This window comes from Leucoraja erinacea, chromosome 2 (assembly GCF_028641065.1).
Source record: "Leucoraja erinacea ecotype New England chromosome 2, Leri_hhj_1, whole genome shotgun sequence".
Lineage (NCBI taxonomy): Eukaryota > Metazoa > Chordata > Chondrichthyes > Rajiformes > Rajidae > Leucoraja > Leucoraja erinaceus.
In genome coordinates this window covers 136,605,288-136,677,376 of record NC_073378.1, presented here as the reverse complement: position 1 = coordinate 136,677,376, position 72,089 = coordinate 136,605,288, and the positions used below count along the sequence as shown (strand labels likewise).

At 47.1% G+C, this 72,089-nt stretch overlaps 1 protein-coding gene across 1 annotated transcript; it reads right to left on the bottom strand.

Moving 5' to 3' along the window:
• Positions 1 to 15,749: 15,749 nt before the first annotated feature.
• On the bottom strand, positions 15,750 to 67,788 carry LOC129706137 (growth hormone-releasing hormone receptor-like). The gene is made up of 12 exons (XM_055650151.1): positions 67,667 to 67,788; positions 66,494 to 66,599; positions 64,546 to 64,653; positions 62,363 to 62,814; positions 54,826 to 54,923; positions 47,533 to 47,665; positions 42,963 to 43,116; positions 40,403 to 40,463; positions 39,351 to 39,420; positions 31,033 to 31,124; positions 29,453 to 29,582; positions 15,750 to 16,003 (listed from the first exon to the last, which is right to left on the bottom strand). The coding sequence occupies exons 1-12, from the start codon at positions 67,718 to 67,720 to the stop codon at positions 15,917 to 15,919; spliced, it is 1,545 nt and encodes a 514-aa protein (XP_055506126.1). The 5' UTR covers positions 67,721 to 67,788; the 3' UTR covers positions 15,750 to 15,916.
• Positions 67,789 to 72,089: the final 4,301 nt, after the last annotated feature.

The following is a 72,089-nucleotide window of genomic DNA, read 5'->3' as shown; positions in this document are numbered from 1 at the left end:
GGTTGATTCTTTTGAGTTAGTTGATGCGTGGCGGGACCTCCACCCGGATTTCACTGCTTTTTCACGGGGGTCTGAGGGCGGTGGTTCCCGCATTGATCGAATATATATTTCCCGAGCGTTTGTTTCCCATGTCTCAGCGGCCTCAATGCAGCTGGTGCCATGCTCGGACCTCTGTCTGGTGCGTGTGGATTTTAATCCAGTGCACTCTCGGGCTGTGTCTGCGTACTGCCACTTTAATAACTGGAGGATCGGTGTTTCCGGGAGTCATTCAGTCGGTTTTGGGTGAGGTGGAGAGAGAGGCAGAGGTGCTTCTCATCCCTAAGGCAGTGGTGGGATGTGGGGAAAGCTCACATCCGTCTTTTTTGTAAGGATTATACATGGGGTCGACCGGGCGACTCGACTCAGCCGTTGAGAAGCTTGAGAGGGAGCTGCTGGACGCAGAGTCTCGCCTGGGTCGGGTTGGTGATGACTCTTGCGAATGGGGTGTGTTTCAGGAGAAGAAGGAAGCCTTGAGGAACCTGCAACTTGAGCGGTCCCGAGGAGCTTACGTGAGGTCACGGGTCTCTTTTTCTCTCTAAAGAAGGGTCGGGGAGCCCGCAAACAGCTCGTGGAGCTGCTCGCAGATGATGGCTCCTCTGTCACTGATCCGGGGAGGATCAGTGCCTTAGTCAAGTCCTTTTATGGGACCCTGTTCTTCGCAGGTGGATTCAGCGGGGAAGCACAGCAGGACCTGTGGGAGGGTCTACCGACTGTAGATAGGGTAGTGGCCGATCTTCTTGACGGCCCTTTATCTTTGTAGGAGTTGACTCGTGCATTGCATCAGCTCGGGGGGGGGGGGATAAGTCCCCTGGGCTGGATGGGCTGACGGTAGAATTTGTAAGAGCCTTCTGGGGTATCCTGGGGGTGATTACATGTTGGTTCTAGGGGAGAGCCTGGCGACCGGGAAGATGCCCCTCTCATGGCTCAGAGCAGTTGTTGTCTTGCTGTCCAAGAAGGGGGAACTCCGCTTGTTGAAAAACTGGTGCCCGGTCTCTCTCCTATGCACAGAGTATAAAGTATTTGCACGTGCGATGGCAAATCGCCTGGGCTCCGTTCTGTCTCAATTGATTCACCATGACCAGTCCTATACAGTCCCTGGCCGGTCCATCCAGGATAACATCCACGTGGTTAGGGACCTGATTCATCTAGCACAGGGTACTGGTCAGTCAGCTGCTTTTCTGTCTCTTGATCAGTAGAAGGCTTTTGATAGGGTAGAGCATGATTACCTCTTCAGGACGTTGCAAGCGTTTGGATTTGGACCGCCTTTTGTGGCCCGGGTCCGCCTTTTGTTTGCTGCAGTAGAGTGCCTTGTGAAGGATAATGGTGCGTTGTTGGCTCCCTTTCATTTTGGGAGGGGGGTCCGTCATGGGTGCCCCATGTCGGTTCAGTTGTACTCGGTCTGTGTGGAGCCGTTCCTGTGTCTTCTTCGGAGGAGGTTGACAGGCCTGGCCCTACCTGGCCCGGGGTGGAGGTGGTTCTTTCGGCATATGCCGATGATGTACTCCTTATAATAATAATAATAATAATAATAATAATAATAATAATAATAATAATAATAATAATAATAATAATAATAATAATAATAATAATAATATATTTTATTGTCATTGCACATCAGTGCAACGAGATTTAGTATGCAGCTCCAACCGATGAAAAAGAAAAGTAAAATAAATAAATAAGTTGTGTGTCGTGACCATCCGAGGGAGACAGTCCAGGGGGGATGGGGGCACTCAGCAGGGCCGGTTCAGAGCCGCTATAGCTCTTGGAATAAAGCTGTTTCTGAATCTGGAGGTTCGGGCGTAGAAGGCCTTGTAACGTCTGCCGGAGGGAAGTAGTTCGAACAGTCCGTTACAGGGGTGTGATGAGTCTTTATGGATGCTGACGGCCTTCCTGAGGCACCGTGTGCGGTAGATGCCCTCCAAGGCTGGTAGCTGTGTCCCAATGATCCTCTGCACTCTGTGGACGACGCGCTGAAGAGCTCTCCTCTCTGCCTCCGTGCAGCTGAGATACCACACAGAGATGCCATACGTTAATATGCTCTCTGTGGTGCAGTGGTAGAACGTTGTCAGCAGCTGTTGGGGCAGACCAGTCTTTTTTAATGTCCTCAGGAAGAACAGTCATTGCTGTGCCTTCTTGACCAGCGCAGCGGTGTTGGTGGACCATGTGAGGTCCACTGAAATGTGAGTACCCAGAAACTTAAAGCTGGACACTCTCTCCACACTTTCCCCGTAGATGGAGATTGGGGCGTATTCTCCATTATGGGACCTCCTGAAGTCAATAATCAGCTCCTTGGCCTTGGAGGTGTTTAGTGACAAGTTGTTACGTGTGCACCAGTACGCCAGGTTCTGCACCTCCGCCCTGTATTTTATTTCATCACCGTTGGTGATCAGCCCAATCACTGTTGTGTCGTCTGCAAACTTCACGATGGTGTTGGTTTTGAATGCAGGAACACAGTCGTGAGTGAAGAGGGAGTAGAGCATGGGGCTTACCGCCCTGTGGTGTGCCGGTGCTCAGGGTAATAGTGGAGGACAGGTGCGGGCCCAGTCTCACTGCCTGCGGTCGCTCCGTCAGAAAGTTCAGGATCCAATAGCATATCGGCGAGCTGAGGCCTAGCTGGTGGAGTTTTGTGGTGAGCTTGGTGGGGATGACCGTATTGAATGCAGAGCTATAGTCAATGAAGAGCATCCTCAAGTACGTGCCCTGTCCAGGTGAATCAGGACAGTGTGAAGAGCCAGAGAGATGGCATCCTCTGTTGATCTATTTGCCCTGTATGCAAATTGATGAGAGTCCAGTGAGGCAGGGATGCTGGATTTGATATGAAAGAGGCCCAGCCTTTCGAATGTTCACGGATCCTGGTGACCTGCAGAGGATGGGTGATTGCCAGAAGATTTTCTCGGCTGCATCTTCTGCCAGGATTAACTGGAGTAAGTGCTCTAGACTTTTAGTGGGTCAGTGGCAGGTAGACTCCCTGCCAGAGGAGATGGTAATGTTCGCGTGAAGCACCACACACCTCCTCTATCTGGGGGTGTACCCGAGTCCCACTGACGATGCTTGTCCGGCAAACTGGCAGGAGTTGGAGATGAAAGTGGTTGCCCGGCTGGGGCGCTGGTCAGGCTTGCTTTGAGTTCTTTCCTTTCAGGGTAGGGTGTTGGTCATAAATCAGCTGGTGGCCTCCATGTTATGGTACCGGCTGGCTACTCTTGTCCCGCCTTCCATTTTTGTAAATGCTTTACAGAAGAAGCTGGTAGATTTCTTTTGGGGAAATAGGAAGCACTGGGTTTCGGCAGCGGTCCTGAGTCTCCCGTTACAGGAGGGCGGCCAGTCCTTGGTATGCGTGCATACCCAGGTGGCGGCTCTACGTCTCAAGACTCTGCGGAGGTATATGTATATAGAGAAACCCCCCAGATGGCACGTTTTGGCCACGTATTTTTTCCGGCGGGGTCGTTGGCTCGCGGCTCCCGGTGGCGGGCATCAGTCGACCCGCACTAAGGGGTTAACCTGTTTTCTACCGGGATGTGCTAAGAGTGAGGAATCTGTTGGTTTCAGCCAGCGTGTTGCTCCACGAGGGGAGGGGGATGTTGCGGCTGCGGGAGTGGCCAGTCCTCACCCAGTCATGGCGGGTATCGAGGAGAGGCACTTGCCTAGAGTGGTTTTGAATGAGCTTTTACTCGCTCTGCCAGATCTGCTCATCGGGCCTCAGCTCCGGGTTATTTCCCGGGCACCAGCTCCACATAACCTGAGCCGCATTTCGGAAATGACTAGCATGCCATTTCGTGACGCGACGAGACGATCACAGTATAGAATGTTCCTGCACATTCTGCACCTCAATGCCTTTGTTTCCCGACCCGACACACCATGGCGGACGGTGTTACCACCTGAAGGCGGGGAAGGTCCCCAGTGGGGGTCCCTCTACAAGGGAGTTGTCCCCCTTTACATTAGGGACCTGGGGTGGAGAGTGTTGCACAGAGCGGTGGCATGTAATAAACTTTTGAGTCGGTTGACGAAACAGAAAGTCAAAAGCGGTCAAGATCTTAGTTTTAGTAATATAGATTAAGGTTGCCCAGCTGCTGATCTCATAATGCCTTTCCTCGTGGTCCCGCCCATGCAGCTTGTGAAGTTATGCCCCTCCCAACACACACCCTCCCCCAAACCCGCTCACCAGCTCACTCGCTCGCCCGCTCACTCAGAACATCAGAACATGGTGTACATACAGTGTGTAAACCGAATGATTCAAACATTTAAAGCCTCCTGTCGAGGCTGCTGCTGAAGCAAAAACGGGCTTTAAATAACGTCCAACAAACACACTCACCATAAGCAGAGCATTAAGCTCTCTTGAATTATTCAACGACGTCTTCACTCTGTGCCTCCTGCAGTCAGCGTCATCTTGCCACGAACCGGAAATGACGCAGTCAGCACCATCTTGCCGTTAATCGGAAATGCCGTCATCGGCGCCATCTGCCATTCTCACGGAATGAGCGACAATTCTGCAATTAAACAAAGTCACGCTTTATCCATCCAAAACTGTTGAAAGCCCTTTAAAAGCCAAGCCAAGCCAATTGGGCAGGCACTTTGCAAACCAACAAAACACGTTTTCTCAAAGCCCTTAAAAAGCCAAGCCAATTGGCAGACACTTTGCAAGGCAACACAACACATTTCCTCAAAGCCCTTTAAAAGCCAAGCCAATTGGGCAGACACTTAGCAAGCCAACAAACGCATTTTCTGAAAACCACATCGAGGGGAAAAACCCTCCGGACCAATCCGGTGGAGTGGGACTGAGTGAGGTGGCCAAAAATGATGGCCATAAGTGGCAGCGTTCTCTCGGAAATCACGAAACAGAAAGCCGAAAGCGGTCAAGATCTTAGTTTTAGTTGCCCAGCTTAAGGTTGCCCAGCTGCTGACCTCATAATGCCTTTCCTCGTGGTATCGCCCATGCAGCTTGTGAAGTCAAGCCCCTCCCAACACCCCCCCCCCCCCCCAACCCGCCCGCCTGCTCGCTCGCTCGCCGGCCCGCTCACTCAGCTGCCGGTTTCCAGAGAGTCAAGCCGATGCTGTTGCTCTCCGCTGTTTGCAGCCCACTCACTCGCCCGCCACCTCCTCATCTTCTCACCGACTCATCTTCTCACCTTCCCCCATCTCCTCCCTCCCTCGTTCTCCGCTCCGCTCTACCCGCCCTCATCGCCGTGTGCGTGTCCGCGGCCCCATCCTCTGTAACGCTGGTGGAAGCTTTTGGCAGTCCTCAGCAAATAGCCTATTGCTCGCTATAGCATCTTTGGTCTTCTGATCGCTCCGGGCTCGATCTGCCCCCCGCGATCTGCCGCCCCGCCCCACTCCTCTCTTTCTCTCCTCTCTCTCTCTCTCTCCCCTCTCCCTCTCTCCCCATCTCTCATCCGCTCTCTCGCACCTCTCTCTCTCCACCCCACCCCTCTCTCTCCCGTTCCCTTACCCCACCCCCCTGCCCTCACTCCCCTAAACCCCCTTCTCCCCTCCACCCCCCTATCCCTTTCCTCCCCTCTCAGCCATCCTCCCTCTCTCTCCCCCTCTCTCTCCTCCCCTCTGTCTCTCCTCCCATCTCTCTCTCCCATCCTCCCCCACCCTCCCTCCTCCTCCTCCCCTCAAGCCCTCTCTCCCTCTGTCTCTTGTCCTTCTGTCTCTGTTCTTCTATCTTTGTCTCTCCCCATCCTCTCACTGCCCTCACTCTCTAACCCCCCCACTCTAGACGCACCTGCGAGTTGGGGGCTATGCATCTGTGGATAGGGTGGTTATGGGGCAAAAGGAGCAAATTAATAATATTAATAGAACTAGACTGTGGGCCCAACGCAATATTCCACCCCTCCACCAATTCCAATATTGATGGCCAGTGGGGGGGGTCCGTTGCGCTAGTATGGGTGTTGTGGGCCGAAGGGACTGGTTTTTAGAGGGTTAGCATGGAGGTTGTGGGCCGAATCGATTATTGGGCTGGCAGCCCAGTCACTGATGCCAGGGAGCTCAGTCACTGATGCCAGGCAGGCAGTTCAGTCACTGAGGCCTGGCAATACAATCACTCGGACCTGGCAGGCTGGCAGCTGAGAAACTGCCAGGAATTCTGCCCAAAACAGGTGACAGATTCTGTGTAAGAGGCTGGTGGGCTGGCAGTTCACATACTCACGGCTGGTGGGCTGGCAATGTAATCACTCACAGCTGGTGGGCTGGCAGTTCACTTACTCACGGCTTGTGGGCTGGCAGTTCAGTCACTGACAGCTGGTGTGCTAGCAGTTCAGTCACTCACAGCTGGTGGGCTGGCAGTATCCTTTAAACAATTGCTAATTGTACGTGGGTTTTGAATTACATTTTACTCAGATGCAAGCCAAGGAATGGCATAATTGTTAGCTGTTAATTGGACATAATCAACCTCAGCAAATTGACAATATCCAATTGAAAGGTAGTGTGTGTTTAAGCTGCAAAGACATTTTATTATTTGCCAAACTATACATCTCAATACCATAATGATAATCAATACCACAAACCACTCGTAAGTCTGGAGATTTTTTAATGATAAATTTAGCTTCAGAAGTGTTTTCTTTTTGCATGTAAAACCCACTTCAGTACCATGGGAGTTTAAAAAAAGTTACAGCCAGATTTATCACTTCTGAAACTTTTTAGTTACCAAAGGAATCAAGAAAAAACACAAATAATGTCTTACTGTTGATGAAATGCAATGAGCTAACGCGATAATTCACAATATTTTCAATCTCGATATCTGCACGGCCAATGTTCGCCAAGCACTTTAGCTGTTGTTTTCCCTTCAGCTCTCGCTTCTCTTCACCTTCATTTCTCTTCACGTTTGGAATTCTGAAGCATAGATATCTCTCACGGTTACCCTGACTTCCACAATTATTTACAGCACAAAAACTCTCCATATATCCGAGGACATTGTGGGAAACTAGAGAGGAAATTGTGGGAGCCCTGGTTGAAATTTACAAGTTTTTTTAAATACAGGAGAGGTGCCACAAGACTGGAGGGTGGTAAATGTTGTGCCTCGCATCAAGAAGGGCTGCAGGGGAAATGTTGAGAACTATAGACCAGTGAGCTTAACATCTGTAGATGGAAAGTTATTAGAGAGTATTCTGAGGGATAGGTTATACAGGCAGTTGGATGGGCAAAGGCTGATTAGGGATAGTCAGCATGGTTTTGTACGTGGGAAGTCGTGTCTCACAAATCTGATTGAGTTTTTTGAAGACGTGACCAAAAAGGTCGATGAGGGCAGAGCTGTAGGTGTTGTGTACATGGACTTCAGCAAAGCGTTAGGCAACGTTCTACATGATAGGCTGCTCTGGAAGGTTAGATTGCATGGGACCAAAGGAAAGATAGCTGAATGGATACAAATTGGCTCAAAACAAGGAAGCAGAGGGTAATGTTGGAAGGTTGCTTCTCAGACTGGATGCCTGTGCCTATTTATTTCGCTCCATAGATGCTGCCGCACCTGCTGTGTTTCTCCAGCAGTTTTGTCTGCCTGTGGCTAGTGGTGTGCCTCAGGGTTCAGTGCTGGGCCCTTTACTGTTTGTCATCTACATCAATGATTTGGATGAGAACATACTGGGCAAGAATAGCAAGTTTGATGATGATACAAAAGTGGGTGGTTTTGCAGATAGTGAAGATGGTTGTGAACGATTGAAACAGAATCTGGATCGATTGGCCAGGTGGGCTGAGGAATGGTTGATGGAATTTAATACAGAGAAGTGCGAGGTGTTGCATTTTTGGAAGCCTAACAAAGGCACGACCTACACAGTGAATGGTCGGCCTCTGGGGAGTGTTGTAGAGCAGAGGGATCTAGGAGTACAGGTTCATGGTTCCTTGAAGGTCGAGTCGTAGGTAGATAAGGTGGTCAAAAAGGCTTTTGGCACTCTCTCCATCAGTCAGTCTGGCACGGGCCGTCAGGGTAGCCAAGGTAGGCACTGTATACCCTGACTAAAATTATAAAATGGTAATTATTAAATATAAATAGTAAAGGCATGGGAGAATTGTGACTACCTAAGGTAGGCATAATCCCGTGCCTTTCATCCGCAATGCTTGCAACATGCGAAAGTCTGTGCAGCCCACGTGCCGTCGACGCTGCTTCAAGCCTTCAATTTCAAGGCGAGCTGAAGGCAGCTGAAATTCTGCCTTTGCAGCATGGACTGTGTACTACTCATGTGCAAACATGGATTGTCCTTATCTCAACAGTATTTTAGGAAACACAGAGAGAAGAATGGGGTTCGGGTACAAATAATATAGTAAAGACATTTCTTTGAGCGAAATGTTTTTAAATACCTTATTTCCCAGCAATGAAGACGCTATTTCAAGAACGATGTTGCTGTACTGAGGGATAGCCTCATTGCTGGCAGCTGTTGGGGAGCGGCTGTAAAAGGACAGTGCCGCTGGGGGGGGAGTTCCTTTCACAGCCTGTGGGGAGTCTGGCCCGGGGTAAAGTTGCAGGGAGGGCAGGAGCGTCGAGAAGGCGGGAGTCTGGGATCATGACAGCAACTCACTTGCCGCGATGCTCCGGGCACGGAGCCACCGCATTGTGGCCGGGGATGGAAGCAGCTCGGGTGGCTACGAGCGGCCGCCGGGAGCGGGCAGCACAACCGGCTGCCACCTCAGCGCATTCTGCCGGCCCACGCTCACCTCTGGCAGTGCTCTCTGGCTGAAAACGTCTCTCCTGCCGCTCGCCGGCCTCGGTCATGTCAGATGCTTCCCGCAAATCCTTAAATTCCGACAGCGCGATCAAAGGGCCAATTGAGGTTACTCGGAGAGAGGTTTTCAGCCGGAGAGCACTGCCAGAGGTGAGTGGGCCGGCAGGCACTGAGGTACTGGCGGCCGGTTCCGCTCTCCGGTCCTGGCGACTGCTCGCAGCCACCTGAGCTGCTCCCATCCCCGGCCACAAGGTGGTGGCTTCACGCCTGGAACGCCACGGCAGCGGTGAGTGAGTGAGTTACTAGCATGATCCCCGACCCCCTGCTTCTCAACGCTGCTGCCCTCCCCGTAACTTTACCCATGGCCAGACTCGCCAAACGCTGTGAATGGAACTCTCCCCACAATTGATCCCTTGAACTAGTATTGTCATTCAATAAGATCACAACTGATTCAACGTCCCGGTGTGCTCCCGTTCTTCCCACCATCTCTCCACCACTGTCACCATCCACCCCCCACCCATTCAGTAATTCAGAATGAAGGAGATTTGGGCAAATTGAATTGTTACTTTCTTTATTTTAATTTTTTTTGAGCGTGAGAAATTCTATGTCCCACCAGCCTTCTTTCAAAATTTAGCAACTCAAAATGGGGGTGCCTCTTCATTGCCAGGAAATACGGTACTTTATTAAGAGATATGGCTTTTGAAGACATTATAAAAGTCGACTGACACTGTTACAAAACCTACCTGAATCGCCATTGGGAATCTGCCCACAGCCAGGCCCGCGATTTTGGCGCTGTTTGGAGGGGGCGGGTTTAAAATGCGATTTTTACTAGGCTGTAATAATCGCAGATGTTCAGCCTAGTAAATCATTAACGATAAATCGCTGCAAGACCCGGTCGCAAAAGGTATTATTAGTTTTATAGGCCTCGATAATATAGTTATAATAGTTTAAAATTACTCTCTGATTCCGCAACATCTCGCAGCCCCAGGGTTTTATAAAGCAAACAATTAAAGGTATGTACCTTATTTTTACATTAAATGGGGCATATATATAACCCTATATATCAAGTTATCTATAGCGAGTAGTTCATTTTGGGCTTTTTATATCCCGCAGTATTTTTCTCGGCATTTGAGGGCACTAATCCAGCGCGCTGTCAACGTTCTAAACCAGCGCGTTCCACATGAACCTACTAGAAAGCCGATTTAAATGGGCATTTATTTACAGCAATTGAACACTAAATTCCTTCCATTTGGCCTATAAATTAATGTAAATTAGATATAAAAATCATGTTATATTGTGAATTATTTGTGAATAATCTTTGGACACTTAGGCTATTTAAAAATGTTAATCTTTCCTTAAGAAATGGGCCTTTGATTATCCAAGATCACAGCTTTTTTGTAATGTCCATTGAAAATCAATAGGGAACAAGATGCTAATTTCCGAGTATGAAAATGGCCATAACTTTTTTAATACTTGAGATATGAAAGTGAATTTGGTGTCAAATTAAACTTATTGTTATGCTTTATCTGATGGGATAAATTGCAGACTTGATTTTTAAAATCTCAAAATTTTGTAACATTGCTACGCAGCTTACCCTGAGTAATTACTCACGGCATGTGCCTGGTCAGAGTATTGAGTTTAGAAGTTGGGAGGTCATGTTACATTTGTATAAGAGATTAGTGAGACCGCATTTAGAATATCGTGTTCAGTTCTGGGCACCATGTTCTAGGAAATATATTGTCAAGCTGGAAAGAGTTCAGAAAAGATCTACGAGAATCTTGCCAGGACTGGAGGATGTGAGCTATAGGGAGAGGTTGAGTCAGCTGGGTCTCTATTCCTTACAGTACAGAAGGCTAAGGGGTGATCTTATGTAAGAGGTGTATAAGATCATGAGAGGAATAGTCGGATAGATGCATGGAGTCTCTGGAACAGAGTTGAGGAATATGGACCAAGCGCAGGCAAGTGGGACTAGTGTAGCTGGGACAATATTGACCGTTGAAGGCGAGTTGGGCCGAAGGGCCTGTTTCCACACTGTATCAGTCTATGACTCCATGACCATCACTCTGCATCCATGTGAGTCAGGAGAAGGATTTGAAGCTTTATTTATTGACATCAATCATCAACTTAGCACGTGGCTGTGCCTGAATATGTTTTATTAGCTCACATTTATTTTTCATTGTTGGAATGGCAGACAAGGTACAGGAGCCTGTAGTCCCTCACCACCAGGTTCAGGAATAGTTTGGAGGTACAGAGGCGCAAAGGTAAAGTTGCTGCCGTACAGCGCTATGAACGCATGTTTGATCCTTACTATGGATGTTGTCTGTACAGAGTTTGTACGTTCTCCCGGAGACCGCATGGGTTTTCTCCAGGCGCTTCGGTTTCCTCCAACACTCCAAAGATGTATGGGTTTGGAGGTAAATGTAAATTGCCTTCGTGTGTAGGTTATTGCTAGTGTTGGGGTGATTACTAGTCCGTGCAGACTCGGTGGGCTGAACGACCTGTTTCCACACTGTGTCTCTAAATTAAACTGAACTATTTTTCTACAACCAACAGTTTCCTGGACCGACCTGCACAGCCCCAATACACCGCAGTCTGGGCCGTGCCCTCTTCTCACAGGAGGTACAGAAGCCTGAGGTCCCACATGTCCTGGTTCAGAAACAGCTACTTGCCTACAACCATCAGGTTGTTGAACTGACCCGCTCAACACTAATCCTATCTCAGCAACGGAACGCTACGCAACACCTCTTGTACTACCATGGATTTGGATTGTAATTGCCTTATGCACAATCTTTCGTGTTTCATTGTCTTGTAGAAATTATGTATGATTTAAGTTCTACAAGTTGTCTGCGTCCATGCAGAGATTTTTATTGTACCTGTACCTCACTGCACACATGTTTGACCCTGACCTTGTGTGCTGTCTGTGTGCAGTTTGTATATTCTCCCTGTGACTGCATGGCTTTCAGCTGGATGCACTAGTTTCCTATCACGTCCCAAAGACGTGTGGATTTACTGATTGATTGGCCCTCTGTGAATTGCCTCTAGAGTGTAGGGAGTGCATGAGAAAGTGGGATAACACAGAACTAGTGTGAACGGATGAACGGTGTGGACTTGGTGGGCCGAAGGGCCTGTTTCCACAGTTGCTGAACTGTGAAGAGGATGTTAGGAGATTGCAGGGTGACCTGGACCGGTTGAGTGAGTGGGCAGATGCGTGGCAGATGCAGTATAATATAGATAAATGTGAGGTTATCCACTTTGGTGGCAAAAACAAAGAGACAGATTATTATCTCAATGGGGTTAGGTTAGGTAAGGGGGAGGTACAGCAAGATCTGGGTGTCCTTGTACACCAGTCACTGAAAGTTGGTGTGCAGGTACAGCAGGCAGTGAAGAAAGCTAATGGAATGTTGGCCATCATAACAAGAGGATTTCAGTATAGGAGTAGAGAGGTTCTTCCGCAGTTGTTTAGGGCTCTGGTAAGACCACAACTGGAGTATTGTGTGCAGTTTTGGTCTCCTAATTTGCGGAAGGACATCCTTGTGATTGAGGCAGTGCAGCGTAGGTTCACGAGATTGATTCCTGGGATGGCGGGACCTTCATATGAGGAAAGATTGAAAAGACTAGGCGTGTATTCACTGGAATTTAGAAGGATGAGGGGGAATCTTATAGAAACATATAAAATTATAAACTAGATGCAGGAAAAATGGTCCCAATGCTGGGCGAGTCCAGAACCAGGGGCCACAGTCTTAGAATAAAGAGGAGGCCATTTAAGACTGAGGTGAGAAAAAACATTTTCACCCAGAGAGTTGTGAATTTGTGGAACTCTCTGCCACAGAGGGCAGCAGAGTTAGATAGAGCTCTAGGGACTGGTAGAATCAAGGGATATGGGGAGAAAGCAGGCATGGGTTATCGATTGGGGACGATCAGCTATGATCACAATGAAAGGTGGTGCTGGCTCGAAGGGCCGAATGGCCTCCTCCTGCACCTATTTTCTATGTATCTTTAAAATAAACAAGAAATTTCATTGCAACCTGGTGTATATCACAACAAACTAATCTAACTATCTACAAATTATAAGGTAGACAAAAGTGCTGGAGAAACTCAGCGGGTGAGGCAGCATCTATGGAACAAAGGAAATAGGCAACGTTTCAGGTCGAGACCATCGTTGCCTATTTCCTTCGCTCCATTGATGCTGCCTGACCCGCTTGATGCTGCCTCACCCTGCTGAGTTTCTCCAGCATTTTTGTCTACCGTCGATTTTTCAGCATCTGCAGTTCCTTCTTAAACATCTAAAAAGTATATCTTTTTGACACAAATACAAAGCAATTGTAATTTTATTTCTCGCTCTGCATTAATATAATAGTTACTCAATAAATATCTTCAAGAAATATGTTTGATCATGAGGATCCTATTTTGATTTTTTCTACCACCCCCAATTCCTTCGTTATCTGAGAGTCATGGGAATGTTTGTAAAGGCCAGATTGATCCCCTGGGGAATAGATCCCACACACTGTATATCGAGGAGGTGAGCATATAGAAGTGTGCGGTGGTTGATCCATTGTTCGCTGTGGCTATAGAGGTCCGTTCGATCTGTATTGGAATTCCACTTTCCGCAGGAGGAGGAAGTCTTCCATTGGTGGCGAAGTAGGGTTGGAGATTACCAAAGGTTGCTGAAGTTTTGTGGAAGTATCTCCACCCCCTCCCCCCCCCCCCCCCCCCCCGACCCCCAATCCCACCTCCAAAGTCATGTCAGAATGGCGGCCATCTTCCTCATTGACCCAGCCTGTCCCATCAGAGAAGATCCTGTTAACCTTCGAGGCCCTCTCAGATCCCACTGGTGAGTCCCCTCATGGAGATGACGAGGCAGGATATGTTCAGAAGATAAGAGCTAGCCACCTTTTAATTTCTCCTGTATTACGCAAAAAGACACAAGAGATTATATGGTAGAGGTGCAGCGATTGCATTCTCAAGACAGATGAACCAAGCCTGGTTTAGACAGAAGAGGAATAGCATCATACAACGTACAATAGGCCACTCAGCAAAACCCATCCATGCCAACCAAGATGACCCATCTAAACTAGTCATGGCACAGTGGGACAGCGGTAGAGTTGCTGCCTCACAGCGCCAAAGACCCATGTTCCATCCTGACTACAGGTGCTGTCTATACGGAGTTTGTAGGTTCTCCCTGTGACCATGTGGTTTTCTCCGGGTGCTCCACTTTCCTCCCACACTCCAAAGATGTAGATTTGTAGGTAAATTAGTTTTGGTAAAAATTATAAATTGTCCGTTCTGTGTAGGATAGTGCTAGTGTGCAGGGTGCCCGCTGGTCGGCACGGAATCGAGGACTACCACCTCTACCGCTGCGCCACCGTGTAATGTGCCAATGCTAAGAGCATTGCGGAACTAAAAAAAAGACACAAAGTGCTGGAGTAACTCAATGGGTAAAGGCTGCACCGCTGGAGAACATGGATAGGTGAGGTTTCGGGTCGGGACCTTTCTTCAGACACACATATTGTGTCATTGAAGGGTGTGTTGTGTAACTGTGCTCAATTTAGTTAAGAGATAACTGCTCAATTTAGTTAAGAGATACAGCGCGGAAACAGGCCCTTCGGCCCACCGAGTCCGTGCCGACCATGATCCCCACACACTAACACTATCCGACACACACTGGAGACAATTTACAATTTTACCAAAGCTAATTAACCTATATATAAAACGGAGTGGGATGTGGAGTATGAGAGAAAACTGGAGCACCCAGAGTAAACCCACACAGTCACTGGGAGAAAGTACAAACTTGGTACAGACAACACCGGCAGTCAGAATCGAACCTGTGTCTCTGGCCCTGCAAGGCAGCAACTCTACCGCCCTGAAGGTGTAGGAAGTAAAGATGGACAAGTAATGCATCACTCACCCTGTGGGATTAGGTGCATCCAAGTAGTTTGTCCAGCGTGGAAGACGTTCTTCTGTGAGGCACCAGAGTGGTTTCTTACCACAGTGGCCTGCGTGGGGGTCGGGAGGAGGGGGGAAGAGGGGTGTCGTCGCTGGGAGGAGGGAGGGCGGCGGCGAAGGCTGGTGTAGTCATCCGTCAACTGTGAGAGTGGTGAGGTAGCAGGAAAAGCACAGCGGGATCGATGGGAGGGGGTTGGTTAGACCTTTGGCCCAGAGCTCAGCAGGAGGTGTCCATGTGGCTCTTCCCGATGACGGGCACAGCACCATAACTATCCAACTGCCTCCGCAACCATCGTCGATGAATCTCAGTCTGTACCTGCCAAGGAAGAACCAACCCTTTAATGCGCAAAATGACCTGATTCAGCTCCTACAACTTATGAAATGTCAAATACTAGAGGGCATAGCTCCAAGATTAGAGGAGCAAAGTTTAAAGGAGATGTGCGCAGCAGTTTTATTCACATGGAGGGTGCTGGGGGCCTGCAACACATTGCCGGGTGGTGGTGGAAGCAGATACGATAGTGGTCTTTAAGAATGGTTTTGATAGGCACATGGATATACGTGGAATGGAGGGATATGGTGAAATTAATTTAACTTGGCATCATGTTGGGCACGGACATTGTGGGCCGAAGAGCCTGTTCCTGTGCTGTACTGTGCTATGCTCGATGTACTATGCAAATCCTCTGTGTTCCATGCAACGCACCAAAGTCCAGTTTATTTCTGGTCACCCCCTTACAGGAATGGTGTGGAGGCTTTGGGAGGATGCAGAAGAGGTTTACCAGGATGCTGCCTCGTTTAGAGGGAAGTAGCTGTAAGGAGAGGTTGGTCAAGATTGGATTGTCAGAAGGTTGAGGGGAATCCTGATGGAAGTATATAAATAATGACTATTATAATAATTATTATTGTTCTATGTTCCAATTGGATGTGGCAGCAAGTTCAAGGAGCCAAATGGCCTACTCCTCCTCCTACTTTGAGTCATAGTCACAGAATCACACAGCATGGAAACAGGCCCTTCGGCCCAACTTGCCTGCCTATACCATACAATGTGCCCGATCCACAAATCCCACCTGCCCACATTTGGCCCATATCCCTCTAAACCCTTCCTGTGCACTACCTGTCTAAATGTCTTCTGTCTAGATGTTGTTATAGTTCCTGTCTCAACTACCTCCTTTAGTGTAGTGATGGTGAGCATGGGCAAGCTGGGCCGGAGGGCCTGTTTCCGTGCTGTATGACTCTATGATGGCCACTTTTCATCACCTGCTTACCATCGCTAAGAATTACTTTGCATGTCATCTGGAAGAGAGGAGGTTAGTTAACACATTACTTCCACTTACTTCCTGATTCATAAAACAGTACAGGATTCCTACTGTCAAACCCTGTGAAAAAATAAACAGAATGCGATCAGTCCCACATGAAGCATTATTACGTTGAGTATAGATATTGGGGGGTCATGTTGCAATTATATAAGACGCTGGTGAGGCTGCATTTAGAATATTGTGTTCAGGTCTGGGCACCATGTTATAGGAAAGATGGTGTCAAGCTGGAAAAAGTGCAGGAAAGATGAACGAGGATGTTGCCTTGACTCATGGGCCTGAGCTGTAGGAAGAGGTTGAGGACGTTATTTCTTGGAGCGCAGGCGGATGAGAAGTGATCTTATAGAAGTGTATAAAATCGTGAGAGGAATCGTGAAAGGTAAATGCACAGAGTCTCCAGCCCAGTGTCTCCAGCCCAGTGTAGGGCAATCGAGAACCAGAGGACATAGAATGAAGGTGAGGGGGGAAACACTTAGTTGGAAACTGAGGGGTAAAGTTTTTATGCAAAGGTGGTGGGTGAATGGAACAAGCTGCCACAGAGGGCATTTGGGCCAGGGCCTAAAGAAACATTTAGACAGGTACATGGATAGAACAGGTTTAGCGGGATATGGGCAGGTATGGGCAGCAGGAGGGACTAGTATAGATGAGCATGTTGGTCGGTATTGGCAAGTTGGGCCAATGGGCCTGTTTCCATGCTATATCACTATGAGTACGAAATGCAGCAGAGGTTGGACAAACTTGGATTGTTGTCTCTGGAAAGTCAAAGGCCGAAGGGACACCTGATAAAATTTAATAAACCTACAATTTATTGATAGGGTAAAACTACCCTTCAAGTTTGAAATGTCAAAAACCATAAGGCACCGAATTAAGGTCAGACGAGAAAAGTTTAAAGTAAATGTGCGAGGCAGGTTTTTTTTCTCAGCGGTGAGTGCCTGGAACGCACTGCTAGGAGTGGTGGTGAAGGCAGATATCATAGTGGCATTTAAGAGATGTATGGATATGCAACAAAAGGAGCAATATGGACCACGTGCAGGCAAATTAGATTAGTTAGACTGTACTTTAGACCGGAGATACAGCGTGGAAACAGGCCCTTCGGCTCACCCCGACCAGCGATCACCCCACGCAATAACACCCTCCTACACACGCGTGACAATTTACAATCTTTACCAAAGCCAATTAACCTACAAACACACACGTCTTTGGAGTGTGGGAGGAAACCGGCGCACCCAGAGAAAACCCACGCAGTCACAGGGAAAACGTACAAACCCTGTGCAGACAGCACCTGTAGTCACCAAAGTATTCGATCAGCCAAGATCAAGTGATCAGACCCAATGGTCCGAATTGCCAAATTCTACTCTTTGGTCTTATGATATTTCGGTTCCAGCTGTTTGTATTTGCCCCGTATTGCTCTAAACCGTTCCTATCCATGCACCTGTCCAAATGCCTTTTAAATGCAATAGTTTCTGCCTCAACTTCCAGCTATGGCAGCTGGTTCCATATACGGTACCCACCACCCTCCATGTAAAAAAGTTGTCCCTCAGATTCCTATTAAGTCTTTCCCTTCTCATCTTAAATCTTTGTCCCCTGGTTATTGATTCTCCGAATCTGGTTAAAATACTATTATCTCTATTCCTCCTGCGCTCCAGGGAATAAAGTCCTAACCTGCTCAACCTCTCCCTATAGCTCAGGCTCTTGAGTCCTGGCAACAACCTCGGAAATTTTCTCTTGCACCCTTTCGAGCTTAACGTCATCCTTCCTATACAAATCGGACTTCTTCTGTTGCTTGTGATTACACAACTCTCTCATTTCAAGAATAAGTCAAATGAATCTCTTCAAAACAAGTCCAGTTAAGTAATGTTTACTGTCAGATGCACAAATACTCTTCTGTTTTTTTCTTTCAATCATAGCATATTCTTTCTTAACTAAAAGGGTCCAAAACAGTAACACCGTGTGCAGGTGGATTATCAGAGGAATGGGGTTAGATCAAAGAGTGTACAGCACAGAAAAAAAATAATTAGGTTCATAAGTAATAAAGCAAAATTAAGGCATTCGGTCTAACAGGTCTACTCTGCCATTCAATCCTGACTGATCTATCTCTCCCTCCTAACCCCATTCTCCTGCCTTCTCCCCATAGCACTCCCAAGTCCCTTTGCACCTCCAATTTCTGGATTATCTCTCCATTTAAAAAATAGTCTACGCATTTATTCCTACTACCAAAATGCATGACTCCACACTTTGCTACACTATATTCCATCTACCACTTTTCTACCCACTCTTCCAAAATGTCCAAGTCTTTCTGCAGAGTCCCTGCTTTCTCTGCACTACCTGCCCTTCCACCTATTTTCATATCATCCGCAAACCTGGCCACAAAGCCTTCAATCCCCTTGTCCAAATCATTAATATACATTGTGAAGAGTAACAGCCCCAGCACCGACCCATGTGGAACTCCACTAGTCACTGGCAGTCGACCAGAAAAAGACCCCTTTATTGCCACTCTTTGTCTTCTGCCATCCAGCCAACCTGTTAGCCATGCTAGTATCTACCCCTTGATACTGTGGCCTCTCATCTTCCTTAGCAGCCGCATGTATAACACCTTATCAAAGGCTTTGTGAAAATCTTGGTAAATAATGTCCACTGACTCTCCTTTGTCTGTCCTGCTATTTACTAATTCAAAGAATTCCAGCAAATTTGTCAAGCAAGACCACCCCTTCACAAAACCATGCTCACTTCAGCCTCTTTTTATCGTGAACTTCTAAGTACTCCATAACATCCTTTATAATGGACTGTAAAACCTTCCCAACAACTGCAGTCAGACTAATTATAGTTCACACTATTCTGCTTTACTTCAACTCCCACAATACCTCAACTCTGGTCAAGAAGGCTCACCAGCGTCTCTTCTTCCTGAGGAGACTGAAGAAGGTCCACTGTCTCCTCAGATTCTGGTGAACTTCTACCGCTGCACCATTGAGAGCATCCTTACCAACTATCACAGTATGGTATGGCAACTGCTCTGTCTCCGACCGGAAAGCACTGCAGAGGGTGGTGAAACCTGCCCAACGCATCACCGGTTCCTCACTACCCTCCATTGAGGCTGTCCAGAGCAAGCAATGTCTGCAAAGGGCGCTCAGCATCGTCAAGGACTGCTCTCACCCCAACCACAGATTGTTTACCCTCCTCCCATCTGGGAGGCGCTACAGGTCTCTCCATTCCCGGACCCCCCCCCGGATACTCCTTCTCCCAGTGACTGATCTCTCTCCCTCCCCGGATATTGCACTACTGCTACTGTATATACATATATATATTTTACTGTTGCATTATTCTGTGTTCGCGCTTCTCGGTGAGATGCAAACTGCATTTCGTTGTCTCTGTACTTGTACACTGCACAATGACAATAAAGTTTTGAATCTGAATCTGAATCTTTACTTCCTTTTTGTCCAGCAGGGTAATATTGGCAAGTCTCCAATCATCTGGAACCACTCCTGACTCGCGTGATTCTTGAAATATCACTATCAATGCCGCCACAATCTCTAACACCACCTCTTTCAGAACCCTAGGGTGCAGTCCATCCGGTCCAGGTGACATCCACCTTCAGCCCTTTCAGCTTCCCAAGCACCTTCTCCCTAGTAATGGTCACTCCACTAACTTGCACCCCCCTGACTCTCTTGAATTTCAGGCACATTGCTGGTGTCTTCCTCTGCCATTTCTTTATTCCTCATTATCAATTCTCCTGCATCATTCTCCAGCGGCCCAACATCCACTCTTGCCTCTTCCTAACTCTTTATATAACTGAAGAAATTCGTGCTATCCTCTTTTATATTATTTTCTAGCTTATCTTTGTATTTCATATTTTCTCCCCGTATTGCCTTGTTAGTTGCCTTCTGTGGTTGTTTAAATGCTTCACAATCCTCTGGCTTCCCATTAATCTTTGCGATTGCTATATGCCTTCTCTTTTATTTTTATACTGTCCTTCACTTCCCTTGTCAGCAACGGTCACCTCATTCTCCCCCTAGAATCTTTCTTCCCCTTTGCAATAAAAAGATCCCTCATCTTCCGAATTATTCCCAGAAATTCCTGCCATTGCTGTCCCACCATCATCCCCGCTAGGGTCCCTTTCCAGTCATCTTTGGCCAGCTCCTCCTCATGCCTCTGTCAGTTGTTCAGTTGTAATAGCGATATATCTGAGTACACCTTGTCCCACTCAAATAGCAGGTTAAATCTTATCATATTGTGTTCGCTACTGTGATATCTTATGCTCAGTCACAGAATACGAGTTGACTCACTGTTGACTGGAAATCGACTGCACAGTGTACTCATTTACAACTCCTCCCACTTTAATGAAAAAGCTATCGCCTTGTTGACATTTTTGAATATAACATTGTTGACATTTTTGAATATAATAAAGCGGTATGAATTTATTAGAATCTGTCTGATAGTTGTATATAATCTGAATAAAATGAGGGCATCATGCATGTATGTTGCATATACAATGATATGTGCATTTCACAAACTAAACTTCACAAATTAAACTTAACCACTGGATATTTCCTTCTTTCTGGATATCTTCCCTGACCAAAAGTTTCTGACTGTTCAGAACCACATGGACTCATTTTTGATCGAGTCAAGCCTTCCTTTTGATCTACATTCATAGATTCCAGTCCGTCAGTCAATTTTGTTTGACTGTCAACCACACTTGAACCTCCATTTTCAGGCTGGTTCAATCTCTCGCTATCTTGTGTACCTTCTTGTACCATTTCTGGTTCATCCGTTGGTACCTGTACTTTAGTGGTAACCAAATTATCTGACTCGTCTAATTGATTTGGTTGCAAACCTGTCTGAGCTTGCATAGGCAAGACATGGTCAATGTGTACTTTTCTCACCTTCCCACTTCCAAACATCTTGACCAAGTATATCCGTGATCCGCACTTTCTCACTACTCTTCCAGGTAACCACTTTACCCACTTGCAATGATAGTTTTTCACCTTTACCTTCTGATTCAACTCAACACTCCTTTCCTTTACTCTACTTCTGTCATTATATGCTTTTTGTTTCTCCTGTTTCTCTTCTACTGTTTGAGCCAAGTTTGGTTTCAACAGTGAAAACCTTGTTCTTGGTTTTTTCTTCAAGAACAGTTCAGCTGGCGTTTGACCAGTAGTGGTGTGAGGTGCTGCTCCATTTGAAGCGGGATGGTATGGAGCGACTTTAGTGTGTTTTACACCATTCCCTTTTATGAATTATGCAAACTCTTGTGAACAGAATTGAGGTCCGATATCAGACACAATTTTTTCTGGAAATCCATAGGATACAAATAATCCTCGCAGAATGTCTATCGTTTTACTGGATGTCGTTTTGTTCATCGGAAACACCTCAACCCACTTGAGTGACTATCAATCACAATTGAAACATTACATCTGGAAGAGATGAGATTCCTCTTAGCAGGTAAAGCAGACCAATTCCAAAAGACGTGGTCTCTGTTTCTGGACCTATTACAAGTATGAGGTGCAATAGTAATTTAAATAAACAAATAAATAAATAAGTGGTATCAGGACCTGGTAACGGGAGGTAAAACAACAAAAACAGACTTGGTTGGTAGTCCCCTTTCTGCGGAGTTTAATGTTATAAAAGAGCGATTGTTCCTATTTTCTCTTTCTTTCTTTTCTAGGATCTATTTTCTCACTTTACTTCCTTCTCTAACTTCTTTTCTAAGGGGCTTTCTTTTCCCAACACTCTTGCACTTCACGACTCTCGCGCACTTTCTTTACTTTCCTTACTTCTACCTTTTTCTTAAAGCTCAAAAAAAAATGAAGCGGTACAAAAAATGTATTAAGATATATGTGTTGTGTAGGATTGTAATTTACCGTACTTCTAATAAAAATAAAATTTAAAAAAAAAACAAAAAAAACAATTTTTTCTGGAAATCCATAGGATACAAATAATCCTCGCAGAATGTCTATCGTTTTACTGGATGTTGTTTTGTTCATCGGAAACACCTCAACCCACTTGAGTGACTATCAATCACAATGAACAATTGTTGTCCATCTGACTCTGCAGAGTCAACGTGTAATCTTTGCCAAACTCTAGCCGGCCATTTCCATGGCTATTGGTGGATACTTTCCAACTGCTTGACATGTGCTACACTGTTTCACCATTTGTTCTATGTCCTTATCTAGACCAGGCCACCATAGATAGCTTCTAGCTAGACTCTTTGTAGACACATTCCCAAATGCTGATCATGAAGACCTCCTAGCAATTTTACTCCGTATCTTTCAGGGATTACCACTCTCGCCCTCCACATGACACACCCTTGGTCTACTCAGAGTTCATTCCTACGTACAAAGAATGGTTTCAGTTCTGCCTCTGAATCCAGCAATTTATTTGGCCATCCATTTGTAACGTATTCCTGCACTCTTGACAAAAGTCTGTCAAAAGCCTTCCGAATGTCCCCTGATGTGATAGGTAACTCATCTACATGAGAGAAATAAAACACATCCTCTCTGTTTAGGGTAACCTCCGATTCCAAAGGTAATCTAGACATGGCTTGAGCATTGCTGTGCTCTGCTGCCTTACAAAACTGAATATCATACTGGTTATGCAAACAATATGAATGCCCATCTTTGCATTCTGGCTGTTGCCAGAGTTGGTACGTGTGCATTTTAATTTAGAATCACTGTCAACGGCTGGTGATCTGTTGCGATTACAAACCTTCTACCATACAAGTATGGTAGAAGGTTTCTACTACACACCCACAATATGGACTGTTTCCACTGCTGAACTCTGGGAGGAGGTACCGCAGCATGAAGAGCGGGACAACCAGGTTCTGCAACAGCTTTATCCCCCAGGCCATAAGACTATTGAACTCACAATCAAACCGATGCTAGAACTTTCTTATACATTGACACTTTTAAAAACTTTCCTATATATCTATTTTACAGAACTATGCACATGATGCACTTTTTATGGGCACACTAAGCACTTTTACTGATCGCCTGACATAAATATAAATGTTATATTTTGCTGCTACTTTGAAGAGTCAATGCAACAAAATTCCGTTCAATGTGCACTGTGTCTATGTGTATACCTGAATGACAATTAAAGTTATTACATTATTAAAGTTATTACATGTATTTGTGAAATCTCCCAACGCCAAAAATCAATGCAAGAGCCTCTCGCTCTATTTGGGCATAATTTCTCTCACTGGCACTGAGTGTTTGAGACGCAAATGCTATTGGCCTCTCCTCGCCATTTTCTAGCACATGAGAGATCACAGCACCAACACCGTATGGTGAAGCATCAAATGATAACTTCACTGGTTTATTGACATCGTAATGAATAAGCATTGTAATATCTGCCACTGCCTTGAAAGCTTGGTCACATTCACGTGCCCACTTCCATGATACATCTTTTTTCAAGAGCTCGTTCAAGGGGTGTAAACAGGTGGACAGATTTGGCACGAACTTCCCATAATGATGCATTAATCCTAAAACGGATTGTATCTCAGATATGTTTCTGGGAGTGGGCACATTCTTGATCGCATCAACTTTACCCTTGGTGGGGTGTGGACAATCCTTTTGTCTATTTTATGACCCAAGTACTCTACCGAGTTCTGAAAGAACTCAAACTTCTGTGCCTTCATTCTTAAAGCCCTGTCCCACGGTACGAGTTCTTTCCAAGATCTCCCCTGAGTATTAAAAAAATCAAACTCGTGGTAAGCTGGTACGTCGGAGCTCGGGGACATCCCTTAGCGCTAACGGCAGGTACTCGGGAAGACTCGCTAACGGCAGGTACTCGGGAAGACTCGCTAACGGCAGGTAAGCACGGGAAGACTCATGAAGATTTTTCAACATGATGAAAAATGTCCACGAGAGCCCCTAGTACCGACGAGTGGCCATTACCATAAATCTCCAAGTTGGAATCAGGGGAGAACTCTTGGAATGAACTCGTACCATGGGATAGGGCTTTTACAATGTGTGTTTCAAGGCGTTTGAGTACCACCTCCAACCTTTCATCATGTGTCTGTCTGTCAGGGGCTGAGCTGAGGATGTCATCCAAGTAACACACCACATCTTCAATTCCCTCTAGAATTTGTGTCATCACCCCCTTGCAACATCCCTGGGGCTGATGATATGCCAAATGGGTGTCTAAATCCCAAATGCATGTTGATAGTCAGCTTGGATATAGATTTGTCATATACACCTTACTGCAATTAGGCAATTGTCATCCATTTTTGTGAAGACTTGTCCACCTGTGAGGATGCTAAACAAATCCTCTGCCCGTTGGTAGGGTATCTGGTTTGCTACCTTCAAGTACCTGGTTTACGGTTACCTTATAATCCCCCAAAGTCTAACATTACCATCAGGTTTATGTTCAACTACAATGGATGTTGCCCATTCACTACTTTCTACCTTACTGATAATGTTCTCAGTCTCAAGTATTTTCAGTTCTTTCGCAACCTTGTCCTTAAGTGCATAAAGCACGGCCCAGAATTTGACTCAGCTTCCCCCTATACACAGATTCTGGAATCATGCTCACAGATGTTCCTGTGTCGACTTGAGCTCCATTCAACTGGACTTGCACGAACACCCGCATACGAGTTGACTCACTGGTGACCGAAAATCGATTGCACAGTGTAATGTGGTTTATTCAATCATTTACAATCCTCTGACCAAAGGTGGCGCTATTACAGCTACATCCTAGTATTTCCTATCAAATATCCTATAGCGGAGCAAGATAGACAACTTCTGCTAACTGCAATGGGCTGACGTGTAGTACGCAATGGAGCGGAACCTGGGACTTTTTTTCATCCATTTAAGTAACCCGACCCGATCCGACTCGCAGTGTAATCAACGTTGCGGGGGAACAGTTTGTGTTAATAAATTATAATTCTGAAAATGAGGAGAAGATTTTTACCAAAGAACTTTGATTTTTACGAGGATGTTTCCGTAACCGGTTTCCGTCTCCGCACTAGTATCTTTGCTCCGCTACGGGATCTTTGGTGCGGAGACGGAAGCCGGTTACGGAAATGGGGCCGAAAATGACCCATGAATCTGCCCGTGATCGTACTACGTCTTTTTCGTCGAGTGGGCTTGATCGCTATAAGATCTTTGGTTCCTATACCTTGAGTTCCCTTATCAAATCCAGTTCATTACACAATACTAATTCCATAATTGCCATTTCCTGGGTAGGCTCCACTACAAGCTGCTCTGAGAAACAATCTCAGAGGCATTCTACAAATTCCCTTTCTTGGGATCCAGTACCAACCTGACTTTCCCAGTCTACCTGCATATTGAAATCTCCCATTGAAATTTCACCTTTCCTACATGCCGATTGTCTGTAACTTGTAAGCTATGTCCTGACCACTGTTTGGGGGGCTGTAATTACTCCCATTAGGGTCTTTATTCCCTTATAATTTCTCAGCTCTACCCACAATGGCTCTACATCTTCTGATCCTGTCACCCCTCGCTATGGAATGAATTTCATTCCCTGCCAAAAGAGCTACCCCCATCCCCTCTGCCCACCTGTCCTTCTAATAGGACTTGGAACCTTGAATATTCCGCTCCCAGCTCCGATCCTCTTGCAGCCATTTCTCTGTAATTCACACAACATCATACCTACGAATTTATAACTGCGCTACAAGCTCATGCACTTTGTTCCTTATATTACGCACATATGAAACACAACACCTTTAATCCGGTATTCACCTCACCTCCTCTCACGGGAGGAGATTTCACAGTCCTGATTTTACCCAGACTTACTCTCTTATCGCTTCTTAAACTTGCCATCCTATTACTTCTGGAAACTTCTGTAACTTTTCTTGCACACTCTTTCCCTTTAACTCCACCCTTACACCCCCCCCCCCCCCCCCCCCCCCCCCCCCACTCCCCCTCACTATTTAGTTTCAAGCCCCATACAGCCCTGGTTTTACCGTGTGCCAAGAGTCTGGTCCCAGCCGGGTTCAAGTGGAGTCTGTCCCGTCGGAACAGTTCCCTGCTTCCCCAATGCTAGTGTCAATGTCCCACAAATTCAAACACACTTCTTCCACACCAGTCTTTGAGCCACATGCTCAAAGCTCTACTCAACAGAACTACAATCTACCTCATCGGAGTCCCTTGGACTATCTTTGATTGGACTTGATGGCACTAAACGTCATTCACATGTTTATCATGTATCTGCACACTGTGGATGGTTCTATTGTAATTACGTATTGTCTTTCTGTTAACTTTCTGCACACTACAAAAGCTTTTCACCGTACCTCGATACACGTGGCAATAACCTATACTTCTCAAACACAAAACTGGTAATTGTGTCCACTTCTATAACTTCATCTGTTAGCCCATTCCAGATACAGTGTAAAAGATGCCCTTGAGGTCCCTCTTAAATCTCTCCCTTCTCATTTTAAATCTGTGCCCTCTAGTTTTAGAATCCTCTACCCTGGGGAAGAAAGACTGTGAAGCGTTCACTTTATCCGTACCCCTCGTGATCTTGTACACCTCAATACCAATATTGTACACCTCAATATTGTACACCTCAGTAAGGTCACCTCTCGGCTTTCTCCACTACCATGAAAGAAACCACAGAAGGCAGTGGATGCCAAGTCAATGGTTATTTTTAAGACAGAGATAGATAGATCTCTGATAGATAGACAGGAACTTGGATAGGTTGGGTGAATGGGCAAATGCATGGCAGATGCAGTATAATGTAGATAAATGTGAGGTTATCCACTTTGGTGGCAAGAACAGGAAAGTAGACTATTATCTGAATGGTGGCCGATTAGGACAAAGGGAGATGCAACGAGACCTGGGTGTCATGGTACACCAGTCATTGAAAGTAGGCATGCAGGTGCAGCAGGCAGTGAAGAAAGCAAATGGTATGATAGCATTCATAGCAAAAGGGTTTGAGTATAGGGGCAGGGAGGTTCTACTGCAGTTGTACAGGACCTTGGTGAGACCACACCTGGAGTATTGCAGTGGAGTAGTTTTTTATCAAGGGGGATAGTATGCAGTCAAGGTATGTGGAGATGAGTTCGGTGTGGCACGAACAAGCAGAGACAATGGGTTTGCCGGGAGAGCCGGGTTTGAGGTTTTTCAAATCCCTTCCCACCTATGTTCTAGACACCTCAGACACTCTCCGCCGCCTCCACGCATTCCACTATCTAGGCCCTCACCCCCTCATCTTCACCATGGATGTCCTGTCACTCTACACCTCCATCCCCCACCAGGATGGCCACAAAGCCCTCCGGTTCTTCCTCGACCAGAGGAGCAATCTATACCCAGCCACTGACACCCTCCTCCGCCTAGCGGAGTTGGTCCTCACCCTCAACAACTTTACGTTTGACTGCTCCCATTTCCTCCAAACACAAGACGTAGCTATGGGCACATGCATGGGCCCCAGCTACGCCTGCCTCTTTGTCGAGTACGTTGAACAATCCTTGTTCAATACGTACCAGGGCCCCATCCCTGACCTCTACCTCCGTTACATTGACGACTGCTTTGGGGCCACCTCCTGCACCCACACACAACTGACTGACTTCATCCACTTCACCATCAACTTCCATCCGGCACTCAAATACACCTGGACCATTTCCGACACTTCCCTACCATTCCTTGACCTCACCATCTACATCGCAGGGGACAGACTTCTGACCGACATACACTACAAACCCACTGACTCACATGGCTATCTGGATTACACGTCTTCCCACCCTGCCCCCTGTAAGGACTCCATCCCCTACTCCCAATTCCTCCGCCTACGCCGCATCTGCTCCCAGGGTGAGACGTTCCACACCAGGGCATCGGAAATGTCCTCGTTCTTCAGGGAACGGGGATTCCCCTCCACCACCATAGATGAGGCTCACACCAGGGTCTCATCCATACCCCGCAACACTGCTCTCTCTCCCCATCCCCGCACTCGCAACAAGGGCAGAGTCCCCCTAGTCCTCTCCTTTCACCCCACCAGCCGTCACATACAAAAAGTAATCCTCCGCCAGTTTCGCCACCTCCAACGTGACCCCACCACTCGCCACATCTTCCCATCTCCCCCCATGTCTGCCTTCCGCAAAGACCGCTCCCTCCGCAACTCCCTTGTCAATTCTTCCCTTCCCTCCCGTACCACCCCCTCCCCGGGCACTTTCCGTTGCAACCGCAAGAAATGCAACACCTGTCCCTTCACCTCCCCCCTCGACTCCATTCAAGGACCCAAGCAGTCGTTCCAGGTGCGACAAAGGTTCACCTGTATCTCCTCCAACCTCATCTACTGCATCCGCTGCTCTAGATGTCAGCTGATTTACATCGGGGAGCCTAAGCGGAGGTTGGGCGATTGTTTCGCCGAACACCTCCGCTCAGTCCGCAATAACCTACCTGAACTCCCGGTGGCTCAGCACTTCAACTCCCCCTCCCATTCCCAATCCGACCTCTCTGTCCTGGGTCTCCTCCATTGTCAGAGTGAGCAACACTGGAAATTGGAGGAACAGCACCTCATATTCCGCCTGGGTTGCTTGCGTCCGGATGAGATGAACGTTGAATTCTCCCAATTTTGCTAGACCTTGCTGTCTCCTCCCCTTCCTTAACCCTCGAGCTGTCTCCTCCCATCGCCCCGCCCTCGGGCTCCTCCACCTCCCTTTTTCCTTCCTTCTCCCCCCACCCTCCATCAGTCTGAAGAAGGGTTTCGGCCCGAAACGTCGCCTATTTCCTTCGCTCCATAGATGCTGCCGCACCCGCTGAGTTTCTCCAGCATTTTTGTGTACCCTGGAGTATTGCATACAGTTTTGGTCTCCTAATCTGAGGAAAGACATTCTTTCCATAGAGGGTGTATAGAGAAGGTTCACCAGACTGATTCCTGGGATGACAGGACTTTCATATGAAGAAAGACTGAATAGACTTGGCTTGTACTCGCTAGAATTTAGAAGATTAAGGGGGGATCTTATAGAAACTTACAAAATTCTTAAGTGTTTGGACAGGCTAGATGCAGGAAGATTGTTCCCGATGTTGAGGAAGTCCAGAACAAGGGGCCACACACACAGTTTAAGGATAAGGGGGAAGTCTTTTAGGACCGAGATGAGAAAAACATTTTTCACACAGAGAGTGGTGAATCTGTGGAATTCTCTGCCACAGAGGATGGTTGAGGCCAGTTCATTGGCTATATTTAAGAGTTAGATGTAGCCCTTGTGGCTAAAGTGACCAGGGGGTATGGAGAGAAGGCAGTTACAGGATACCGAGTTGGATGATCAGCCATGATCATATTGAATGGTGGTGCAGGCTCGAAGGACCAAATGGTCTACTCCTGCACCTATTTTCGATGTTTCTATGTTTCTATTCTTGATTAGAGTGGGTGTCGGGGGTTATGGGGAGGCAGCAGAATGGGGTTAAGAGGGAAAGATAGTTCTGCCATGGTGGAGTAGACTAAATGGTGGAGTAGACTAAATGGGTCGAATTGTCTAATTCTGCTCCCATCACTTATGAACGTGAATGTAAGAAGCCCTAGGTGAGTTTACCGCCCACGCACGGTTCGTGGTTTCCCTACCTGAAATGACCCGATGCAGAGTTCGAGGTAAAGCTTTATTGCCAGGACCGCTCCGTTTGGTGGAAAGGCACAAACAATGTAGTGGATCCCAAACAGAGGAACCAGCAGCATGGTGGACTTCATCAGACGCCTGGAGGAGAGAACAGGAGAGCAGTCAGATATTGGCCACAGGGGCTCCGAATCCAGTCAAGGTCCTCTACCTTTAAAGTTCATAACTTCATGTTCCAAGAGCAGAATGAGTCCATTCGGTCCATCAAGATACATTCCTTCCTTACTACCGATACGACTTGCAGATTTTGGGAATCCTGCACCAGCACTCCCAAGTCTCTTCTCACCTCTATTTTATGAATTCTCTCCCCATTTATAAAAAGGTCTATGCCTTTATTCCTACTACCAAAATGCATGACTCCACACTTTGCTATGCTGTATTCCATCTGCCTCTTCTCAGTCCACTCTCCCAACCTGTCCACTCAACAAGAGGATATCAGTATAGGAGTAAAGAGGTTCTTCTGCAGTTGTATATGGCTCTGGTGAGACCACATCTGGAGTATTGTCTACAGTTTTGATCTCGTAATTTGAGGAAGGACATCCTTGTGATTGAGGCAGTGCAGCGTAGGTTCACGAGATTGATCCCTGAGATGGCGGGACTGTCATATGGGGAAAGATTGAAAAGACTAGACTTGTATTCACTGGAGTTTAGAAGGATGAGGGGGGGATCTTATATAAACATATAAAATTATAAAAGGACTGGACAAGCTAGATGCAGGAAAAATGTTCCCAATGTTGGGCGAGTTCAGAACCAGGGGCCACAGTCTTAGAATAAAGGGGGGCCCATTTAATACTGAGGTGAGAAAAAAAACGTTTTCACCCAGAGAGTTGTGAATTTGTGGAATTCCCTGCCACAGAGGGCAGTGGAGGCCAAGTCACTGGATGGATTTAAGAGAAAGTTAGATAGAGCTCTAGGGGCTAGTGGAATCAAGGGATATGGGGAGAAGGCAGGCACGGGTTATTGATTGGGGACGATCAGCCATGATCGCAATGAATGGCGCTGCTGGCTCAAAGGGGCGAATGGCCTCCTCCTCCTGCACCTATTTCCTATGTTTCTATTCCTGGGATCAGTCTCGTAAACCTCCTCTGGACCCTCACCAACGCCAGCCCTTCATTCCTCAGATATGGGGCCCAAAACTACTCACAATACTCCAAATGCGGTTTGACCAGTCAAGAATCAAGTGTTTTATTGTCATATGCCTCAAATAGAACAATGAAATAATTACTTGCAGCAGCACAACACAATATGTAAACACTGTAAACAATATAATCAATGAGGAAAAAAAAACTCAGTGTGTATATATACATTTGCACACATTTACATACACACATATATATATATGTACAGTATATAAATATATATACATAAAAACAAACAAAACAATAATAGTGCAAAAAGGCAAAACCCCTAAAGTCTATGTAGTCAATGCCCCAGAGTCTATGTAGTTCAGAACTTATTTGGAGGTTGTAGTGGTGAAGAGCCTGATGGCCCGATAAATCTCATGGATCTCAGGGATGTTGAGTTTTCTCACCTGTACTGCACGGAATTGGCCAGATGCAGGTCTCTGGGAATCAGTTTTTGAACCAAGATCCTGACGATGTTAACAAAAAGCACCAAATTGATCTGGAAAAGCAAAAAAAAGAAGAAGAATCGATATGTGAACAGGCTGATTTAAGCAGTGCCGGATTTAGATGAAGAGAGGCCCTAAGCTGTTCCACTTGTGAGGCCCCCAACGACCGGACAGGCATGGCGGCCAAATCTCCCACAATTCAAAGCGAGGGAGAAAGTGCCCAGCGCCGACCAGTTGCCGTTGCAGAGCGCATGCGCAGGGCGGCCGATGATGTGCTGGCCGTGGTTGTGCGCATGTGCAAGGCAGCCTGCCGTGCCGGCGGATGAGGAGCGAGCAGAGCCCGGCGGCCCGGACACGGATAGCGGGGGGAGATGGAGAGAGAGAGATAGAGAGGGGGGCCGCACATAGTTGAACGGTAGGTGTTCTGCCTTGGCCGGAGGCTCCCCTAGACCTAGAGGCCCATCAATTTTTTCGGGGGGCCCCATAGAAAGTGGGTGCCCTAAGCTATAGCTTGTTTAGCTTATACGTAAATCCGGCACTGGATTTAAGGTAAAATTGCCTTGGCCTTGTGAGAGGAGCAGAGCAATGAGGCTGGATTGGTGTGTAGGAAGGAACTGCAGGTGCTGGTTTATACTGAAGATAGGCACAAATTGCTGGAGTAACTCAATGGGCCAGGCACCATCTCTGGAGGAATGGATGGGTGACATTTTGGGTCGGAACCCTTCTTCAGACTGAAAATGTAATGGAAAACTGAGGGGCAACATTTTACCACAGAGGGTGGCAGGTATATGACATGAGCTGCTGGAGGAGGCAGTTGAAGCAGCTACTATCGCAACGTTTAAGAAACATTTACAGCCTTGCTACAGACTGTACAGAGCAGCTATAGAGCTGTAGTCACACAGTGACTGAGCAGTAGATGATGTATATAAGGATCAGTAACGCATTTGACAAGGTTCCTAATGGTAGGCAGGAAGGATGATGTGGATGGTTGCCTCTCGGACTGGAGGCCTGTGTGCCTTAGGGTTCAGTGCTGGGCCCATTACTCTTTGTCATCTACATCAATGATTTGGATGAGAACATACAGGACAAGACTAGCAAGTTTGCAGATGATACAAAAGTGGGTGGTTTTGCAAAAAGTGAAGATGGTTGTGAAAGATTGCAGCAGGATCTGGATCGATTGGCCAGGTGGGCTGAGGAATGGTTGATGGAATTTAATACAGAAAAATGTGAGGTGTTGAATTTTGGGAAGTCTAACGTACACAGTGAATGGTAGGGCTCTAGGGAGTGTTGTAGAGCAGAGGGATCTAGGAGTGCAGGTGCATAGCTCCCTGAACTGAGAGTCGTAGGTAGATTGTATGGTCAAAAAGGCTTGTAGCACATGTGCCTTTACCAGCCAGAGTTTTGACTATAGAAGTTGGGAGGTCATGTTGCAGTTGTATAAGACATTGGTGAGGCCACATTTAAAGTATTGTGTTCAGTTCTGTACACTGTGTAATAGGAAAGATGTTGTCAAGCTGGAAATGGTATAGAGATGATTTATGAGGATGTTGCCAGGACGAGAGGTTCTGAGCTCTCGGAAGACATTGAGTAGGCTGGGTCTCTATTTCTTGGAGCGCAGGAGGATGAGGGGAATTCCTATAGAGGTGTATAAAATCATGAGAGGAATAGATCGGGTAGATGCACAGAGTCTCTTGCCCATAGTAGGGGAATCGAGGACCAGAGGACATAGGTTTAAGATGGGGAAAAGATTTAATAGGAATCTGAGGGGTGACTTTGTCACACAAAGGGTGTTGGGTATATGGAGCAAGTTTTCCAGAATAGGTAGTTGAGGCAGGGACTATCCCAACATTTAAGAAGTAGTTAGTCAGGTGCATGGATAGGACAGGTTTGGAGGGATATGGACCAAATGCTGGCGGGTGGGACTATTGTAGCTGGGACAAGTTGGCCGGTGTGGGCAAGTTGGGCTGAAGGTCCTGTTTCCACACTCTATGACGCTATTTGGACTGGTACATGGATAGGATTGGTTAAGAGGGATATGGGGCAAACACAAGCTGGTGGGACTAGCGCAGATGGGGCATGTTGGTCAGCGTGGGCATTTTTGGTCAGCATGGCCAAGTTGAGCTGAAGGGCCTGTTTCCACGCTGTACGACTAAATGACGTCCCAAAATATATGTGATGTCCTGACCACTATCTATCCCTCACCAGCACCATAATCACACACAATACAGAGATATGGCTAGGGTAGACAGATTGAACTATTTTTCAACTGGATGGAAATGTCAAGGACCAGAGGGCTCAGCTTTAAGGTGAGAGCGGCAAATGGTAAAGGAGATGTGCGGCAAGTGTGTTTACACAGAGGATGGTGAATGCCTGGAACGTGTTGCCAGGGTTGGTGTTGCCAGGGAGGCAGATACGATGGTGGTGTTTAAGAGTCTTTGAGGAAGGTACATGGATAGGGAGAGAATGGAGGAAATTACGGATGGTTGGTCCAGTGAGGCTATATGAGTGGAGCTGAGGAGCAAGAAAGGGATGGTCACCTTGTTATGCGGGGGGGTACTACAGACCCCCCAAATAGTCAATGGGAATTAGAAGAACAAATATGCCAGGAGATTGCAGACAGCAGCAGGTTAAATAAGGTCCAAGCACCCCGACTGTCTTTTCATATGATGCAGAGGTTCACCTGCACCTCCTCCAACCTCATCTACTGTATCCGCTGTTCCAGGTGTGGACTCCTGAAACCAAGCGCAGGCTCGGCGATCATTTCGCTGAACAACTCAGCTCAGTCTGCCTAAACCTACCTGATCTCCCAGTTGCTAAACCCTTTAACTCCCCCTCCCATTCCCATACTGACTTTTCTGTCCTGGGCCTCCTCCATTGCCGGAGAGAGGCCCAGCACAAATTGGAGGAACAGCACCTCATATTTTGCTTGGACAGCTTACACCCCAGCGGTATGAACATTGACTTCTCTAACTTCAAGTAGCCCTTGCTTTCCCTCTCTCTCCATCCCTTCCCCCCTTCCCAGTTCTCCCACCAGTCTTACTGTCTCTAACTACATTTTATCTCTGTCCCACCCACTCCCCTGACATCTGTGTCAGGGCAACTTTGATGGGTATAAGAGAAGGTCTCACTCAAGTTGATTGGAGCAGGTTGTTTCAGGAGAAAGGAACATCAGCCAAGTGGGATGTTTTTTAATTGGGCTGACGAAAGCTCAGGATATGCACGTCCCTGTTAGAATGAAGGGAAAAGAAATGGAGGCATTGGTCAAGAATAAGAAGGACACATGGGACAGGCAAAAGGAGGCCAGGGACAACTCTGGCAGATAGCATTAAGGGCAAACCCAAGATGTTATATACTGTAAATACATAAGGGGGAAAAGGGTAACTCGAAAGAGATTGGGAGCCCCCACAGGAATCAAAGTGGTCACCTCTGTGTGGACCCACAGGACAAGGGCAAGATCCTCAATGAATATTTCTCCTCTGTATTTACCAAAGAGAGAGACAGGTGGATAGAGGAACTTGGGGCAGTCAATGGAAGTGTCATGAGAGCAGTCAGTGTTACGATCGATGAGGTGCTATCATGTCTGAAGGTAGACAAATCTCCAGGGACTGATCAGACATATCCGAGGACATTGTGGGAAACTAGAGAGGACAATGCTGGAGCCCTGGTTGAAATTTACGAGCTGTCCTTAAATACAGGAGAGGTCCCAGAAGACAGGAGGGTGGCAAATGTTGTGCTTCTATTCAAGAAGGGCTGCAGGGGAAATGCTGGGAACTATTGACCAGGGAGAAAAACATTTGTAGTTGGAAAGTTAGCAGAGAGTATTCTGAGGGATAGGATAAACAGGCATTTAGATGGGCAAGGACTGATTACGGATCATAGTGTCATAGAGTGATCCAGTGATGAAACAGGCCTTTCGGCCCAATGTCCCCACACTAGCCCACAATGTCCCAGCTACACTAGTCTACTAGCCTGCTCTTAGTCCATATTACTCCAAACCTGTCCTATCCATGTACCTGTCCAAATGCTTCTTAAACGATGGGATAGCCCCAGCCTCAACTACCTCCTCTGGCAGCTTGTTCCATACACCTACCACCATTTGTGTGAAAAAGTTACCCCTCTAATTCCTATTAAATATTTCCCCTTCACCTTGAACCTATGTCCTTTGCCCCTTGATTGCACAGAGTCTCCTACTCTGGGCAGGAGACTCTGTGCATCTACCCGATCTATTCCTTTATTAATTTTATACACCTCTAAGATTAGCCCTCATTGCCAGCCTACTCAATTTCTCCTTATAGCTCACACCCTCTAGTCCTGGCAACATCCTCATTAATCTTTTCTGAACCCTTTCAAGCTTGACAATATCTTTCCTATAACATGGTGCCCGGAACTGAATAAAATATTCTAAATGTGGTCTCACCAACGTCTTATACAACTGCAACATGACCTCCCAACTTCTATACTCAATACTCTGACTGATGAAGGTCAAAGTGCCAAAAGCCTTTTTGACCACCTGATCTACCTGCGACTCGACCTTCAAGGAACCATGCACCTGTACTCCTAGATCCCTCTGCCCTACAACACTCCCCAGAGGCCTACCACTCACTGTGTGGGTCCTGCCCTTGTTCGACGTCACAAAATGCAACAGCTCACATTTCTCTGTATTAAATTCCATCAACCATTCCTCAGCCCACCTGGACAATCGATCCAGATCCTGCTGCAATCTTTCACAACTATCTTCAAAATCTGCAAACCCACCCACTTTAGTATAATCAGCAAACTTGCTCATCTTGCCCTGTATATTCTCATCCAAATCATTGATGTAAATGACAAACAGTAACGGGCCCAGCACCGAACCTTGAGGCACCATTAATCACAGGCTCCAGTTCGAGAGACAACCTTCCACCATCACCCTCTGCTTCCTGCCTTGGAGCCAATTTGCTATCCATTCAGCTATCTGTCCTTGTACCACATACGATCTAACCTACCAGAGCAGCCTACCATGTGGAACCTTGTCAAATACTTTACTGAAATCCATGTACACAACATCTACAGCTCTGCCCTCATCGACCTTTTTGGTCACGTCTTCAAAACAATCCATCAGATTTGTAAGACTAACGTCTCAATTTCCCTCATCAGCCAAGCTTCCTTACATTTGCCTGCTTTGCCCTTCACTCTAACGGGGATGTACATATCCTGAGCTATTATCAGTCCACTTTTAAAATCATCCCATTTGGCTGATGTTCCTTTCCCCTCAAATAACCTGCTCCAGTCAACTTGAGTGAGACCTTCTCTCATACCCTCAAAGTTGGCCTTACCCCAGTTGAGCATTTTAACATGTGGACCCTCTCTGTCCCTATCCATAACTTTCTTAAACCTAATCGAACTGTGGTCACTTGTCCCAAAATGCTCCTCCACACACACCTCATTAACTTGCCCTTCCCAATTTTCCAATATTAGATCCAGCGTTGCCCTCTCACGTGTGGGAGCCTCCACATACTGCTTAAGAAAACTCTCCTGAACACTTTGGAGGAATTGCACCCCATTTAAACCCTTCACGCTATGATTTTCCCAGTCAATATTGGGAAAGTTAAAATTCCCTACTACAACAACCTTATTTGACCTGCAGCTGTCCGCAATCTCCTGGCATGTTTGTTCTTCTAATTCCCGTTGATTATTCGGGGGTCTGTAGTGCACCCCGAACAAGTTAATCAACAAGGAAACCAACAATACAACCCCCCCACCCCCCTCCTCCTCCTCTTTTTCTTTGACTGCTGTCTCACCTGAAGCTCCCTGTACCCTGGAACATTGAGCTGCCAGATCTGTCCCACTCTTAATCAGGTTTCAGTCATGGCTACAACATCTCAGTCACTCGTACCTATCCATGCCCTAAGCTCATCTGCCTTACCCGTCAGGCCCCTTGCATTAAAATACGTGCAGTTTAAACCAACCCGCCCTCCTCGCTCTCCACCATTCACCTGCCTATTCTGTCCACTAACCTTTCCTGCACTACCTTCCTTATCTGACACGTGCCTCTGTCCTGTACGAAATCCCAACCCCCTGCCATTCTAGTTTAAACCCTCCTTAGTCATCCGACTGAATGGACTGCACCCCAGGGTTCTGAAGGAGGCGGCCTCAGAGCTTGTGGTGGCATTAGTTGTGATATTTCAAGAATCACTAGAGTTGGTAGTGGTTCCTGAATATTGGAATATTGCAAATATCACCTCGCTGTACAAGAAGGGAGCACAACAGAAGAGAGGAAACTACAGGCCGGTTAGCCTGACACTAGTGGTTGGTAAGATTTTAGAGTCAATTATAAAGGATGAAGTTACGCAGTACTTGGAAGTTCACGATAAAATAGGTTGGTCAGCATGGCTTTGTGAAGGGATGATCTTGCCAGACAAATCTGCTGGAGTTCTTTGAGGAAGTTAATGGCAGGACAGTGAGAGGGGAGGCTGTAGATATTGTTCATCTAGATTTTCAGAAGGCCTTCGATAAGGTGCAGCACGTCAGGCTGCTAGGGAAGATGAGAGCCCATGGTATTAAAGGGAAGATACCAGCATGGATAGCGGGTTCCCCGGCTGGATGGCAGAAGGCAAATATTTGCCATAAACGGCACTTTTTCTGGTTGGCTGCCAGTGACTAGTGGAGTTCCGCAAAGGTCGGCGCTGGGGCCACTACTCTTCACGTTGTATATTAATGATTTGGATAAGGGGATTGAAGGCTTTGTGGCCAACTTTGCAGATGGTGCTAAGATAGGTGGAGGGGCAGGTCAGTGTAGAGGAAGCAAGGACTCTGCAGAAGGACTTGGACAGGTTAGGAGAGTGGGCAGAGAAGTGGCAGATGAAATTCAGTAGATCAAAGTGCAGAGTCATGCATTTTGGTAATAAGAATAAAGGCGCAGATTATTTTATAAATGGTGAGAGAATCCAGAAATCGGAGGTGCAAAAGGATTTGGGAGTGCTGGTGCAGGACTCCCAAAATTCGGTATTAAGGAAGGCAAATTCAATGCTAGCATTTACTGTATATCAAGAGGACTGGAACACAAAAAGAGAGATGTAATGCTGAGGCTTTATTAGGACGCATTTGGAGTACTGTGAGCAAATTTGGTCCCCATATTTGAGGAAGGATGTGCCGACTCTGGAGAGGGTCCAAAGGAGGTTTACAAGAATGATTCCAGGAATGAGTTTGTTAGCATATAATGAGCGTTTGATGGCACTGGGCCTGTACTCGCTGGAGATTAGAAGGTTGAGGGGGTCCTCATTGAAACATACAGAAATATGAAAGGCATAGATAGAGTGGATGTCAAAGGCTTCCACTGGTGGGAGAGTCTCGGACCAGAGGTCATAACCTCAGAATTAAAGGGGGCTATTTTAGAAAGGAACTAAGGAGGAACTTCTTTTGTCAGAGGATAATTAAGAGCCTGTCCCACTTGGGTGACCTAATCCGCGAGTTCTTATACTCGCAGCATGGTCGACACGAGGTCGTAGGAGGTCTTTGTAACTCTCCTTCATGCTCGAGAGTGATCTCCGCATCCACGAGGCCTCAGCTAGGTCGCGGCGTTTTTTTCAAAATGTTAAAAAAATGCCCGCGAGTAAAAAAAGGTTGCCATGGAAAAAAATCGATACTTTTTCTACTCGTAGGTTTAGTCGTAGTAGCTTGTAGCAGGTCGGCATGTTAGTCGTAGGTAATCGAGGGTAGTTGAAGGTAGTCGAACGGAGTCGTAGATGGTCTTCATCATAGTTGACGGGAAGTCGAAGGAGTTCGAAGGAGGTCGTCTTCACTCTCCACTATTCTGTTGCCAATTTTCCCGAAGTTAGTCGTAGCTAGTCGAAGTTAGTCTTCAACATAGTCGAAGGAGATCGAAGGGGGTCTTCAACATGACATTTTTGCTCGGAAGATCATCTTCACTCTCCTAAACTCTTCTAAACGCGCCAATTAGGTCGCCCAAGTGGGACAGCCCCTTTAATCTGTGGAACTCATTGCCACAGAACCCTGTGGGGGCCAAGTCAGTGGATATTTTTAAGGCAGGGATAGAACGGGTGTCAAAGGTTATGGAGAGAAGGCAGGAAAGTGGAATTAGGAGGCAGAGATCAGCCATGATTGAATGGCGGAGTGGACTCGATGATCCGAATGGCCTAATTCTACTCTTATAACCTGTGAACGTGTATGGCAGCAACTCTACCATTGTGCCACCGTGCTACTTTGCTTCTTATCTATCTCCTCCTTTAGACAGCAGTGTGTTCCTCCAAGCTGGGTTTTAAATGAGCCATCTTACTTACTGCAACAGAGGCCACAATTGGTCCTTTGACAATCCACCAATATGGAGAGTCTTCTATAACATCCCAGCACCTAAAGATATAGCAAAATATAAATGAATAATATTTCTTAAGCAGCAATTGATTTACTGTAATCTTAGCACAATGGCCACACTGGCAATATATTTAGTGTTATTCCATAACAGCAGCAAACAGCAGCACAATGATACAGTGGTCAGTGGGACTGCTGCCTCACTGCTGCCATTCAACCTGATATATTCCTTTCATGATTTTGTACACCTCTATAAGATCACCCCACATCCTCCTGTGCCCCAAGGAATAGAGACCCAGCCTACCCAACCTCTCCCTACAGCTCACACCCTCTAGTCCTGGCAACATCCTCGTAAATCTTTTCAGGACCCTTTCAAGCTTGACAACATCTTCCCAGAACTGAACACAATATTCTAAATGCGGTCTCACCAACGTCTTATACAACTGCAACATGACCTCCCAACTTCTATACTCAATATAGACCCCACCCCCCTGAACCAAACTGTGGACTTTGGACTTCATTGGTTGAAGGAACAAAGGGGAGTTGAGAAAGTCATTATTTCACTCAGTTTTATTTTGAGATGCAGCGTGGAAACAGGCCCTTCCATCAGGTTTGAGCCAACCAGCAATCACCCGTACTCTAGCTCTACCCTACACTAGTGGCAAGTTACAGAGGCCAATTTGCCTACACACCCGCTCGTGTTTGGAGTGTGGGAGGAAACCAGAGCACCCGGAGAAAACCTGCAGTCGCAGGGAAATCGTACCCACTCTGTACAGACAGTACCTGTGGTCACAATCGAACCTGGGCCTCTGGCGCTGTGAGCAGCAACTCTACTGTTGCATCACTGTGCCACCCTTATTTTAGCACAGAAACAGACCCTTTGGCCCACTGAGTCCATGCTGTGCATCGGCCACCCATAGTCAGGATTGAACCCAGCTCTCTGGTGCTGTCGGCAGCATCTCTACGGCCAGACCCCTGTTTGTTGAAGTACGATCCGTACATCTTCTTTTACCTTATTACTTACTCTGTGTTCTCAAACTGCAATTTAGTGACCACCCAGGCTGCCGTGCACACAGTTGGAACACCTTGAAGAAGAGAAATTGTTTGTTAGCTACCCAGAGGATCACTGGTTTCTTTCATTTCTGTCTAGAGTCACGTAGGAGCTACAGAGCGAGTCAAACATCAATTCAGGCTATAAACTCTCAGCAGCCAGGAGAATCACAAACATACCATTAAATACGTGATTTTGTGGAGAAAGCAGCTCGTTCCACATACACAACACCCTGAAACAGACCCTTCAGCCCACTGAGTCCATGCCAACATCCAAGTACCTATTTCTGACGCTAATTTTTTCAGTTTTAGGTTAGAGATACAGCACGGAAACAGGTCCTTCAGCCCACCAGGTCCGCGCCGACCAGCGATCCCCACACATTAACACTATCCTGCAACCACTAGGGACAATTGTTACATTTACAAAGCCAATTAACCTACAACCCTTCACGCCTTTGGAGTGTGGGAGGAAACCAAAGATCTTGGAGAAAACCCACACAGGTCACGGGGAAAACGTACAAACCGTACAGACAGCAGCCGTAGTCGGGATTGAACCCGGGTCTTCGGTGCTGCATTCGCTGTAAGGCAGCAACTCTACCGCTGCGCCATGCGTGACTGCCCTTCTTACCACATTCTCATTAACTCCACTCCTTCCGCCAGAAAGCAACACTTAAACACACGGATCAGTGGCTCAGCGGTAGAGTTGCTGCCTTACAGCGGCAGAGATCCTGACTACAGGTGCAGGTTGTATGGAGTTTGTACACTCTCACTGTGACCACGTGGGTTTTCTCTGGACGCTCTGGTTTGGAGTGTTAATCGGCTTTGATAAATATTGTAAATTGTCCCGTGTGTGTGTGTAGGACAGTGTTAGTGTCACAGGGAGAACGTGTAAACTCACAAGACATTAACCCCTAGGCAAGAGCACAGTGGTGAATTATCAAATGTCAAACAAAAACAGGGAACCAAGAATGTAAATGATTTACAGTTTCAGTGATTTCTAGTTTTTACCTGAGATACTTTGAAATTTAATTTAGTTTTGAGATACGGTGTGGAAACAGGCCCTTCGGCCCACTGGGTCTGTGCCAACCAACAATCATCCGTACACGTGTATCCTTCACATTAGCGACAATTTACATGTCATACGAGTGTTTAGAGATACAGATCACTGAATCCATGCCAACCATTAATACCCATACACTAATTTTATGGTATGCTATTCCACTTTTGCATCCAACACACTACAATTTTCACAAGCCAATTAACTTACAAACCCTCCCATCTTTGTAGTGTGGGGGAAACCAGAGCACCCAGAGGAAATCCACACGGTCGCGGTGAGAACGTGCAAACCTCGTGCAGAGAGCGCCCTTAGTGAGGTTCGAATCCGGGTGCTGTCTGTACAGAATTTGCATGTATTCCATGTGACCCTGTGGATTTTCTCCGCTTTCCTCCCACACTCCATAAACGTGTTGGATTGTAGGTTAATTGTCTTCTGACAATTGTAAATTGTTGCTGGTGTGTAGGATAGTGCTAGTGTACGAGGCGATCACTGGTCTGTGGGGACTCAGTGGGCCTAAGGGCCAGTTTCCACACGGTATCACTGAGGTCTACGTTCAGTGGTACAATGATGTTTCTATTGTCAGATGTACGAGTGAAATTCTTATCTTACAAACAAACCAGCAGAAGGCCGGCACGGTGCCGCAGCGGTAGAATTGCTGCCTCACAGCACCAGAGAACCGGGTTCGATTCTGACTACGGGTGCTGTCTGTACGGAGTTTGTACGTTCTCCCTGTGACTGCATGGGTTTTCTGCAGGTGGTCCAGTTTCCTCCCACATGCCAAAGACATGCAGGTTTGAAGCATAATTGTCTTCTGTGAGTTATAAATTGTCCCTCGTGCGTAGGATAGTGCAAGTGTACAGGGCGATCGCTGTTCTGTGCGGACTCGGTGGGCCGAAGGACCTGTTTCCACGCTGTATCTCTAAGGTCTATGGTTCAACTCAGGATACTGAGTTGGATGATCAGCCATGATCATATTGAATGGCGGTGCAGGCTCGAAGGGCCGAATGGCCTACTCCTGCACTTATTTTCTATGTTTCTATGTTTCTATGTTTAGTTTGCTTTAGTTTAGGGATACAGAGCAGAAACACGCCCTTCAGCCTACAGTGTCAACACCGACCAGCGATCCACGTACACTAGCACTATCCTACACACGAAGGGCAATTTACAATGTTATTCAAGCCATTAGCCCACAAATCTGCATGTCTTTGGAGTGTGGGAGGGAAGCAGAGCACCTGGAGAAAGCCCATGTGGTCACAGGGAAAATGTAAAAACACCAATCCCTGATTAGCAAGTGAACAGGAATAGTCTACAGAGTTTGCATGAAGAGGTGCTATGTTTTGGTGCCAATTTTCAAAGTGCACACTAAAGAGGACTTAGCCTCGCCAACCATGGACCCTGTGCTGCCGGGATCACATGAGATAATAGACAATAGACAATAGACAATGTTTAGTAAGGTGTTTAGATCTATGGTACCTACCCCAACCCAGCAGGCTCCACCACCACATGTAACCTCGGTCGTAGGAGAACGTGACCAGCAGCAGCAGGTTGAGATACAGAGCCTCCACCAACAACCAGAAGTAATTTGTCATCGTGGAGAAATAGCAGAACACAACTGCTACCTTGCAGCCCACCTGAAAACGCACACAGCGGTCAAAGTGTTGCCGAATACTTCCGCCCTCGCTCAAATACGACGCACCGTACTTGTGCTTCAAGCACAGGCGATATCAACAGTTAGGAACCTATTTTAGTATTGGACAAGTCAGGGAAAAAGAGACAGTCCGGGTGAAGGTTGTTCAAGGCCTTGCCGTGATCTTAAGGGCCTGTCCCACTTGGCTTTCATTTGCGCGTAATTTACGTGACAGCATTTATGCGTCAAGACGCACGACGCATGAGTCGTGACACGCCCGTGATGCGCGCAGGGTGCGTGATGACATAGGCAGTGACGCGCGGCTCCGCGCGGCATCCCAGAATTTTGTGATGTACAAAATCTTCGGGCACCATCTGCGGGACGAGCAAATGACGGCCAAGTGGGACAGGCCCTTTACTGATTGCAGTTGTATAAGACTTGGTGAGGCAACATTTAGGGTATTGCGTTATGTTCTGAGCACCATGTTATAGGAAAGATGTTGTCAAGCAGTAAAAGGTGCAGAGAAGATTTACAAGGATGTTGCCAGCTCCAGGGCCTGAGCTCTAGGGCGAGGCTGAGTCAATGGGACAATTCCTTGGAGCACAGGAGGATGAAAGGTGATCTTATAGAGGTGTATAAAATCATGAGAGGAATAGATCGGGTAGACGCCCAGAGTCTCTTGTCCAGAGGAGGGGAATCGAGAACCAGAGGACACAGGTTTAAGGTAAAGGGGGGAAGATTTAATAGGAACCATTCACGCAAATGGTGGTCGGTGTATGGAACAAGCTGTCGGAAAAGGTCGTTGAGGCAGGGATTATTGCAAAGTTTAAGAAACATTTAGACAGGTACATGGATAGGACAAGGTATATGGACCAAACGCAGGCAGATGGGATTAGCGTAGATGGGTAAGTTGAGCCCAAGTGCCTTCCATTCTGTAAGACTCTATGACTCTAAGATTACTGAAGGGCAGGATAGGCTTTATGAGTCGAATGACCTATACATACTTTATTCTCACATGTACTTAGATAATGCTTTGTTTTTTCATACAACCAGGTAAAATCATACAACACACCTCACCAAGGCAGTACACAAGTGCCTGCACATTTTGGCGCGGACAAAGTTACCAAGGCTCATTGAATAGTCATATCTATTGCCTGCTGCCATATGTGGCAGCAAGCTCCCACTCTGACAAGTCCCTCTTTGTTCAAGGCAGCTCCCCTCCTCTCTCTCCAACCCCCTTTTATCATTGACTCATAGATGCCCCAACTACTCTAGTCCCACCTGCCCACAATTGCCCATATCCCTCCAAACCTCTCCAGTCCATGTCATAGAGTGATACGGTGTGGAAACAGGCCCTTCGGCCCAACTTGCCCACACCGGCCAACAATGTCCCAGCTACCTTAGTCCCACTTGCCAGCGCTTGGTCCATATCCCTCCAAACCAGTCCTATCCATGGTACACAAAAATGCTGGAGAAACTCAGCGGGTGCAGCAGCATCTATGGAGCGAAGGAAATAGGCGATGTTTCGGGCCAAAACCCTTCTTCAGACTGATGGGGGGTGGGGGGGGAGAAGGAAGGAAAAAGGGAGGAGGAGGAGCCCGAGGGCGGGGGGATGGGAGGAGACAGCTCGAGGGTCAAGGAAGGGGACAGCAAGGGCTAGCAAAATTGGGAGAATTCGACGTTCATGCCATCCGGATGCAAGCAGCCCAGGCGGAATATGAGGTGCTGTTCCTCCAATTTCCAGTGTTGCTCACTCTGGCAATGGAGGAGACCCAGGACAGAGAGGTCGGATTGGGAATGGGAGGGGGAGTTGAAGTGCTGAGCCACCGGGAGTTCAGGTAGGTTCTTGCGGACTGAGCGGAGGTGTTCGGCGAAACGATCGCCCAACCGCCGCTTAGTCTCCCCGATGTAAATCAGCTGACATCTAGAGCAGCGGATGCAGTAGATGAGGTTGGAGGAGATACAGGTGAACCTTTGTCGCATCTGGATCGACTGCTTGGGTCCTTGAATGGAGTCGAGGGGGGAGGTGAAGGGACAGGTGTTGCATTTCTTGCGGTTGCAACGGAAAGTACCCGGGGAGGGGGTGGTACGGGAGGGAAGGAAGAATTGACAAGGGAGTTGCGGAGGGAGTGGTCTTTGCGGAAGGCAGACATGGGGGGAGATGGGAAGATGTGGCGAGTGGTGGGGTCACGTTGGAGGTGGCGGAAATGGCGGAGGGTTATGTGTTATATTTGCCGGCTGGTGGGGTGAAAGGTGAGGACTAGGGGGACCCTGCCCTTGTTGCGAGTGCGGGGATGGGGAGAGAGAGCAGTGTTGCGGGGTATGGATGAGACCCTGGTGCGAGCCTCATCTATGGTGGAGGAGGGGAATCCCCGTTCCCTGAAGAACGAGAACATTTCCGATGCCCTGGTGTGGAATGTCCTATCCATGTACCTGACCAACTGTTTCTTATACATTGGGATAGTCCCAGCCTCAACTACCTCCTCTGGCAGCTTGTTCCATACACCCACCATCCTCAGTGTGAAAAAGTTGCCCCTCGGATTCCTACTAAATCTTTTCCCCTTCACCTTGAACCCATGTCCTCTGGTCATCGATTCCCCTACTCTGTGCATCTACCCAAACTATTCTTCTCATGATTTTGTATGCCAAATGTCCTCCAGAGATGCCACCTCTCCTGCCAACTTTGTGTCTTTTATTGACTGCGGAAATTGGGACATTGTGTTACAGCTATACAAGATGTCGGTGAGTATTGTGTTCAGTTTTGTTCACCCTGCTTTAGGAAGAATGTCATTAAGCTGGAAAGGGTGCAAGGAATTTTTACGAGGATGTTCCCAGGACTCAAGTGCCTGAGCTAGAGGGAAGGATTAGGCTTGCTCGGACTATATTATTAGCTTGCCTAATTCCAGTATTTGTACTTCCTTGTATCGACTAATCTTTCTGCGTTTCCATTTTAAAAACAAGCAAATTAGGCAGGACCAGGGTTTAGTTTAGTTTGGTTTAGTTTATATTCCGTGTAGCAAGCTACAGTGAAAAGCTTTTTGTTGAGTGCTCTCCATTCAGCGGAAAGACTATACACAATTACAATCAAGCTGTCCACAGTGTAAAGATACCGGATGAAGGGAATAACTTTTAATGCAAGATAAAGTCCAGTAAAGTCCGATTAAAGATAGTACGAGGGTCTCCAATGAGCTAGATGGTAGCTCAGGACCGCTCTCCAGTTGGTGAGAGGACGGTTCAGTTGCCTGATCACAGCTGTCCCTGAATCTGGAGATTAGAAACTAAAATAGCTTCTGGATGTTAGGCTTGAAGCTTAGTGTAGATAAGCAGAAATCAATTAATGATTGGGCTGGTGTGTTTGAATTTTTCTGCATGACGCAGCTGGCATTTACAGGTTTATTGTTGCAGAGCATCACTGGAGAGTAGTGAATGTGGCCCAGTATGTTCCAGAGAGTTGTGGACGCAGCCCAGACCATCACACAAACCAACCTCCCTTCCATTGACTCCATCTACACTTCACGCTGCCTAGTCAAGAACCAGCCTCACCCTGGTCATAGAAACATAGAAAATAGGTGCAGGAGGAGGCCATTCGGCCCCTTCGAGCCAGCACTGCCAGCACATTGACACTCCCTCTTCTCCCCTCTCCCATCAGGCCAGTGGTACAGAAGTCCGAAAACACGACAAAATAAAAGCTTTAAAAGCTGTACCTCGGTTTATGTGACAATAAACTACAGTGAACAACCTCCAGATTCAGGGACAGTTTTCTCCCAGCTGTTATCAGGCAACTGAATCTTCATTACACCAACTAGAAAACAGTCCTGAGCTACCATCTACCTCATTGTAGATCCTCAGACTATCTTTAATTGGACTTTACTGGACTTTATCTTGCACAAAACATCATCTTTATCCTGTATCTGTACACTGTGGATGGCTTGATTGTAATCATCTATAGTCTTTCTGCTGACTGGATAGCACGCATCAAGGAAGCTTTTCACTCTACCTCAGTATGAGTTGCTGGAGGAGGAAGTTGAGGCAGGTACCATCGCAACGTTTGAGAAACATTTTGATAGGTGGATGGTTAGGATGGGTTTAGAGGGATATGGGGCTAATGCAGCCAGGTGCGGCTAGTGTAGATGGCACATTTGGGTCAGCACGGGCAAGTTGGGCCGAATGGCCTGTTTAAACGCGGTATGACTCTATGACTCTCCCTGAGTCTATGACATCACAATAACAACCTAAAGCTTCACCTATTCCTTCTCTCCAGAGATGCTGCCTGTCCCGCTGAGTTACTCCAGCATTCTGTGTCTACACAAACAAAATTAAACTCTATGTCGTGCAATGCAACCCCCTACCCCCACTATTGACTCCATCTACATGTCACGCTGCCTGGGTAAAGCGGCCAACGGGAGCAACGGCGTGTTACCGTGGAGAGGTCACAGTGGTCAGTGTTGGCGTTGCCAAAGAGTACGGCATCCTTGATCATCACGGACAAACTCCGGAGGATGAATGAGATGAACAGCTGGATGTGGATGTAATTCCGATTGCAGTGTAGGTTCCTGGAAAAGGTGAATGGGAAACCTTCTTAACATTTGGACAGGTACATGGATAGTAAATGTTCAGAGGAATATGGGCAAACAAAGGCAGGTGGGACTAGTGTTGATTGGACTTTGTGGTCAGCATTGGAAGGTTGTGCTGAAGGACCTGTTTCCATGTTATACGACTCTATGACCAAGTCCAACCTCCGCAGTTTTGGGGACAGAGCCTTCTCCAGGGCAGCTCCCAGGCTCTGGAACTCCCTCCCCCAACTGATCCGCAATTCCGTGTCCCTCACCATCTTCCAGTCCCGCCTCAAGACCCATCTCTTCACCTCTCCCTATCCTTAGCCCCGCGTCCCCCTCCCTTTTCATCTGTGCATTAATTGCCTCATATTGTGTTTTGAATTGAATTCTGTCTTTACTTTGTGTACTAGTCATGTCTCTACTTTTTATTTCATTCCCCTTACATGTTTTTCCTCTACCTGCTACATTTTTGTAAGGTGTCCTTGAGACTCTTGAAAGGTGCCCATAAATAAAATTTATTATTATTATTATTATTATGACTATGACTTTAACTGATTTATATTCATGTCACAAGAGCAGAATTAGGATATTCAGCCCATAGAGTCTGCTCCTCCAGTCAATCATGTCTGATCAGGCAACTGCACCATCCTACCACAAATAGGGAGCAGACCTGAACTATCTACCTCATTGGAGACCCGCAGACGATCTTTGATCGGATTTTACTGGCTTTATCTTGTGCAAACCGTTATTCCCTTGAACATATATCTGTGCACTGTGAATGGCTCGATTGTAAACATGTATTGTCTTTCCGGTGACTGGATAGCACACAACAAAAGCTTTTCACTGTACCTCTGTAGACACAGCTGGTGAGGCAACATAACCTTTAACACCCTTTAGGGCCTGTCCCACTTGGGCGTCATTTGTGCGTAATTGCGCGTGATGCGTGCATGATGCGCATTACGAGCGCATGGTGCGTGGTGACGTAGGCAGTGGCGCGCGGTCGCGTACGGCGCCCCGGAATTTTGGGATGTACAAAATCTTTGCGCGCCGTCTGCGTGACACGCAAATGACGCCCGAGTGGGACAGGCCCTTTACTAATCAAGAATCTTACAATCTCTCCTTTGAAAATACCCATTAATTTTACCTACACAGCCGTCTGTGGCAATGAATAGGAAGATTAAAAGAGAACTTACCAGTTCGAAGTTTGATCGTTATTTTATGAGGAGTAACGTTGAGGGATTACGTGAAGAACCTGCCAGGACGCATGCGTGACATTCTTCAAAGCAGCGGTGTGAAATCACAGATAACAGTAATGACCTGAACATAGTAAGATTAGAGAAAAAAGGATACCAGTTGAACTTTATGATCGAGGGTGGGAGCGGAGGGCACGTAATCCCTCAACGTTACTCCTCATAAAATAACGATTAAACTTCGAACTGGTAAGTTCTCGCTTAATCGTACTATTTTACTTCAGAGTCACGTGAGTGACTACGTGAAGATTTCAAAGCTCTGTGATTTCATGCCGTGGAAACGAGTCCATACCTCACAACTGCCTTAATTGACTAAGGGAGGAAATAGTGTTAACGTATTCAAACATGAATCCGACATTGAAATTCCATGATGAACTATTAACAACAATTATAGCCCCTGTCTTATGGGGTAATCATGATACTGATCTAATTTTGATTCTGCAATGTCACATCTCATTGCCTCTGTGCTGTTTAGAGTTCTCTATGTATAAGAACAAATGTCTCATAATGCATAGGCAATCATCTATTGGGTATGCACTGAACTCTATATGAGGCCTGACGATCCCGGTCTGTTCTGTTAAACTCATTCGTGGATGTAAAAAGTTATTTTACTCGTAGAACAGGTGTTACTATCCAGCCTTGTTTTATGTAAAGGCTGAATTCTGTGTGCTGAGACCAATGCCATAAGCATGACCATGTCATGTGCAAGTCTATGCAGGGACAGAGCTGTAGCTGGTGGCCAATTACTCAGTAATGTTGGACTATACTCATATACCATATAAGGGAAACTAGTCCTTGGGGATAATATTAAAAATTCCCCTCATGAGATTAGTCACCAGGGGGTGAGACCCGACAGAATGATGCTCTGATCCTTGCCCCAGAATACTGAAAAGGCACTACTGCCGCAGTTTGTGGCACTAAACTGAGCCCCTAATCATAGTGGAGGCTAGCCAGGAATTTCAGAACAGAGTTATGTTCGTCGTACAGTAGTGATGTTGTTCCTAGACCAATATTTCCCACTTCCTGATGTGGACTCGATATAGTTTCTTCGTGGACTGCCTGTGAGCTGCTGTATATGTTCATTGTTCGGTTCGTTAGTCCCAGGTCCGGAAATGGTTACTTAAGATTCTGCTGATGAACACATTTGTCCTATTATGGTAGGGATGATTTTCCCACCCGTTACGGGATGAACCAACAATCTGGTTATTTCGGAACGGAGAGCCATGTTTAGTTGTATTTTGCGTAATACCCGACTGATGAGGCAGAAAGGAGGGAATGCATAGAAAGAACAATTCCTCCCCCCCCCCCCCCCCCCCCCCCAATGCAGCGAGAAGGCATCCATCGCTGATGCCCCAGTCGGATTCCCAAGAAACACAGATAGGCAACTGGTGATTAAGCCGAGATGCAATAGATCAATCTCTGGTGTTTCATATCATGCTACAATATCAGCAAACACTTTGAAGTTCAATATCCATTCGATGTTTGTCATGAATTTGCATGACCTGGTGTCTGCTACTGAATTTGAGGTTACCTGGTATGTAACTAGCTGATATTCAAATGTATTTCTGAATACACCATTGCCAAATTGTGTTAGCCGGATTATCACATGATACCGATTTAATTCCACCCATGTAGTTAGTATATGTCATCATGGTGGTGTTATCAATCTGGAGTCTAACATGCAGGTGATGCATTTCTGAACAGTATGAATTTAGTCCATAGAACGCACCCAACATTTCCAAGTAGTTTATGACATGTATCTGAAGCAATGATGCTTCTTGTGCATCTCATCTATATCCACAACTAAAGATGGGGTTAGTAACATGCCAACCATGAACACTGGCATCAGTTTGTAGCACCACTGAATGGTTGCTGACAATGATAGGGTTTGAACAATGCCCAATATTTCCCCTATCATTGTTATTCCGTGATTGCTTAGATTGGTAGCCTCATTGGTCTCTACACACGACCAGTATTGATTTTAAGTGCTTATACCTTTGTCCTTGTAATTATTGGTAATACAAAGGTCAAACAGTGTGGCTGGAAAGGCCACAGTATTGCCCAAAACCCTTGCTACCAGTCGAATAGGTGGTTTACTGATGTCAATGAGGTTGTTGGCCTCAGTTAAGTCTGTACCTTCCTTTGATAAGTTATCCACATGTAGACTAAGTCAAAGGTGAACCACAAGTAGTCCTTAGTGGTGGAAGGTGTTAGCTTAGAATTAATAACGTCTATAATCCTTCCGCATAGGCACCGTATATTCAGCATCTTTTAATGGATGCAATCCATAAAGTAGCCTATGGAATCAATTGTTTGGCAGTAACAAAGGTTTCAAATTTCGAATGATTTTACTGCACAATGTATTCAGGTTTGTCAGACCTGAATGATTGGTAACCACATCTTTTTGTTTTTCGTAAAGATATTGACACGAATTCCAAAGAGTTGTGTTGGGATTTCCCCATGATTCCCTAGCATCTAGTCTCTCCAGTTCAGCATGCGCTTCCAGTTTTTCTTATCGTGAAGGCACGAACATTCAGTTCGGTACATGCTGAACCGGAAAATGTTGTGCACAAATTCAATTGTATATCCCTGAACACTAGGTAGAAAATAAGTGTTAGTAGTTATTGCACTCCATGCCTCCCAAGAAAATGTAATCTACACACCAATTTGTGTTATTTACACTTCCTGTTTTTTGGAAGAGACCAGATCCCCCTACCTCCATGGTGACCAGTGGAATGTTTGTTTTCTTCCTTGCAGTCGCAGTAGAGGTTGTGGCGTCGGGTTGTGGATTTGGGATTTGGGGTTGCACGTCTTCCACGAAGGCCGGTCTGGGCGAGGCCTAAAAGACCTCTGTCCTGTAGCCCGGCCTTTGAGCTTACACCAGCTTCTGTGTGTCTTCCTGCTGGTGGGTGCGTGGAGGTGCTGTTGTCATGTGTAGGAGTTCCTGCCTGTTGCCGCCTTTATGAGCCCCAGGGTATTGGCCTCCTTATTGAGCTCTTTTACCTGTTTTGACAGGTTGCCCCCAAGTAGTAATATTGGTGGTTTAACCCCTCCAGGTCTGCACAGCTCTGCAAACTCAGGGTTTAAAGCTGGGCGGATGGCGTTCTCCTGAGACTATTAATCTCGTACTCCATATTGCAGAATAATGCCACAGCGTCTTACCTTAACATCCTGCCTTCTGACTCCCATTCCAATGTGTTTTCAGATGTAACTGTTCACCGTGGGAAATTTTTGAGGGATACCCATTTTCCGGTGACAAATATTTGGCAGTAGTGTCTATTACAGCCATGTTCCTGTAGTTGTTTTTAGATGTACAAACTTGGACTCCTTTTCCAGCAGGTTTCCTTGTTCTTGCACCCCCTGCACACTGATTTCTTCCTTCAGCAAAACCCCTCTTCAGAGCCAGCCCAGAATTGGCTCCCAGTACTCCCCTCTGTCGAGGGAGATGCACTGTGCAGCCCTGATAAGGTACTGCCATGGGTGTATTATATGCCCATTGTGACTAGACTCCATCTCCCAGAGTCTGTCACAGTGGAGCATGTGCTCCATAAGCCGCTCCATTTGGCCCCAGTAACGCTGGTCCCCGCGGCATTTCTTTGCAGTTCGACTTGTCAGCCAAGTCGGGCACAGCTGATCCCACTAACGGTGATCTGGTGCCGTCAGCCGCTGCTGGCTGTCCGCAACTCCGTAGTTCTTCCCAGCCAGTGCAGCCCTTGTGGACTCCTGTCCATAGTTTCCCCCTGTGAAAACCAGCATGGTAAACAAAGCATGACCGCAGTAATTCCCTTACCTGTCGGTCTTGGTTTTAAAAAACCTGCCACTGCAGGGTATACTCCTGTTTTGCCTTGTCAGAGTCAACGGCTCTGTCTGTGTAGTCTTCCCGCCCGGCCGTGGTGTTGATCTGGCCAGCGAGTGTGCTAAGTCGGGCACAGCTGATCCCATTCATGGTGATGCTGGATGCCTTCAGCTGCTGCTGGCTGCCCGCAACTCCGCGGTCCTCCCCAGCCAGCTTTAGATGCAGCCCTTGTGGACTATTTTTGTCCAGTTTCCCCCCGTAATTCACTTACCTGTCGGTCGCGGTTTCAAATTTTACCGCTGCGGGGGAACGCTCCACCCCGCCTGTCGTTTCGCAATGCATGAAGCGATATGACACGCCTGCGTCCTGGCGGGTTCTTCACTTAGTCACTCACGTGACTCCGAAGTAAAATTCATAGATTCATCACACTCTGACTAAATAAATGTCTCCTCATGTTCCTTCTAAAGGTACATCCTTTTATTCTGAGGCTGTGCCCTCTGGTCCTAGACTCTCCCTGGAAACATTCTATCTACATCCATTCTATCTAGGAATGGATTCTGGGCAGGGGAAACATAGAAACATAGAAACATAGAAATTAGGTACAGGAGTAGGCCATTCCGCCCTTCGAGCCTGCACCGCCATTCAATATGATCATGGCTGATCATCCAACTCAGTATCCCGTACCTGCCTTCTCTCCATACCCCCTGATCCTCTTAGCCACAAGGGCCACATCTAACTCCCTATTAAATATAGCCAATGAACTGGCCTCAACTACCCTATGTGGCAGAGAGTTCCAGAGATTCACCACTATCTGTGTGAAAAAAGTTCTTCTCATCTCGGTTTTAAAGGAATTCCCCCTTATCCTTAAGCTGTGACCCCTTGTCCTGGACTTCCCTAACATCGGGAACAATCTTCCTGCATCTTGCCTGTCCAACCCCTTAAGAATTTTGTAAGTTTCTATAAGATTCCCCCTTAATCTCCTAAATTCTAGAGAGTATAAACCAAGTCTATCCAGGGAGATCACAAAGACATTGTCCTGCTTATACAAAATGTTCTCTCGGCTTCCATTCCTTTTGTTATTAAGTGATTGCAGCTTAACTCATCCTCAAAAGAGGCTTAACTAAATGTAGTCAATGCTGGAAATACTCAGCAGATCAGGTAACATCTGTGGAGAAAGAAGCAATGATTCAGGTCAAGCCTTTCCTCAGAATCATTTCTCGTTGCTTCTGACAATGGATCTTCGAGCTACAACATTTGGGATATTCTGATGGTACAACTGGTAGAGCTGCTGCTTCACATCACCCGAGACCCAGGTTCCTATTAAATCTTTCCCCTCTCATTATAAACCTATGCCCCCAGGTTCTTGATCCCCCTACCCTTGGTTAAAAGATTGTGCATTTACCCGATCTATTTAAATTGGCATCATGTTCGGCACAGACATTGTGGGCCAAAGTGCTCATTCTTGTGCTATATTGCGGTGACACGGTGGTGCAGTGGTAAAGTTGCTGCCTTACAGTGCCAGCGACCCGGTTCGATCCTGACTATGGGTGCCGCCTGTACGGAGTTTGTACGTTCTCCTTGGGACCGTGTTGATTTTCTCCAGGTCCTTTGGTTTGCAACCACATCTCAAAGATGTACAGGTTTGTTGGTTAATTGGTTTTGGTGAGTTGTAAAATTGTCCCTAGTGTCCCTAGGTTTTGGTGAGTTGTAAAATTGTCAACAGTTTTAGTGTAAGGGGTAATCGCTGGTGGGCAGAACAACCTGTTTCCGTGCTGTATTTCTAAAGTCTACTGGCTTAGTTTTAGTTTGAGAGATACATCCTGGAAACAGGCCTTATGGCCCACCGAGTCCACACAGACCAGCAATCACTCCATACACCACCACTATCCTACACACTAGGGACAATTTACAGAGGGCTAATTAACCTACAAACCTCCACATCTTTGGATTTTGGGAGGAAAATGGGGCATCTGGAGAAAATCCACATGGTCACATGGAGAACGTACAAACTCTGTAGAGACTCCCAAGGTCAGGATTGAACTGAGGACTCTAGTGCAGTAAGGCAGCCACTCTACTGTTGCGCCACCCTGTTCTATGTTGGCTGTACATACCTGAAGATCAGCAAAATGACCACAGCAATGGAGAGCACAATGAGCGAGAGACTGTAGCCCACAGTGTAGATTGTTTGTATTGTAATGAAGTACCAGACCTGCAAGGAGAGAAGTATGTTCAGTCATGTATCCCAGTTGCCATATCAACAGTACACATAAGTCACTGACCCATCCAACTTCAGACTATTGGGTATCATTCACTCTAATCGCTACATCATCAGTAGTTCCACCTTCACTTGTCTGATTCCGCAGCTCTGGAATTCGGTAGCATTTTTTTTAATTAGAGAGTAGACACAAGACACAAGTAACTAAAGATGCTTGTATAAATTTAAAAAAAAACAATAGTGTTGGAGTAACTCAGAGGGTCTGGCAGCATCTCTGGATAAGGATGTAATATTGATTCCTCTAACTTCATGTAACCCTTGCATTTCCTCCTTCTCATAGTCATAGTGTTACAGTGTGGAAACAGGCCGTTCGGCCCAACTTGCCCACACCAGCCAACAAGTCCCAGCTACACTAGTTCCGCCTACCTGCGCTTGGTCCATATCCCTCCAAACCCATCTACCTGTCTAACTGTTTCTTAAACGTTGGGATAGTTCTAGCTAGGGTTGCCAATTTTTTCACTCCCAAATAAAGGACAAAAGGTAAAAATAAGGAACAAGTTCCCGATGGCAATTCGTTGACTGACTCGGCCGTGGCTGGGTGAATGATGAGTTGTCCCGGGTGCTGGACTGCACACAAAGCCCAGCCGGCGGGCCAGCTGAGGAGTTTTGGCCCATGCGACATCGCGCGAAAAGTCTGGCACCCCATCTAACTCTGCCATGAGAAGGAGGGGTGGTGGTGGTGTCGGCGGTAAGCGAAGGTCCGAAGGTCGGACAGCTGGCCGGGCTGCAGATCGACGGGGCCACGGATGAGGAACTGCTGCTGCTCCACTCCATGGGCTGCACAACGTCAGGACAGGTGAGGCGAGGTTGGACGCGGCGCTCCAACCCGACAGCCCCCTCGACCTGAGTAGTAGCAGTCAAATACGGGACAAGAGCGGTCCCGTATGGGACAAACCAATTTAGCCCAACATATGGGATGTCCCGGCTAATATGGGATAGTTGGCAACTCTAGTCCCAGCCTCAACTATCTCCTGGCAGCTTGTTGCATACACCACCACTCTTTGTATGAAAACGTTACCCCTCGGTTTCCTATTAAATCTTTTCCCCTTCACCTTGAACCCATGTCCTCTGGTCCTCGATTCCCCTACTCTGGGCAAGAGATTATCTGCATCTACCTGATCTATTCCTCTCATGATTTTATACACCTCGATAAGATCAGCCCTCATCCTCCTGCGCTCCAAGGAATAGAGACCCAGCCTACTCGACCTCTCCCTATAGCTCACGCCCTCTAGTCCTGGCGACATCCTCGTAAATCTCATCCTCATCTCCATTGATCTCCCACCCAAGTCGTACCAGTTTCAATGTCATCTTGTTCAGTAGCATTGTCTCTCCCTGTTCTCACGTAGAACACAGATAACAATGGCCTGTTTCCTTTGTTAATTTGTTGCACATCTTTCGTATTTTTGTTCTATATCTCACTACATCACTGTCTAAATCTCCTGTTTCCTTTTCCCCACACTCTCAGTCTGAAGAAGGGTCTCAACCCGAAACATCACCTGTTCCCTTTCTCCAGAAATGTTGCCTGACCCACTGAGTTACTCCAACTATTTGTCTCTATTATCGGTTTAAACCACCATCCTCAGTTCCTTCCTACACATATAATGCTGAGGATTTATAAGGAGCTTATCAGACCGCATTTGGAGTTTTGTGAGCAGTTTAGGCCCCATATCTGAGGAGGGATATGTAGAAAGTAACTGCAGGTGCTGGTTTATACTGAAGATAGGCACAAGTGCTGGAGTAACTCAACGGGTCAGGCAGCATCTCTGGAGAAAAAGGACGGGTGATTTCAGGTCCGAACCCTACTTCAGACTTCTACAGAGGAGGGGGGATGTGCTGGCGTTAGAGTTGGTCCAGAGGAGGATTACAAAAATGATCCTGATGATGACTGGTTTGATGACACTGGTGTTTAGAAGAACAAAGGCGGATCTCATTGATAATTACCAAATAGCAAAAGGTCTGGATAGTGTGGATGTGGGGAGGACGTTTCCACTAGTGGAGGAGTCTAGGACCAGAGGCCATGGCCTTAGAAATAAATGACATATCTTTAGATGTAAAATGTAGGTCCCATACAATCAGAACTTATAATGGGAAACAAGGAAATGGCAGACCAGTTAAACAAGTACTTTGGTTCTGTCTTCACTAAGGAAGGCACAAACAATCTCCCAGAAATACTAGGGGACCGTGGATCCAGTGCGAGGGAGGAACTGAAGGGAATCCACATTAGTCAGGAAATGGTGTTAGGTAACTGTTGGGACTGAAGGCAGATAAATCCTCAGGGCCTGATGGTCTGCATCCCAGAGTGCTCAAGGAGGTGGCCCTAGAAATTGTGGATGCATTGGTAATCATTTTCCAATGTTCTCTCGACTCTGGATCAGTTCCTGTGGACTGGAGGGTAGCCAATGTAACTCCACTTTTTAAGAAAGGAGGGAGAGAGAAAACAGGGGATTATAGACCAGTTTTCCTTACATCGGTAGTGGGGAAGATGCTTGAGTCAATTATTAAAGATGTAATAGCGCATTTGGAAAGCAGTGACAGGATCGGTCAAAGTCAGCATGGATTTATGAAGAGAAAATCATGCTTGACTAATCTTCTGGAATTTTTTGAGGATGAAACAAGTAGAATGGATAAGGGAGAGCCAGTGGATGTGGTGTGTCTGGACTTTCAAAAAGCCTTTGACAAGATCCCACACAAGAGATTAGAGTGCAAAATTAGAGCACATGGTATTGGGGATAGGGTATTGACATGGATAGAGAACTGGTTGGCAGACAGGAAGCAAAGAGTAGGAATTAACGGGTCCTTTTCAGAATGACAGGCAGTGACTAGTGGGGTGCCACAAGGCTTGGACCCCAGTTATTTAAAATATGTATTAACGATTTAGACAAGGGAATTAAATGTAACATCTCCAAGTTTGCGAATGGCAAAAAGCTGGGTGGCAGTGTGAGCTGCGAAGAGGATGCTATGAGGATGAAGGATGACTTGGACAGGTTGGGTGAGTGGGCAGATGCATGGCATATGCAGTATAATGTGGATAAATGTGAGGTTATCCATTTTGGTGGCACGAACAGGAAGGCAGATTATTACCTGAATTATGTCAGATTAGGAAAAGGGAGGGTGCAACAAGACCTGGGTGTCCTTATACATCAGTCACTGAAAGTAAGCATGCAGCCACAGCAGGCAGTGAAGAAAGCTAATGGCATGTTGGCCTTCATTGCGAGACGATTTGAGTTGAGGAGCAAGGAGGTCCTACTGCAGTTGTACAGGACCCTGGTGAGACCACACCTGGAGTATTGTGCACAGTTTTAGTGTCCTAATTTGAGGAAGGACATGATTGCTATTGAGGGAGTGGAGCGTAGGTTCACCAGATTAATTCCCAGGATGGCGGGACTGACATATGATAAAAGAATGGGTCAACTGGGCTTGCACTCACTTACATTTCAAAGGATGATAGGGGATCTTATAGAAATATTTAAAATTCTTAAAGGATTGGACAAGCTTGATGCTGGAAAAATGTTCCCATGTTGAGGGAGTCCAGGACCAGGGGTCACAGGTTAATAATAAGGGGTAGGCCATTTAGGATTGAGGTGAGGAAAAACTTTTTCAGTTAGAGAGTTGTGAATCTGTGGAATTCTCTGCCACAGAAGGCAGTGGAGGCCAATTCACTGGATGTTTTCAAGAGAGAGTTAGATTTGCCCCTTGCGGCTAAAAAATCAAGGGATATGGGGGGAAAAAGCAGGAATGGGGTACTGATTTTAAACGATCAGCCATGGTCCTATTGAATGGCGGTGCTGGCTAGAAGGGCCGAATAGCCTATACCTGCACCTACTTTTCTATGTTTCTAAGTTTAGAAAGGAGATGAGGAGGAATTTATTTTTTCAGAGGGTGGTAAATCTGTGGAATTCATTGCCACAGATGGCGGTGGAGGCCAAGTCATCGGGTATTTTTAAACCGGAGATTGAGAGATTCTTGATTAACACGGGTGTCAAGGGTTATGGGGAGAAGGCAGGAGAATGGGGTTGAGAGGGAAAAATAGATCAGCCATGATTCAATGGCAGAGCAGACTCGATGGGCCAAATGGACTAATTCCGCTCCTATGACTTGCAAACTTATGAATTTACGAGAACATGGATAGGTAACACAGGACTTGAAGACAGATCCTGACCCGAAATGTCACCTATCGATGTTCCCCAGAGAAGCTGCCTGTCCTGCTCAGTTGCTCCAGCACTTTGTGTCCTTTTATTGTAAATAAAATAGCATCTTTAGTTTTGTTTCAACGTAGATAGGTGACATTTTGGATATGTGAGCTAACACTGGGACAATGGACTGAATGGCCACAGCATTAGTATAGAGATACACTGTGGAAAGAGTTTCTTTGGTTCACTGATACCATGCCGACCAATGATCACCCATACACTAGTTCTATCCTACATATTAGGGATAATTTACCTACAAGTGTCCAATTAACCTACAAACATGCACGTCTTTCGAATGTGAGAGGGATCCGGAGCACCCGGAGAAAACCCACGCGGTCACGGGGGAGAGCGTACAATCTCCACGCAGACAGCACCCGTAGTCAGGATCGAACACGGAAGGCGGAAGGATGGGTTTAGGAGAGAGAGATAGATAGATCACCCATGATTGAATGGCAGAGTCGACTTGATGGGCCGAATGGCCTAATTCTGCTCCGATCACTTATGACGTTAAATAGACGGCTTAACATTGGCAATGTAAACATGGTACAAAGGATTTTTCAGACACTAATTCCCATTGGTAGTCTTTTGATGCCAGATCTGGTTGTTCCAACAGCCCCTTTAACAGCAGTTTATCCCAAAGGAAAGGGGCAAACACGTGAGCAGTTGAAGCTAATACTATCATTTGCTTTTCTGTGATTGTCGGCATGTTGAAACCAGGGAATTGGCAAACAAGGGAAAGACCAAAGTTCACCATGTTTGCTTTGTATTATCTCACTAATGACATGGTAAAAACTAACGAGCTTATTGTCCACAGACTAAACTGCAATGAAATGCTACTGAGGGGCGGAGAGACAGGCACAAAGGGAAGGTTGTGACTCAGTGGCGAGATACAAAAATGTAAAGCAATTCCTGTCGTTCGAACTATGTTCATGTTCATAAATAAACAGAATTATTTTTGAAGGAGTAGGTGACATTTCGGGACGACTAAGAGTCAGGGAAACGGAAATGTTTCCCCCTCCCTCGACTCTCAGCCTGAAGAAGGGTCTTGACCCAAAATGTCAACTATTTCTTTTTTCCAGAAATGCTGCCTGTCCCGCTGAGTTACTCCAGATCTTTGTATCTATCTAGCTCTGCACTCAGCTGGCTCCGTTCCTACCTTTCCAACAGATCCCACTTCATCTCTCTCCACAACCACACCTCTGCTACAGCCACAGTCACTCAAGGCGTTCCCCAAGGCTCCGTACTCGGCCCCCTCCTCTTCATCATCTACATCCTCCCCCTTGGTCAGATACTCCGCCACTTCAACCTGGACTTCCACTGTTACGCTGATGACACCCAGATCTACCTTGGCACCAAATCCCCCCACAACCCCCCCCCCTCTCCCATATCAACTCCTGTTTGTCAGCTATAAAAACCTGGATGCAACATAATTTCCTCAAACTCAACAGCGATAAGACAGAATTCCTCCTCATAGGCTCCAAATCCACACTCAGCAAAATCAATAACCCCACTCTCACCATCGACGGCACCACTGTCTCCCCATCTCCCCAACCTTGGCGTGATCTTTGATTCCACCCTCTCCCTTGAGTCTCACATCCGCCATGTCATTAAAACTTCCTTCTTTCATCTCCGCAACATCGCCAAACTCAGACCCTCTCTCACACTGCCCGCTGCTGAAAGACTCATCCATGCCTTCATCTCCTCCCGACTGGACTATTGCAACTCACTTCTCCTTGGCATCAGCTCCACCTATATCAACCGACTCCAACTGGTCCAGAACGCAGCCGCCCGACTCATCACCCACACCAAATCCTGCCATCACATCACTCCAGTCCTCAAACAACTTCACTGGCTTCCCATCTCCTACCGGATCACCTACAAAATCCTGATCCTCACTTACAAAGCCCTCCACCATCTGGCCCCCCCATATCTCACTGACCTCCTCTCCCCCTACCAACCCTCATGGTCCCTCAGATCCACATCAGCCGGTCTCCTCTCCATCCACAAGTCCAACCTCCGCAGTTTTGGGGACAGAGACTTCTCCAGGGCAGCTCCCAGGCTCTGGAATTCCCTCCCCCAACTGATCCGCAATTCCGTGTCCCTCACCATCTTCCAGTCCCCACCTCAAGACCCATCTCTTCACCTCTGCCTATCCTTAGCCCCGCGTCCCCCTCCCTTTTCATCTGTGCTTGAATTGCCTCATATTGTGTTTTAAATTGAATTCTGTCTTTACTTTGTGTACTAGTCATGTCTCTACTATTTATTTCATTCCCCTTACATGTTTTTCCTCCACCTGCTAAATTTTTGTAAGGTGTCCTTGAGACTCTTGAAAGGCACCCATAAATAAAATGTATTATTATTATTATTATTATTATTATTATTATTATTATTATTATTATTATTATTATTATCTTCGGTGTAAACCAGCATCTGCAGTTCCCTCCAGCACAGAACTGTTTTAAACGAGAAGTACACCACCTTTAAATGAGGTGCTGCAACGTATGCATAGGGAGTTGGGTAAAAGGCTGAAAAGCAGGGCCTCCAGGCTAATGAGAGAGAGTGATGGTCAGGGAGTGGAAACAGCCCCTTCAGCCAACTTGTTCACACCAACCTATTGTGTGGGCAAGTTACCCACATCAGCCCATTTGCCCCATATCCCTCTAACCTTATGCATGTCCATGTACCTGTCTCAATATTAAACGTTGCAATAGTACCTTCTTCCACTAATCGTTCAATTGTGTTTTTATTATCACCTATGCGAACGCACAGTGAAATTCTTTGCCAGTCGGGCAGCGTCCCTGGAGAACACGGATGTTTATGCAGGAGTGGGGGGGGGGGGGGGGGGGGGGTAGAGAAAGCTGGGAGAGTGGAGGTGGCAATTAGCGACTGGAGTGCCTACCTGTAGGTTTCTGTTTCAGATGCAATTACTTAAACGCTAGCCTCCTCGATTCTGTGTGCATCGCAGAGACACAGGGCAGCACAGTGGCACAGCGGTATAGAGCGTGGTTCGATCCTGACTGCGGATGCTGTCTGTACAGAGTTTGTACATTGTCCCTGTGACTGCGTGGGTTTTCTCCGGGTGCTCCGGGTTTCCCCCCACACACCAAAGATGTACAGGTTTGTAGATGAGTTGGCTTCGGTAAAATTGTAAAATTGTCCTCAGTGTGTGGGATAGTGCTAATGTACGGGGTGATCGCTGGTCGGCATTGACTCGGTGGGCCGAAGGGCCTTTTTCCACATGGTATCTTTAAAGTCTACAGTAATGTCTAAATATGTCAGTGCAACAGGGTTAGAAAAGTAATGGAATTTCACATCTCTAATAGTAATTCGGATGTGGTTGAGGCAGCTGGGGAGTGGCGGGGTGGCACAGTGGCACAACTGGTAGACCTGCAGCCTCAATGCCAGAGGTTCAATCCTGACCTCGGATCTGTGTGTGGAGTTTGCACGTTCTCCCTGAGATTGCCCGGGTTTTCTCCGGGCGCTCCAGTTTTTGAGCTGAGTGGAAAACGTAGTTCTCTTTGTGAAAAAGGGACTCACCTCTTCGGCATGAGAGGTCTCGTTTAGTATGCAGGATGCCATGCCTGACGGTGTTGCCTCCGACCAACCTTCACTGGTACAGTTTCTCCAGAACATCCCTGCCAAACGCATCAAAGAAACAGTCATTCCAGGCGTTTATACACCAGAAAACCTCCAGAAACCCAAACGAGTTTCAGTTTAGTTTATTGTTTCGTGTACCAAGGTACATTGAAAAGCTTTTGTTGTGTGCTAACCAGTCAGTCTTCCTTTGACCGGGGAGGCTGCCTAGGGACACAGGGGTGGTCGGGCGATCAGAGCTATGTCACTTCTGGAGGTTTATACACCAATTGGTCTCTGCAAAATTTCCCCCAGTGTGTAGGGAGTGAATGTGAAAGTGGGATAACATAGAACCAGTGTAAACAGTAGATCGGTGGCTGGGGTGGAATTGGTGGGTCAATGGGCCTGTTTCCTTGCTGTACCTCTAAACTAAACTAAACCAAACCAAACACAATGTACCAAAAGTCTTTTTCACCACCCTATCTGCTAGTCCACCTTCAAGGAACCATGCACCTGTACTCCTAGATCCCTCTGCTCTACAACACTCCCCAGGGGCCAACCATTCACTGTGTGGGTCCTGCCCTTGTTAGACGTCCCAAAATGCAACAATTTACATTTCTTTGTATTAAATTCCATCAACCATTCCTTCACCCACCTGGCCAATCGATCAAGATTCTGCTGCAATTTTTCACAACCATCTTCACTATCTGCAAAACCACCCACGTTTGTATCATCAGCAAACTTGCCAATCTTGCTGTGTATGAACTTATCCAAATCATTGACAAACAGTAACGGGCCTAGCACAGAACCCTGAGGCACACCACTAGTCACAGGCCTCCAGTCCGAGAAACAACCTTCCACCATCACCCTCTGCTTCCTTCCATGGAGCCAAATTTATATCCATTCAGCTATCTCTCCTTGGATCCCTTGCGATCTAACCTTCCAAATTAGCCTACCATGAGGAACCTTGTTGAATGCTTTGAAAAATCTCAAAAAACATTCAGATTTGTGAGACACGACCTCCCACGTACAAAACCATGCTGACTATCCCTAATCAGCCCTTGCCCATCCCAATGCCCATATAACCTATCCCTCAGAATACTCTCATGTAACTTTCCAACTACAGATGTTAAGCTCACTGGCGTATAGTTCCCAGCATTTTCCCTGCAGCCCTTCTTGAATAGAACCACAACATTTCCCACTCTCCAGTCTTCCGGCACCTCTCCTGTATTCAAGGATGACTCATAAATTTCATCCAGGGCTTCCGAAAATTCCTCTCTAGTTTCCCACAATGTCCTCGGATATGTCTGATCAGGCCCTGGAGATTTGTCTACCTTCATACACGACAGTACCTTCAGCACCTCATCAACTGTAACACTGACTGCTCTCAAGACACTTCCATTGACTGCCCCAAGTTCCCCCGTCCTATTGCCTTTCTCCTCTGTAAATACAGAGGAGAAATATTCATCGAGGACCTTGCCCTTCTCCTGTGGCTCCTTTGATTCCTGATCCTTATTCAAATTCCTAATCAAGCACAGTCTTTCCGCTGACTGGATAGCACGCAACATAATTTTTTCATTGTAATTCAGTGCCTGTGACTATAAACTAAACTAAACTGAACCACAGACCATCCCACATAACGCACCACCACCTCAAACTGTGACGGCCAGGAGGAAGGATCAGCCTGCAGAGGGAGCCACTGAGTTAAAGCCGTGGAGATGTAGAGTTATAGAGTCACCTAGCATCGAAAAGGGCCCTTTGGCCCAACTCGTCCATGCCGACCAAGGTCTTACCTAACACGGGACTGAAGTGTAGGAAGACCGGGGGACAGGACACGCTGACGGTCTCTCCATGTTCGGCACTTGGCCAGCACAGAGCATTTTCCCAGGTCATGTTGCAGCCTATAAACACAGAAAGAACAAGGAATGTGGGCAGTAGCAAGTCCATCACCAGCAGCTGTTCTCACAGCAAAGACCCACTCCCAGTAATATTTTAACTTGATAACTTTTTTATAGGCATTCTCTGATCGTGTTACTACTTTGTATTTCTGTTTGTTCTAAATAAAAGCATTTTGTATGAAAAAAAAAGTGCATTTTGCCTGCAAATGTTTTTTATTTAAGAAATACCATGGAAGCCGGCCGATTGGCCCACGCTCACCAGCGATCACCCATATGGTAATGAGGTCTGAAGAAGGGTCCTGACCTGAAACATCACCTATTCATGTTCTCCAGAGTGGCTGCCTCACCTGCTGGGTTCCTCCAGCTCTTTGATCTTCGATCAAGGTGTTGCTTGTGCCTGCATTCGCCCTGATTCCTGTCTGTTACGGGATGTGTGAGGTTCGACTCTTCTCATGCTATTCTACGAAGGGGATCCGTTCTGGTTTGACCTCTTGGGGAAGGTCAAAGGCAGCTCTCTTTCCTCCCTGTGACAAATCTGCCAAATCCAGTCTGATCAGTCTGAAGAAGGGTCTCGACCCGAAAAACGTCACCCATTCCTTCTCTCCAGAGATGCAGCCTGTCCCGCTGAGTTACTCTAGCATTTTGTGTCTAAATCCAGTCAGAATCTATTAATCAGGATGTAAAGATGGAGACCGAGACTCACAGAGAAAATAGAACAGTACAGCACAAGAACAGGCCCTTCGGCCCACAATGTCTGTGCCAAGACTATCATTTATCTGCCTGCAACTCACCCATATCCCTCCATCCCCCATGTGCCTATCCAAAAGTCTCTTAAACGCCACTAACATGTCTGCTTCAAACAACACCCCTGCAGCGAGTGCCAGGCGCCCACCACCCTCTGCGTAAAAAACACTCCGCACAATTTTGCCACTCTCACTTTAAAGCTGTGCCCTCTAATCTTGCATTTTCCCATCCTTGAAAAAGGTTCTGATCGCCTGCCCTATCCATGCCTCTCATCATTTTATATTCTTCTATCACGTCTCCCAGCAACATCTGGAGTTCCAGAGAAAGGGTGCAGAGGGTCCGGAACAATGCCTGGATTAGGGGATAATAGCGGGAGATGTTGAACATCTGGAACGCCAGAGGTTGAGGGAAGACCCGATAGAAGTCTATAAAATGATGGGAGTCATAGATAAGGTAGACAGTCAGAACATTGTTCCCAGGATGGAAAATTCAATTACCAGAGGCCATAGCTTTATGCCCCTGTCCCACTTAGGAAACCTGAACGGAAACCTCTGGGGACTTTGCGCCCCACCCAAGGTTTCCGTGCGGTTCCCAGAGGTTGCAGGTGGTTGCAGGTGGTTGCAGGTAGTGGAAGCAGGTAGGGAGACTGACAAAAACCTCCGGGAACCGCACGGAAACCTTGGGTGGGGCGCAAAGTCTCCAGAGGTTTCCGTTCAGGTTTCCTAAGTGGGACAGGGGGCATTATGGTGAGAGGGGTAAAGTTCTAAAAAGATTTGCAGGGCAAGAAATGTTATACAGAGGGTGGTGGGTGCCTGGAACAGGCTGCTAGGGATGGTGGTGGAGGCAGGTTCGAGAGTGATGTTTAAGAGATTTTTGGATATGCACATGGATAGGCAGGGATACAGATCAAGTGCAGGCAGATAAGAGTTGGCCTTGGCATCATGGTCGGCACAGACATTGTGGGCCGAATGGCCTGGTCTTCTGCTCTACTGTTCTATGTTCCATGGTGCATGTAACTTAGTGGGTCAGGCATTGTGAACCTATACAACATGTTTTAACAACAAACCAATGAAGGAAAGCGAGCTCAAGAACTTCCTACCTGAGACAGATGAGTTTCCAATCTCCCGAATTCTTCGCAAACATTCCTTCTTCGCCCGCCTTATCTCTGATGCGATGTCGCAATCTGGATGGAGCATTGCAGTTACCTAAGCGAGGTAGACAGAGAGTTGTGGATGTAGCCCCATCCATCATGCCTACCAGAGTCCCCACCATTGACTCCATCTGCTCTTCATGCCGACTCGGGAAAGCAGCCAACATGATCGAAGATTTGTCCCTTCCCCGGTTGGAAGATACAAAAGCATAAAGGCACGCACCACCAGATTCAGAAACAGCTTCTTCATAACGCTCCACCCATAAGGCAATGGTGTAGTCCTGATCTTCCAACCTACCTTGTGGCACTTACGCCTTAAAAAAAAATCTGCACTTTCTCTGTGACTGTAATGCTATAACACAGTAACACTATATACTCCTCTTTCTCCAGAGATGCTGCCTAACCCACTGAGTTACTCCAGCACTTGTGTCTGTATCCAACTATTTAATCTATTTAATCCCAGGAAGGACCACAGTAAGGATTGTAAAGATTCCAACACCCAAAAAATAGGTGGCGTAGTCAAATTACTTCTTCCAAAATCATCCCGCCTTACTCTATGACTTTATAACTCCAGAAGTATCTCAGGTAAAAAATAAAGTCACTGAACTGCACATTTTACATGTGTAGGAAAGAAATACAGATGCCAGTTTAAACCAAAGATAGACACAAAATGCTGGAGTAACAGGCAGCATCTCTGGAGAGAAAGAATGGGCGGCGTTTCGGGTCGAGACCCTTCTTCAGAAGCGTCAGACGCAAAACGTCACATTCCTTCTCTCCAGAGACGCTGTCTGTCCCGCTGAGTTACTCCAGCATTTGGTGTCTACCTTCTGCACGTTTTCAATCATTGACTCTTTTGTTTCCCTGGTTTTTCTTTTGACATCTGCTAATTCACAGCTGAGCTGTCGCCTTGGGTTTAAAGACTGGGCTGGAGGGTGAGATGGGCAAGGGAATCACGTGTAGATAAAAGCCCACTCTGCAGCGATCTTTGCTTTCCGCGCGTGGCATTCCACAATGCAACAGTAGGAGTACCGGGGTCAACATCTCCCACCGCCCTACCCCAGACGGGAGGGGATGGTGGGCTAGAAGAGGGGGACCTCCAGAATGTGCCCAAGGGGTACTTACAGTAGTCGTGAGAGCGAGGACATGCCAGGCGGTGAACCAGCTGATTTTCTTCATGTTTGGCAACAGTGCTGACCTGCACTGACTGTCCGCAGTGCAACGCTGCTGTGGAAAGTCCCACCTCCTTTGTCTCCCTCTCCCTCTCTCTCTCCCACCCACATACACACACACACACACACACGCCCTCTTGCCCACCCCTCCCTCTCAAAGTCACACCTTCCCCCCCATCGGACCCAGGAGAGCAAGATTCTAGAACACTGGTGTTGCAATCACAGCTCGGCAGGCAATAACAGGGAACAATAAAAAGTGTGGCCTTAACCTTTGCTCTGCAGCAGGCGATGAGTTAACAGGCAGGAACGTTGGTGAGAAAGGAAAGGTTCCTTCAGGAAACCACAGCATTGTCCAATTATGCAGGTAGCGACCTCCTCCTCCTCCTTCTCCTCCTCCTCCATTCACTTTAAGAATGTAGAACTGTCCAGCACACAAACAGGCCCTTCGGCCCACAATGCCCGTTCCGGCCATGATGCCAAGCCAAACTAAGTTTAGTTTACAATCTAAGAACTGCAGACGCTGGTTTATACCAAAGTTCGACACAAAGTGCTGGAGTAACTCAGCAGGTCAGGCAGCATCTCTGGAGAAAAAGGGTGGGTGACATTTCGAGTTGGGACACTTCAGACTAAAAGGAGGGAGAGAGTGAAGAGTGAAGAGGCGAGGAAAGGAATCGTCATCTTGTTTGGTTTATTGTTGTTTAGTTCTCGTACGGTTTAGTTTAGTGATAAGCGTGCTTACAGGCCCTTGCCCCACCGAGAGCGTTTAATTCAGTTTTGTTTATTGTCACGTGTATCGAGGTACAGTGAAAAGCTTTTTTGTTGCCTGTTAACCAGTCAGCGGAAAGACCATACATGGTTACATCCACAGTGTACAGATACAGGATAAAGGGAATAATGTTTAGTGCAAGATAATGTATAGTAAAGTCTGAATTAAAATTGCAGTCTGATTAAAGATAGCAACCTTTTCTGCCTGTCTGTGATCCATATCCCTCCATTCCTAACATATCTAAAAGCCTCTTATATACCTGTCTGCCTCCACTACCACCCTTTGGCGACACGCTCCAGGCACCCACCACTCTCTGTGTTAAATACACTTTCCCACACACCTCCTTTAAACTTTGTCCCTCTCACCTGAAATCTATGCTATTTAGGCTTGGACATTTCCAATCTGGGGGAAAAGGGTCTGATTGTCGACTGTCTAAGTCTCTCATAATGTTATATACTTCTATCGGGTCTCCCCTCAGCCTCCAACAATGCCAATGTCAAGTTCAAGTTCAAGTTCAAGTGAGTTTATTGTCATGTGTCCCTGTATAGGACAATTAAATTCTTGCTTTGCTTCAGCACACAGAACATAGTAAACATTTACTACAAAACAGATCAGTGTGTCCATATACTATAATATAAATATTTACACACACATGAATAAATAAACTGATAAAGTGCAAATAACAGATAATGGGTTATTAATAATCAGAGTTTTGTCCGAGCCAGGTTCAATAGCCTGATGGCTGTGGGGAAGTAGCTATTCCTGAACCTGGTTGTTGCAGGCTCCTGTACCATCTACCTGAAGGTAGCAGGGAGAAGAGTGTGTGGCCAGGATGGTGTGGGTCTTTGATGATACTGCCAGCCTTTTTGAGGCAGCGACTGCGATAAATCCCCTCGATGGAAGGAAGGTCAGAGCCGATGATGGACTGGGCAGTGTTTGCTACTTGTCCCAATAAAGAAATTATTGCCCAGTCATTCCAAGTGTGATCGAAATTTGGGTTGCCAGCAGCGGTACAGTAATAAGGAACACACAACCACAATAAAAATGTAACACAAACATCCACCACAGCATTCATCACTGTGGTGGAAGGCACAGAGCTTGGCCAGTCCTCCTCCATTTTCCCCCGTGGTCGGGACCTCCACCCTCCGCAGCCGTTGCTGCGGGCGTCCAGATGGTAAGGGACAAAGTCAAAGTCAAGGTGAGTCCAGGATCGGCTCTTCCCCATCGGAGACCGCGGCTTCAGGCTGGTGTAGGCCGCAGGCCGGCGGTCAAAGTTTTAAAGTACCTGCCGTGCCGCAGCCGGAAGTACCGCAGACCGCAGGGCCGATGGTCGAAGCTCCCCTCCAGGGGAGATGGTAAGTCCATACCGTGCCCGCGGTAGAAGACGGCCGCGGGCCGGCGGTGGAAGCTTCTTCTTCCCCCCGGGTGCTCCACGAGGGATCCCGGGCTGTAGACGCCGCACCAGCTGGAGTTCTGCAGACCGCTGCTTCAGGCTGCCGGCTGCCGCGGGCCAGCGTAATGGAGCACTCCCCTCTGGCGAGCCCCAGCAAGGTCTCACCCGCTTCGCGCCGAGAGTCCACGCTGCGCCCGCCGCTGAAGCTCCGGGCGCGTCTCCGGAAAAGGCCACCCGATCCTCGATGTTCGGCCCCGGGGAAAGCGACCTAAAAAAAAGTCACCTCTCCATGGAGGAGGCGGACAAAACGGTTTCCCCCTCACCCCCCACACCACCCCCCACACATAACACACAAAGAACAACGGGAATAATGTTTGGTGCAAGGTAAAATCCGATCAAAGACAGTCCAAGGGTCTTTAATGAGAAAGATGGGAGGTCATGGCCACTCTCTAGCTGGTGATCGGATGGTTCAGTTGCCTGATAACAATTGGGAAGAAAGTATCCCTGAATCTGGAGGTGTGCATTTTGACACTTCTGTACCTGATGGGAGAGGGGAGAAGAGGGAGTGAGACTGGTTCATGATTATGCTGCTGGCCTTGCTGAGGCAGTGTGAAGTGTAGATGGAGTCCGCCAATTGTTGGCTGTGGACCATTGGCCATTGTGTGTTTCACCATTCTTGATTTGTTCTTTTCATACCCTTTGTTCTTTTGTTCTCTGCACCTTTTCTGACCTCTAGTTTCTCTCTCCCCTGGCACTCAGTCTGAAGAAAGGTCACGGCCTGAAACGTCACCACTTCCTTGTCTCCAGAGATGCTGCCTGACCCACTGAGTTACTCCAGCACTTAGTGTCTATCTCTAGTGTTGACCAGCATCTGCAGTACGCAAAATAGGCGATCCTTGCTTGCGATCCTTAGCAGAAGGTGACACAAAATAGGTGATCCTAGCTTGTCAGTAATTGCATCTCAAATAGAGACCTGGCCGCCCTAGTCACCGGCTGTAAAAGCTTGATGTTGAAACACAATCCAAACAAGGTTATTGTCCACAATCTGAAGTGCCTTTGCCATCAGCAATCCTAGAAGCTAATTTATTGACACAAGCTGAGACAAAGATCAGCTCAGACACCGAGAATAGCCAGTGTTGTGGAAAATCCACACAGTGGGATTTTCAGGAATTGTCCCGGTCCCAGCTCCGCGACGGTGGGGGGGGGGGGGGGGGGGGGGGCCGCTCCTCGGGGCAGCCCCAACACCACCTCGGTTATAGGCAAACAGCACGGAAACAGGCCCTTCGGCCCAACGTGTCCCTGCCTGACAATTTCTCCTCACATTTCCAGTCAACTCCCCCCCACACACCCACACACCTGGCACTCACCTGGGACAACTAATCTACCCACCCGCACATCTTTGCAATGATTGTTTTTTCTTCTCTCCTCTCTCCCTCTTCCCCTCCCTACCATCCCCTTTCTTCTGTCTCTCTCTCTCCCTCCTTCCCTCTCCCACTCCCTCTGCCTCCCCTCCTCTCTCACCGTTCTCTCCCCTCTCCCTCTCACCTTCTCCTCTCTTCCTCTCTTACACTCCCCGTCCCCTCTCTCCTCTCTCTCCCCCTCTCTCTCTCCCTCCCCTATCTCCTTTCTCTCCACTCTCGCTCTGTCTCTCTCTCTCACACACACACACTGTTCTCTCTCTCTCTCTCTCTTTCACACCTCTTTCTCACTCTCTCCCTCGCCTCTCTCGTCTCTCTCTCTGTCAACCTAGATGATTCCAAAACAGAGTAAAGGGCCTGTCCCACCAGCATGTGATTGCATGCGTCTAGCGCGACCAAACGTGGTCGCTTGAGGCGTAGGGTCTCGCGGGGCCGGTCCCACTTCGATCGGCGGAGGCGTATGGAGTTGTGTGGGGCTGGTCCCGACATCGCGCGGGGCTCCAAAAATCTTGCACTGTCCAAAATTCCCACTCGCCAACGGCCTGTCGGCCTGCAACCACATTGAGGGCGTACGCAGCGTCTTGACGCCGTATGCCTAGCGCGTGGCGTTGCGCGATGACATCACCGCCCGGCGTGCCGTTGCGTGATGACGTCACCGCCCGACGTCGTGCGACGTCCAAATTCAGTCGACCCGCCTCCTGCCCAGCTGATTGGTGAGTATGATGTCGGGACCAGCCCCGCACAACTCCATACGCCTCCGCGGTTGGAAGTGGGACCGGCCCCGCGAGGCCGTACGCCT

Bases quoted from the DNA above. Each gene is read 5' to 3' on its own strand.
- LOC129706137 (XM_055650151.1), bottom strand. From the start codon at position 67,720: ATGAAGAAAATCAGCTGGTTCACCGCCTGGCATGTCCTCGCTCTCACG. The intron at 66,600-67,666 runs GTAAGTACCCCT...TACCTCGCTTAG, and splicing joins TCCTCGCTCTCACGACTACT to GTAACTGCAATGCTCCATCC. The intron at 54,924-62,362 runs CATTAGCACTAT...CTCTCCTTGCAG, and splicing joins CGACCAGCGATCACCCCGTA to GTCTGGTACTTCATTACAAT.